This window comes from Miscanthus floridulus, chromosome 5 (genome assembly GCF_019320115.1).
Source record: "Miscanthus floridulus cultivar M001 chromosome 5, ASM1932011v1, whole genome shotgun sequence".
In the NCBI taxonomy this organism is placed as follows: domain Eukaryota; kingdom Viridiplantae; phylum Streptophyta; class Magnoliopsida; order Poales; family Poaceae; genus Miscanthus; species Miscanthus floridulus.
In genome coordinates this window covers 111,977,462-112,048,071 of record NC_089584.1, presented here as the reverse complement: position 1 = coordinate 112,048,071, position 70,610 = coordinate 111,977,462, and the positions used below count along the sequence as shown (strand labels likewise).

General features: G+C 44.3%; 4 protein-coding genes and 1 long non-coding RNA gene across 15 annotated transcripts; 2 read left to right on the top strand and 3 right to left on the bottom strand.

The window, feature by feature from the left end:
* Nucleotides 1-32,394: 32,394 nt before the first annotated feature.
* LOC136453062 (nuclear pore complex protein NUP50A-like) lies at nt 32,395-36,873 on the bottom strand. Its single transcript, XM_066453641.1, has 2 exons — nt 36,743-36,873; nt 32,395-34,156 (listed from the first exon to the last, which is right to left on the bottom strand). Exon 2 carries the CDS (start codon nt 34,136-34,138, stop codon nt 32,720-32,722), a length of 1,419 nt encoding a protein of 472 aa, XP_066309738.1. The 5' UTR covers nt 34,139-34,156; nt 36,743-36,873; the 3' UTR covers nt 32,395-32,719.
* Nucleotides 36,874-39,433: 2,560 nt separating this feature from the next.
* On the top strand, nt 39,434-43,879 carry LOC136450488 (uncharacterized). 6 transcript variants are annotated; one of them, XR_010758364.1, is made up of 6 exons: nt 39,434-40,028; nt 40,227-40,337; nt 40,457-40,601; nt 41,625-41,707; nt 41,790-42,100; nt 42,463-43,879. It is a non-coding gene; the product is annotated as an uncharacterized lncRNA (long non-coding RNA). The 6 variants fall into 6 exon arrangements; XR_010758365.1 differs by having other exon boundaries at nt 40,227-40,297; nt 41,625-42,100; XR_010758363.1 differs by having other exon boundaries at nt 41,625-42,100.
* A 1,977-nt stretch (nt 43,880-45,856) lies between these two features.
* On the bottom strand, nt 45,857-49,178 carry LOC136453061 (protein TUNICAMYCIN INDUCED 1-like). The gene is made up of 3 exons (XM_066453640.1): nt 48,877-49,178; nt 48,417-48,761; nt 45,857-46,975 (listed from the first exon to the last, which is right to left on the bottom strand). The coding sequence occupies exons 1-3, from the start codon at nt 49,009-49,011 to the stop codon at nt 46,190-46,192; spliced, it is 1,266 nt and encodes a 421-aa protein (XP_066309737.1). The 5' UTR covers nt 49,012-49,178; the 3' UTR covers nt 45,857-46,189.
* Nucleotides 49,179-54,272: 5,094 nt separating this feature from the next.
* LOC136453060 (CSC1-like protein At3g21620) lies at nt 54,273-56,138 on the bottom strand. 5 transcript variants are annotated; one of them, XR_010758944.1, is made up of 3 exons: nt 55,495-56,138; nt 55,147-55,251; nt 54,273-54,816 (listed from the first exon to the last, which is right to left on the bottom strand). XR_010758944.1 is itself a non-coding variant. In XM_066453639.1 (3 exons), the coding sequence occupies exons 1-3, from the start codon at nt 55,536-55,538 to the stop codon at nt 54,558-54,560; spliced, it is 333 nt and encodes a 110-aa protein (XP_066309736.1). In that variant the 5' UTR covers nt 55,539-56,138; the 3' UTR covers nt 54,273-54,557. The 5 variants fall into 5 exon arrangements, 1 of the variants encoding a protein (XP_066309736.1); XM_066453639.1 differs by lacking the exon at nt 55,147-55,251 and adding an exon at nt 54,977-55,006; XR_010758943.1 differs by lacking the exon at nt 54,273-54,816 and adding an exon at nt 54,834-55,006.
* A 1,784-nt stretch (nt 56,139-57,922) lies between these two features.
* Nucleotides 57,923-63,094, top strand: LOC136453059 (uncharacterized). Of its 2 annotated transcripts, none has more exons than XM_066453637.1 (10): nt 57,923-58,428; nt 58,550-58,736; nt 58,882-59,015; nt 59,109-59,221; nt 59,305-59,428; nt 59,670-59,819; nt 59,923-60,078; nt 61,527-61,606; nt 61,698-61,747; nt 62,210-62,339. In XM_066453637.1, exons 1-10 carry the CDS (start codon nt 58,042-58,044, stop codon nt 62,242-62,244), a joined length of 1,416 nt encoding a protein of 471 aa, XP_066309734.1. In that variant the 5' UTR covers nt 57,923-58,041; the 3' UTR covers nt 62,245-62,339. The 2 variants fall into 2 exon arrangements, with proteins under 2 accessions (XP_066309734.1, XP_066309733.1); XM_066453636.1 differs by lacking the exon at nt 62,210-62,339 and adding an exon at nt 62,545-63,094 and having other exon boundaries at nt 57,926-58,428.
* The last annotated feature ends 7,516 nt before the right edge of the window (nt 63,095-70,610 follow it).

Below are 70,610 nucleotides of genomic sequence, written 5' to 3'. Positions count from 1 at the left end.
CGGTATAACCCTAGCAACGGTGCAGTAGAGTCAAAAGCGAAGTGAGCATCATGTTCAGTAGCTCACCACGATCACACCGGTGCATTTGGTGAAGACAGAGATGGTCTGGAGCAGCCTGGCCACGTCGAGTCAATGGTGGCGGAGCTCTGGCCGGTCTCGGGGAAGAAGACATTGAGCCGAGCGATTCCGGCCAACCCAAGCATCGCGAGCAAGCCGAAGAGGAGCACAAGACCGAGGTGATTGTGTTGGCATAGCTAGGCACGACGGACGCTGCTCTATGGTGGCTACGACGAGCGGTGGAGCTGACTAGCGGTGGAGCAGAGTAGAGGGGAAAAACGGGGACGACGGCGGCGGTTGCTGCTATTTATAGACGAGAAGGGGTCGTCCGACGTCGACAGCGCACAAACGAACTCGCCATGGTGCTGGCTGCGTGTCAACGTGCGAGGAAGCGGCGCAAATTGATCGGCGGCGACAACTGCGTGGCGCCGATGGCAAGCAGAGAGGTGGCGCTTGGCTGATTTTCAATTTTGAAGTATTTACATAATTGCCACTGCGTTAATTTTGCAAATTACTCACAAATTTTCTAAAGAAGTTGAAAATCTCCAAAAATGAAAGTTGCTCAACTTTTCAAACTCTACAACTTTGCTTCAAGGAACATTTTCAAATTCTGCCTCCATTTTGAAATTTGAATTTGGGGTACATTTGAGCATTTGAATCATTTCAAAATTACTCCAAATTTTATATGTAAACTTGAAAAACTTTGAATACCAAAGTTGATCCTTACAAAATAATCTTCAACTTTGCTTTTTGCCTCAACCCCAAATCCCAAATGGATTTTGAATTAGACAAAAGGGGCAAAAAGGACTTTTATGATTTGAATTTGAATTCAAATTTGATTTGTTTACCTTTTGCTTTAATTTTGATTTTTGACCAGTAACATGGCCCATTAGGGTTATTTGAGTCAAATGTCATATGGCCTCACATGATCACATGAAATTTGACCCTTGTGGTCATGATCTTTGTTTAGGGTTTTGAATCACATCACATAAAATAACAACATTATGAAATAAAGCTTATCTAGTGAATGCATTTAAAATTTTCTACTTTAAGAATGCTTTGCAATGCATATGATGACATGTCAAGTTTTAGTGTTAGGTCAAAACATCAGAGGTGTTACACCAATACCTAAGGATCCCGCCAACCTTCAAGGCGATGAGGTTAACTATGAGAAGTGGAATGTAAAGGCTAGAAACACCATCTTTAGAGGCTTTTGCAAGGATGTCTTTAATTGTGTGTGGAACCACAAAGACGCCCATGCACTATTGTTGGACATTTGTGTGCTCCATGAGGGAACCAAGAGTGAGTGTGAGAAATGCTGTCACCTTGTGATGATAAAGCTTAATTCATTTGAGATGCTTCCTAGAGAAAGTACCAATAAGATGTATTCATGCTTGAATGTTCTTATAGAGGAAGTCAATGGGCTTGAACTCACACAAATACAACCATCCGATGTTGTGAGAAAGATCTTAATTGTCCTCCCCATTGACAAGTATGGGAATTTTGTGACGGTGCTTCATCAAGGTGATCTTTCCACCGCTACACCAACTCAAATATTAGGGTAGATCAATGCACATGAGATATACATGCACATCACTCCACAAGATGTCTCTTCTTCCACCAAGAAGAAAGATTTGGCATTCAAGGCTAGCCAAGAGAAGAGGGGCAAAGCAAGAGTTGATCATGATAGCTCAAGTGATGATGAGATTGATGATGCAAGTCTTGCTCTCATGGCGAGAAGAACCGCCAAGATGCTTAAGAAGCTAAACAAGAATGGTGTTAAGTTTGATGGTAAGAAGAAATTCTTCACTAGTAGTAGAAGGAAGCCCATCTCCAAAATGGATTGCTATAATTGTGGAGAACTTGGTCATCTAGCTCATCAATGCGCCAAAGCCAAGAAAGACAAGTACAAGAAGAAGTACAAGGGCAAGAAAGATAACTCAAGTGATGAAGATGATGATGAGAAGAAGAACAAGCCATATAAGAAGAAGGATGGCAAGAAGAAGGAATTTCACAAGAAGAAGAAGAATGGCAAGGCATACATTGTTGGTGATTAGCTCATGGACATTAAATCATCAAGTGGCTCATCCAATGATGAAAGTGAGAATAAGAAGGAGAAGGTGGCCGCTCTAGTGACTATTTTCACCAACACCGCCATCATCATCCTCTACATATCTTGCCTTATGGCCAAGTATGGGGGATATGACCCTCGGTATCCATAAGACAAGACATGGGCCACACCATTAGAGGTGGCCCAACCCACAAGATCAAGGCTTACGACGCATGGCATTACTTGGCGTGCACCGTAAGGCTACAATAAGATATTGTATAATACCAAATAGGATACTTTTCTTGTAACTCTACCCCTCTAAAGCATATAAGGAGGGGTAGGGGTCCCCTAGTGGACATCCACATATGGATCCTAGGCTTAGCCTAAGGCATCTAATCACACGCAATATCAAATCATAGCCAATATAATCCAATAGGCCACAGGAGTAGGGTATTACGTAGCGCTAACGGCCCAAACTTGTCTAACTCTTGTGTCTCTATTGTCCTCTTATTCTCGATTACACGCATCTCTGTCAATCAATCTACCTTTGTAGGATACCCCTCGAAGGACTACCGATGATATTCTATCGATAGTTGGCACGCCAGGTAGGGGTGTGCGTGCTGTTTTCATGACAAATAAGATGATACATTTTGTAGGCTATTCATCCTTCCCATAGCCTAGCTAGATCTTTATGGTCGGATCGATCTCCTAGGTCATCAATGCTAACAGAGATGGAGAGATCATCGATCCAGTGTAGATCGATTCTACGCCGACCACACCAGCACCTGCAGTAGCAGATCCGATCTCGAAACCACCTCCAAGGTCGTCTTCACCAACAACTCGTCGCCTGCTCCCCCGCTATTCGAGGAAGCAGGTTGACAACAATGATCTGATCGCATCCATCGATTAGGTCGGCCAGAAGCTCGTCGACCACATGGGGACAACAACAACGCCTTCTAGGATCATGACAAAGTGGTCGCCACTATCTTTGGGGGCCTCGCTGCCACCGAGAGCAGGAGAGATCAAAAGCTCACCACCCACCAGGTGCTCAACGCCAACCAGATAACACCATACACTACCAACCAGACATTCTATCTAAAGCTAAGTCATGCTTTAACATTTTTCTAAATATTCTCCAATCTTCATATATCGCCATGATGTTTCTTTGAGCTGTTTTCTCCATGTTTGTTCTCCAAATGATTTTCTTTCATGTATACCATCTTAAAGATGACATACAGCTAAGCCTAAGGCAAATCCCCGAACAATCATGTTGACACTCGGATGTTTCTAGAGACGGTCCTGTCTCTGGCTCCTCCCTACATGTGCATGAGCGTCTACCCTCTGTGTTATGGGTGGTTGGTAGTGGCTCCTTAGCAACGCTTTGTTCTTCCTACATGTACACAGGTTTCATGCTTCACGTTATGGTTAACAGACTAGCTAGGGTTGGAGACTCAGCTACACACTAACTGGTCGGATGGTTTATATTAAAACACGTCTTTAGAATAACACTAAGTGTTCACACCAACTGATCACCGAGTTGCATACGCTATTTCATCACTATTGTTGATTCTTCTCTAGAGTTCATATATTTTATTTTTACATCATGTACTACCCATTCTACACATTTGTTTCACAGGGGCATGGCTTGGTCAATGAGTGTACGCTAAGGGACTAGACAAGATGATCATCATTTGGGTGGTCGGACCACCTATTGGACGAACTTCACTGCTAACAAACTGGTCGAACTGCTCGGCACTCACTGCTGCTCAGCATTCACTTCGCCACCGACCAGTTGGTTGGACTACTCATCGCATGAGCTTCATCACCAGCTAAGCCAAGGACTTCTTGGTGCTCGGATTCTTCGTGCAAGCATCACTAGCTAAGCCGAGGACTCCTCGGTGCTCGGATTCTTCCTACAAGCGTCACCAGCTAAGTCGGGGACTCCTCGGTGCTTAGATTCTTCATGCAAGCATAACTAGCTAAGCCAAGGAGTCCTCGATGTTTGGATTCTTTGTGCAAGCATCACCATCTAAGCCGGAGACTCCTTGGTGCTCGGATTCTTTGTGCAAGCATCACCAGCTATGCTGGGGACTCCTCGATGTTTGAATTCTTCATGCAAGCGTCGCTAGTGAAGCTAGGGACTCCCTTGGTGGCCGGATCTTGCTACGTCTCATTGGTGTGCTATCAAGCTGCTCCATGCTATTTGGATCAAGGTGTCGATCTTGGGCAGCAAGTCTAGGGTCTTGATACGCGCATGTCAGATGGCGTCGGCAAGCTTTCATATTTCTTTTCTTTGACCCTGCTACAAGATTCATTCTTCATCTTCTAGCAGGCTCGAGGACTAAGTGGCTACACTTCACCTAGCGGTGAATGTAGTGCTTATTTCTTGATTTACCCTCCTTATTCACAAAGTCTAAGTGGCTACACTTCTTCTAAGTGGAAGAATTTTCAATTTTTTTCTTGAGCCCCTTACATCCTTCTAGCAAACCTCAGCTTTGAGTAAGTCTAGGCTTGCTCACAGTTGAACTGCTTGGACGCCATTCCCACTACTCGAACAATAGCTCGGATGATAGTTCAACTGCTCGGACGCCTGTTCAACTACTCGAATACTCACTTCAATAACTCGGCTCCTAGTTAAACTGCTCGGACACATGTTCCTGATGATCAGCAACAAGTTGGATAGCCCGGACAAGCTCAAGATGGTGTTGCTCAAAGGATACAAGGCGCTCAGGGACTACCAGTGGGGATATGACCCTCGGTATCCATAAGACAAGACATGGGCCGCACCATCAGAGGTGGCCTAGCCCACAAGATCAAGGCTTATGGCGCACGGCTGAAAGGTCCTAATATGGCTAGAGGGGGGTGAATAGCCTATTTAAAAATCTACAAATCAACTAGAGCAATTTGATTAGTATGATAAATAGCGAAATGCAAACTTGCTCTAGCTCTACAAGGGTTGCAAGCCACCTATCCAACAATTCTAGTTACAATGATTACTAGGCACACAACTTGCAATGTTACTACTCACTAAGAGCTCTCAATCTTGCTACTCTAAAGAGCTCCACTAGATGAACTTAAAATAACAAAGCAAGCTCTCAATTCTAATTACACTAAAGAGCTTGCCACAACTAGTTTGCAAGAATATAAATGAGTGAGTAGGGTGATTATACCACCGTGTAGAGGAGTGAAGCAATCACAAGATGAATACTAAATCAATCACTAGGAGAATATCAAAGGGCAAGAGACAACCAATTTTTCTCCTGAGGTTCACGTGCTTGTTGGCACGCTAGTCCCCATTATGTCGACCAACACTTGGTGGTTCGGCGGCTAAGAGGTATTGCACGAACCTCGTCCACACAATTGGACACCGCAAGAACCTACCCACAAGTGAGGTAACTCAATGACATGAGCAATCCACTAGAGTTACCTTTTGGCTCTCCACCGAGGAAGGCACAAGACCCCTCACAATCACCACGATCTGAGCTAGAGACAATCACCAACCTCCGCTCAATGATCCTCGCTGCTCCAAGCTATCTAGGTGGCAGCAACCACCAAGAGTAACAAGTGAATCCCATAGCAAAACACGAATGCCAGATGCAATCACTCAAGCAATGCGCTTGGATTCTCTCCCAATCTCACAATGATGAGGAAACAATGATGGAGATGAGTGGGAGGGCTTTGGCTAAGCTCACAAGGTTGCTATGTCAATGCAAATGGCCAAGAGAGTGAGCTTAAGCCGGCCATGGGGCTTAAATAGAAGCTCCCACAAAATTGAGCCATTGTACCCCTTCACTGGGCACAACACGGGGTGACCAAACGCTCCGGTCAGTTCGATCGGACACAGGACCCCAGCATCCGGTCACCTGATGCTTGCCACGTGTCATTAGCTTCAAACATCGATCGCCCGATCTTAATGGTCAAGTGATGACTAGACGCATCAGTTAGAAAGTGACCGGATGCAGGACTCCAGCGTCCGGTCATTTCTAGTAAGGTTCCAAACACAAAATTTCACGACCGAATGCGTCTAGTCATGCTCGACCGGACTCACCCGGTGTCCGATCACTCAACGTTTCCTCTATGTGCCTCACGTTAGTGTACGTCAGCACTGATCGGACTCAGACCATGAGCATCTGGTTAGTTTACACACCAGCATCTGGTCACAAGACTGAGACCGTGTGCTTACTGCTGTCACTGACTGGACTCTAAACCTAGCATCTGATCACTGCACCACCAGTGTCTGATCACTCTATGAACCCCTGTCTTTTCTGTATAGGGCGTCGGTGAAGTTTCTAACCCTTGCTCAAATGTGCCAACCACCAAGTGTATCACCTTGTGCATATGTGCTAGCATATTTTCACAAATACTTTCAAGGGTGTTAGCACTCCACTAGATCCTAAATGCATATGCAATGAGTTAGAGCATCTAGTGGCACTTTGATAACCGCATTTCAATACGAGTTTCACCCCCTCTTAATAGAATGGCTATCTAACCTAAATGTGATCACACTCGCTAAGTGTCTTGATCATGGAAACAAAATGGCTCCTACTATTTATACCTTTGCCTTGAGCCTTTTATTTTTCTCTTTCTTCTTTTCCACACAAGCATGGATATTGAAATTTAGAACTTGTGCTATGCAAGTAAATATATAAGATGCACATCAAAATGCAACATATAAGTTTATGAGCTTGCTCCCCCTACTTGTGTGCATTTTTTATTTTTCCCTTTACAATATCATTTCATTTGTTTGCTTCTCCTATCTTACTATCTTTGTGAATTTCTCTCCCCCTTTGTCAACAATTAGCACAAAAGGTGAGCTCAAATTATAGATAGGTTGGGGTGAAACCATGTGAAATGAGAATCATTTTCCTAATTTGGTTCAATCTAGATTACTTGTAAACGTTATTTAACTCAGTTTGATCCAAGGACAAGCTTCTTCACACCTCCAAATAAGGGTTATCTTGTACCATGTTGAGTTAAACACTTATAACTTATTTTCTAGATCAAACACTAGGTTTACAAGTCCACAAACATGTCATATGCTACCACTAGATTATTTCAAGCATACAAGCAATAGTGGTACCATACAAGCATCAAATTCATTTGATTTTCATGAATGAGCCTATTCAAATGTGAAAATGTCTAGATGCACTAAACATGTCCTTAGCAAGGATGTATGCCATGCCAATCAACTTTTACCTTGGATTGCTCGAAGTAGAGGCATGTCATATAAGTGGGGGTGCATCAACACATATTGGAGAAGTCAAGTATGTTCAATTTATTCCTTAGCTTGCAAAACCTCTTGTCATCAAGTGGCTTGGTGAAGATATCGGCAAGTTGATCTTCGGTGCCCACACTCTCAATGCAAATGTCCCCTTTTTGTTGGTGATCTCTTACGAAATAATGGTGGACATCAATATGCTTTGTTCTTGAATGTTTAACCGGGTTGTTGGTGAGCTTTACGGCACTCTCATTGTCACATAGCAATGACACTTGCTTGAATTTAATTCCAAAGTCACTCAAAGTAGACTTCATCCAAAGTAATTGAGCACAACAACTACCGACCGAAATGTACTCCGCTTCGGCGGTTGAAAGTGCTACACTATTTTACTTCTTTGATGACCAAGACATAAGTGATCTTCCTAGTAGTTGACATGTGCCTGATGTGCTCTTTCTCTTAACTTTGTATCCCGCATAATCGGAGTCTGAATATCCAATCAACTCAAATCTTGCTCCTTTAGGATACCATAATTCAACATTTTGTGTATGCTTCAAGTATCTCAATATTCTCTTTGTTGCTTTCGAATGACTTTCTCTTGGTGAGGCTTGAAATCTAGCACACATGCATACACTAAACATCATATCTGGTCTTGATGCGGTCACATAGAGTAGGCTTCCAATCATAGACCGATATATCTTTTGATTCACCATGTTGCCACTAGCATCATTATCCAAGCTACCACTTGTCCCCATTGGTGTACTAATAGCTTTACTATCATCCATTCCAAACTTCTTGAGCATGTCCTTGATATACTTGCCTTGACTCACAAATGTGCTATTCTTCATTTGCTTGATTTGAAGACCAAGGAAGTAGCTAAGCTCTCCAATCATGGACATCTCAAACTCACTTGCCATCATCTTGCCAAACTCCTCACAAAAATCTTGATTTGTTGACCCAAAAATGATATCATCAACATAGATTTATATTACAAACAAGTCATTTCCAAGCTTTTTGGTGAAGAGAGTGGTGTCAACCTTTCCCATCTTGAATCCCTTAGAGAGTAGGAAATCTCTCAATCTATCATACCATGCTCTAGGTGCTTGTTTTAATCCATACAAAGCCTTTCTCAACTTGTAAACATGGTTGGGTTTCTTCTCATCTTCAAAACCAGAAGGTTGCTCAACATACACAAGCTCATCGATGTACCCATTGAGAAATGCACTCTTCACATCCATTTGGTATAACTTGATGTTGTGGGCATAAGCATAGGCTAACAAGATTTTAATTGCTTCCAATCTTGCAACCGAGGCATATGTTTCTCCAAAGTCAAGACCTTCAACTTGAGTGTAACCTTGAGCCACTAATCTTGCTTTGTTCCTTATTACTATCCCATCTTGATCTTGCTTGTTCTGAAAGACCCACTTAGTTCCAATCACATTATGATTCTTAGGTCTCTCAACTAACTCTCATACTTGGTTTCTTGTGAAGTTGTTTAGCTCTGCATGCATAGCATTGACCCAATCAACATCCTTCAAAGCTTCATCTATCTTCTTAGGTTAAATGGATGACACAAATGAGAAATACTCACAAAATGAAGCCAATCTTGATCTAGTTTGCACACCTCTTGAAATATCACCAATAATAGTGTCCAAGGGTTGATCTCTTGCAACATTGGTTGGTTGAAGCATTTGCACTTAATTGCTTGCATTTGATAGATCACTTGGTTGTTGTTGATCTTGCACTTTTTCATCACTAGTTCTTGCTTGAACTTGATTATGAGAACCACTAGCTTGCACAATTGAGTTAGAGAGTACTTGATTCTTGTCATCTTCAATATCAATCACCTCTCTAGGCCTTATATCACCAATGTCCATGTTCTTCATTACATTAACCAATTGAGTGCCTCTTATATCATCTAGATTCTCATCTTCCTCTTGGGAACCATTTGTCTCATCAAACTCCACATCATGAACCTCCTCAAGAGTATCACTAGCCAAATTCCAAACTCTATATGCCTTGCTAGTAGTGGAGTAACCAAGCAAGAAACCTTCATCACATTTCTTTTCAAACTTGCTCAATCTAGTGTCTTTCTTCAATATATAGCATTTACAACAAAAAATCCGAAAGTATGCTATGTTGGGCTTTCTTCCATTCAAAAGCACATAAGGTGTCTTCTCCATCATGGGGTGACAATAGAGTCGGTTGCTATATAGCAAGCCATGTTGATTGTTTTGGCCCAAAAAGAATGACTCATGTTGTACTCACTCAACATTGATCTTGCCATGTCAATCAAAGTTCTATTCTTCCTTTCAACTAAGCCATTTGATTGAGGAGTGTACTTGGCCGAGAATTGATGTCTAATTCTAAATTCATCATACAACTCATCAATTCTAGTATTCTTGAATTCACTACCATTGTCACTTCTAACTTTCTTGATGGTTGTTTCAAACTCATTGTGAATGCCCTTGACAAATGATTTGAATGTTGCAAACACATCACTCTTGTCAACAAAAAAGAATACCCATGTGTATCTAGTGAAATCATCCACAATCACAAATCCATATTTGTTTCCACCAATGCTTGTGTATGTGGTTGGTCCAAACAAGTCCATGTGCATCAACTCAAATGCCTTAGATGTGCTCATCATGCTCTTCTTAGGATGTGTGTTACCAACTTGTTTTCTGGCTTGACATGCACTACATAGCTTATCATTCTCAAATGTGACATCTTTCAAGCCTCTAACTAAGTCATGCTTAATCAACTTGTTCAATTATTTTATTCCAACATAAGTAAGTCTTCTATGCCATAACCAATCCATGCTAGACTTAGTGATCAAACATGTTATCAATTGAGCTTCTCTAGCATTGAAATCAACCAAGTATATATTTTTATATCTAAATCCTTTGAATATCAAGTTAGAGATATCTACACTTATAATCTCTACATCATCCATACTAAATATGCACTTGAAACAAAGATCACACAATTGAGCTACCGACAAAAGGTTTAAGTTCAAGCTCTCTACTAGTAGCATATTGGAAATGCTCAAGTCATTGGATATTGCAATCTTACCAAGCCCTTTGACCTTGCTTTTGCCATTGTCACCAAATGTGATACTATCAATCCCATTGCTCTTGTTTTCATTGATTGAATTGAACATTCTTGGATCACCAGTCATGTGTTGTGTGCACCCACTATCAAGCACCCAATGCCTTTCTCCAGCTTTATAATTGACCTACAAAAGAAGATGAATTCTTTTTAGGTATCCAAACTTGCTTGGGTCCTTGAAGGTTAGTTACCAAGGTCTTTGGTACCCAAATGGCCTTCTTCTTTGGGCCCACAATTGGTGTACCAATGAACTTAGCCTTCACACCATTGGCACCCTTAACAAGCATGTAACAAGAATCAAATTTAATTGAGGATACAATAGGTAGCTTGTTCTTGTTAATCTTGCAATATTGCTCTACATGCCCAACTTGCTTGCATCTATTACAAAACCGACCATTGCCCTTCACAAAGTTAACTTTGGGAGTGACAAAGGCCGCCTTACCTTTCTTGGGGGTATAGCCTAATCCCTCTTTGTTGAGAGAAAACCTTTGGCTACCCAAGCACTTTAGCAAGCGGGCATCTCCACCATAGGCATTGCCTAAGGCATGAGTGAGCTCATTCATCTCCTTCTTGAGGGTCTCATTTTCCACCATTAATGAGGCATCACAAGTGAGACCATCACTCAAAGGTGAAATAGAAGTAGTAGTACTACAAGAAGTGTTAGTGGGAGCAACTATAATGGGCTTATAAAAAGATTCATCAATAAGATCACATGTTAGTCCCACATCACATGATACAATCACTTGCTCCTTCTTGGCTTCCTCTTTGACTTGCTCGATGAGAGAGGAGTGAGCTTTCTCAAGCTTAGAGTGAGCTTTGCCAAGCTTCTCATGGACTTCCATTAGCCTATCATGAGTGGCATTGAGCTCATCAAGGGATTGCTCAAGAAATTTGACTTTCTTGTCCAATTCCTTGCACTCCTTTCTCTTCATCTCAAAGTAAGTATGCACTTGCTCACACATGTCCATGAGCTCCTCCTTGGAGTACTCCTCATCATCATCATCACTCCTACAAGCATCACTTTCACATTCATCATCATCACTCACATCATATTTTACCTTGGTAGGTTTTGCCATGAGGCATGTCGAAGGAGTGTCGAAGATGGAGGGCTTGTTGTTGATGGCGATGCTTGCTAGTGCTTTCTTGATAGATTTCTTGCCATCATCACTAGAGTCATCACTATCCGAAGAGCCATCACTATCCCAAGTGACCACATAGCCTCCACCCTTCTTCTTCTTTTGGAAGGTCATTCTCTTCTCCTTCTTCTCCTTCTTTTCTTTCTTATCCTTGTGCTTCTTCTTCTCATCCTCATCATTGTCACTATTGTAGGGATAATTTGCTACAATATGATCAGGACTCTTGCAATTGTAGTATCTTCTCACATATTCTTTGCTTTTGGTGTGATCTCTTCTCTTTCTTGCACCATAGCCCTTCTTCTTCATGAATTTTCCCATCTTGCGTACAAAGAGTGCCATAGCTTCATCATCAATATCACTAAGATCATCATCATCACTTGATTCTTTCTTGGACTTGCCCTTGTTCTTGGATGATGATGAGCTAGCCTTGAATGTTATACTCTTCTTCTTCCTTCTTGTCATCCTTGTCATCCCCCTCCCTTTCCACATGGTATGTCTCTTGGGTCATGACATCACCTAGTACTTGGTTAGGGGTAATCTCCTTCAATCCCTCTCTTATGATAAGCAATCTCAACATCTCAAATCTTGGAGGTAAGCACATCAAGAACCGATGAGAGACATCATCATCCTTGATCTTCTCTCCCAAGGTCTTCAAGTCATTTACAATCACTTGCAACTGATGGAACATTTCTAGAATGCTCTCATCTTCCTTCATCTTGAAGCTTGTCAGCTTATCCTTGAGAATGTACAACTTAGCACTCTTCACTGCCGGTGTGCCCTCATATGTTTCCTCCAATCTCCTCCACACCTCATTTGCTCTTTCACAATCCTTGATTTGCTCAAACACCTTGGAATCAATGGCATTGTATATGGTGTTGAGAGCCATTGTATTGCATTGCTTGTTGGTCTTGTCTTGGTTGGTGGGGTCATCAGGATCAATGATAACATAGTCATTCTCGGTCACCTCCTATACTTGATCATTGATTGAACCAAGATACATCCTCATCTTTCTCTTCCAATAATCATAGCATGTGCCATCAAAGAATGGTGGTTTGCCCCCACATGGTTGAACACAACTTTGAGTAAGTCTAGGCTTGCTCATAGTTGAACTGCTTGGACGCCATTCCCACTGCTCGGACAATAGCTCGGATGATAGTTCAACTGCTCAGACGCTTGTTCAACAACTTGGATACTTACTTCAATAGCTTGGCTCCCAGTTAAACTACTCAGACACATGTTCCTGATGATCAGTAGCAAGTTGGATAGCTCAGACAAGCTCAAGATGGTGTTGCTCAAAGGATACAAGGCACTCAGGGACTACCAGTGGGGATATGACCCCCGGTATCCATAAGACAAGACATGGGCCGCACCATCAGAGGTGGCCCAGCCCACAAGATCAAGGCTTATGGCGCACGGCTGAAAGGTCCTAATATAGCTAGAGGGGGGGGTGAATAGCCTATTTAAAATCTACAAATCAAATAGAGCAATTTGATTAGTATGACAAATAGCGAAATGCAAACTTGCTCTAGCTCTACAAGGGTTGCAAGCCACCTATCCAACAATTCTAGTTGCAATGATTACTAGGCACACAACTTGCAATATTACTACTCACTAAGAGCTCTCAATCTTGCTACTCTAAAGAGCTCCACTAGATGAACTTAAAATAACAAAGCAAGCTCTCAATTCTAATTACACTAAAGAGCTTGCCATAACTAGTTTGCAAGAATATAAATGAGTGAGTAGGGTGATTATACCACTGTGTAGAGGAGTGAACCAATCACAAGATGAATACTAAATCAATCACTGGGAGAATACCAAAGGGCAAGAGACAACCAATTTTTCTCACGAGGTTTACATGCTTGCCGGCATGCTAGTCCCTGTTGTGTCGACCAACACTTGGTGGTTCGGTAGCTAAGAGGTGTTGCACAAACCTCGTCCACACAATTGGACACCACAAGAACCTACCCACAAGTAAGGTAACTCAATGACACGAGCAATCCACTAGAGTTACCTTTTGGCTCTCCACTAGGGAAGGCATAAGACCCCTCACAATCACCACGATCGGAGCTAGAGACAATCACCAACCTCCGCTCAATGATCCTCGCTGCTCCAAGCCATCTAGGTGGCGGTAACCACCAAGAGTAACAAGTGAATCCCACAGCAAAACACGAATGCCAAGTGCCACTAGATGCAATCACTCAAGCAATGCGCTTGGATTCTCTCCAAATATCACAATGATGATGAAACAATGATGGAGATGAGTGGGAGGACTTTGGCTAACCTCACAAGGTTGCTATGTCAATGCAAATGGCCAAGAGAGTGAGTTTGAGCTGGCCATGGGGCTTAAATAGAAGCCCCCATGAAATAGAGCCATTGTACCCCTTCACTGGGCACAACATGGGGTGACCAGACGCTCCGGTCAGTTCGACCGGATGCAGGACCCTAGCGTCCAGTCGCCCGATGCTTGCCACGTGTCATCAGCTTCAAATGTCGATCGCCCGATCTCAATGGTCAAGTGATGACCGGACGCATTAGTTAGAAAGTGACCAGACGTAGGACCCCAGCATCCGGTCGTTTCCAGTAAGGTTCCAAATGCAAAATTTCACGACCAGACACGTCCGGTCATGCTCGACCGGACTCACCCAATGTCCGGTCACTCAATGTTTCCTCTGTGCTCCTCATGTCAGCGTACGTCAGCACTGACTGGACTCAGACCATGAGTGTTCGGTCAGTTTACATGCCAGCGTTCAGTCACAAGACCAAGACCGTGTGCTTACTATTGTCACTAATTGGACTCTGAACCCAGCGTCCAATCACTGCACCACCAGCATCCGGTCACTCTGTGAACCCCTGTCTTTTCTATATAGGGCACCGGTGGCACCATTGGACTGTCCGCACTCTATGGGCGGACACTCTGCTGGTGAAGTTTCTAACCCTTGCTCAAATGTGCCAACCACCAAGTGTGTCACCTTGTGCACATGTGTTAGCACTCCACTAGATCCTAAATGCATATGCAATAAGTTAGAGCATCTAGTGGCACTTTGATAACCGCATTTTAATATGAGTTTCACCCCTCTTAATAGAACAGCTATCTAACCTAAATGTGATCACACTCGCTAAGTGTCTTGATCATGGAAACAAAATGGCTCCTACTATTTATACCTTTGCCTTGAGCCTTTTGTTTTTCTCTTTCTTCTTTTCCAAGTTCAAGCATTTGATCATCACCATGCCATCACCATCGTCATGATCTTCGCCATTGCTTCATCACTTGGAGTAGTGCTACCTATCTCATAATTAGCATCTGATCACACATAATATCAGATCATAGCTAATACAATCCAATAGGCCACAGGAGTAGGGTATTACGTTGCGCTGACGGCCCAAACATGTCTAACTCTTGTGTCTCTATTGCCATCTTGTTCTCAATCACATGCATCTCTACCGATCAATCTACCTTCATGGGATACCCCTCAGAGGTCTGCGGACAATATTCTATCAGCACCAAGGGTGAATGAAAGGTACAAAATGATGATGATAGTAGTGGTGATGATAATGCTAGCAATGATGAAAGTGGTAGTGATAGTGATAAAGAATTTGAATCACCTTCTTATGATGATCTTGTCAAGTTGCTAAACCAATACACTAAAATCATTAGAAAGATAAGAGCTAAAAATGAAAAGCTAGAACTTGAGAAGGACTCACTCTTAGCAAAATATGACATAGCCAAAAAAGCTAGTGTTGAGGTTAGAGAAGAAAATAAAATTGTGTCATCCAAACTCAAGGAGCTCAAAACCTCTAAAAAGGAGCTTAGAGAAAAACATGATAAATTTGAGGGGATACATAATGAGCTAACCACTAGTTACAATTTGCTAAAAGAAGAGTACACCAATCACAAGATTAATCATGACAATCTTGTTCTTTCTCATGAGTTATTATCCAATGAGCCATATGATGCTACTAATAATGTTGTTAAGATTGATATAGCTACATCATGTGATGACTTGATTGTTGAGAGCATTGAGCAATGTTCTAGTAGCAAAGGCAAGAAAGTGGTTGAGTCTGACAACTATGATGATTATGTCAAGCTCAAGAATGAGAATGAAAGGCTCAAGAAAGATCTTGAAAAGCTATCAACCACCAACACAATTGTGATAGAGAATCTTGACAAAGATTATGATATGGCTCTTGAGAATGAGATGCTTAAAGAAGAGAACAAGAGACTCAAGATGGAGAAAAATCATGATGTACTTAGAGAAGAAAACAAGAAGCTTAAGTTGGAGAAAGAGCATCTTAAGACCGGTTTGAACAAGTTCACAAGAGGCCAATATCTCCAAAGTGAGCTACTCATGAACACCATGATGAAGATGGATAGAAGTGGTATTGGGTACTTGGCAAATCAAGATAAGAAAGCTCAAGCTCAACATCAACAACAATACAAGTAAAAGCCTAAGCCAAAGAGATGCTTTTTGAGTGTGGACAAGAAGGTCACTTTGCTCATGTGTCAAACTCCACCACCACAACCCTTTCCCAAGCATGCTAGACCCTTTGCCTTCAATGCTCACTATATGCTTAGAAAAGATTCTAATGGAAAGATGAAAGTCATGTTCTTAGGTCCACCCAACAAGAATAGGCCTAAGCCAATTTGGGTTGCAAAGTCACTAGTTGAGAAAGTCAAGGGCCCCCATCAAGTTTGGGTCCCTAAACAACAAGCTTGATCTCTTGTCTAAAGGTGAACTACAAGACCGGTGGAAGTCATTGGGTTATTGATAGTGGTTGCACTCAACATATGACCGGTGATCCTCGTATGTTCACCTCACTAGATGAACAAGTAGATGGTCAAGAAAGGATTACGTTTGGTGATAATTCAAAGGGCAAAGTTCAAGGATTGGGCAAAGTTACAATATCAAATGATCATTCAATATCAAATGTGCTATATGTTGCTTCATTGAGTTTCAACTTGCTATCTGTTGGTCAATTATGTGATCTTGGCTTTCAATGTTTGTTTACTGAGAAGGAAGTGGTTGTGTCAAAGAAAGATGATGATCAAGTTATATTCAAGGGTTTTAGATACAACAACCTATATCTAGTGGATTTCACCTCTAAAGATGCCAACTTGAAGATATGCTTATTCACCAAAACATCACTTGGGTGGCTATGGCATAGAAGACTTGCACATATTGGGATGAGCTCACTCAAGAAGCTAATGAAGAATGAATTAGTGAGAGGTTTGAAGAATGTGAAATTTGAGAAGGACAAGCTTTGTAGTGTATGTCAAGTCGGCAAGCAAGTTACAAACACTCATCCAGTAAAAGCTTACATGTCAATAACAAGATTGATAGAGCTTCTTCACATGGATCTATTTGGACCAACAACTTATAAGAGTTTGGGAGGCAAACTCTATTATCTTATGATAGTTGATGACTACTCTAGATATACTTGGGTGTTCTTCCTTCATGACAAGACCAAAGTGGCCGTATGTTTTAAGAAGTTTACCAAGACAACACAAAATAAATTTGAAGTGAAGCTCAAGAAGATAAGAAGTGATAATGGAAAAGAATTTGACAACATAAACATTGAAGCATATTGTGATGAAGTAGGAATCAAGCATGAGGTCTCCGCAACATACACTCCTAAACAAAATGGTGTAGTAGAGAGAAAGAACCGAACACTTATCACCCTTACAAGAATAATGTTTGATGAGTACAATACACTCGAAACTCTATGGGTAGAAGCTATCAACACCGCATGTTATGCATCCAATCGCCTATTTCTTCAAAAGTTTCTTGGCAAGACCCTTATGAGTTGCTCACTAAAAAGAAGCTGGACATATCATTCTTCTAGGTGTTTGGTTGCAAATGCTACATCTACAAGAAGTGGCAACATCTAGGGAAGTTCCAAAGACATTATGATATTGGTTTTTTTGTTGATTAATTAAAGTCCAAAGCATATTGAGTATTTAATCATGACACTAGTTTGGTTGAAGAAACATATGATGTGGAATTTGATGAATCTAATGGCTTCCAAGGAGCACATGAGAATCTTGAGGATGTAGGTGATGAACCATTGAGGAAGGCCATGAAAAACATTCTAGTTGGAGACATCAAGCCCAAAGATGATGAAGATAATGTACAAGTGATTGATCCACCCTCTTCATGAAATGTGCCACAAGATGATGATAAAGATGGGAGAGTAAAAAATGAAGATACTTATGTCTCCCATGATCAAATGGTGGCACAAGCTCAAGATGTTGATGCTCCATAACCTCCCCCACAAGTGGTTGATAGAAGAAATTCACCCCTACTACAAGCACATCTACAAGATCTCATCATAGGAAGTCCTTCAAAGGGTTTAATGACTCGCTCTCAAAAACTTGCTTCATTTATTGAGTATCACTTGTTTGTTTCTTGCGTTGAGCCTAAAAATGTAGAAGAAGCTCTTCAAGATTCAGACTGGATAAATGCCATGCATGAAGAGTTGAACAACTTTACCTAAAATGAAGTTTGGACACTTGAAGGGTGACCACAAGATGCAAGAGTCATTGGAACAAAGTGGGTGTTCTGCAACAAACAAGATGTTCAAGGCATCATTGTGAGGAACAAGGCAAGGCTAGTTGCGAAGGGGTTCTCCCAAGTTGAAGGATTGGATTTTGGAGAGACCTTTGCACCGGTTGCAAGACTTGAAGCCATTCGTATCCTTCTTGCATATACATCCCATCATGAAATGAAATTATATCCAATGGATGTTAAAAGTATATTTTTAAATGGTTTCATAAATGAACTAGTCTATGTTGATCAACCTCCTGGGTTTGAAGACCCAAGATATCCTAATTATGTCTATAGGTTGTCCAAGGCACTATATGGGCTTAAGCAAGCCCCAAGAGCTTGGTATGAGCATCTTTGGGATTTCCTCATTGAGAAGGTCTTTACCATTGGGAAGGTCGATATCACACTATTCACCAAGAAACTTAATGGAGAGATCTTCATTTGTCAAGTATATGTTGATGGTATCATATTTGGCTCATCAAATGAAGACTATTGCAAAGAGTTTGGTGAATTGATGTCAAAGAAGTTTGAGATATCTATGATTGGAGAGCTTACATTCTTTCTTGGTTTTTAAGTCAAGCAAATGAGAGAGGGGATTTTCATCTCTCAAGAAAAATATACCAAGGATCTTCTCAAGAGGTTCAAAATGGATGAATGTAAGCCAATCAAGACACCAATGTCATCTAATGGACATCTCGACCTAGATGAGGGAGGTAAATCGGTTGATCAAACTCTCTACCATTCTATAATTAGTAGTTTATTATATTTGACCGCATCTAGGCCCGACATCATGTTTAGTGTGTGTATGTGTGCTAGATTTCTAAGCTAATCCTAAGGAGGCTCACATGGTTGCCGTTAAAAAAATCCTTAGGTACCTTAAGCACACACCAAGCATTGGTCTTTGGCATCCCAAAGGAGCTAGATTCCAACTAGTTGGCTATTCCAATTCAGATTATGCTGGTTGCAAAATTGATAGAAAAAGCACATCTGGAGGATGCGATTTGCTTGGTAGATCACTAGTGTCTTGGATCACCAAGAAGCAAAATAGTGTGGCATTATCCACCGCCGAGGCGGAGTACATTGCGGCGGGTGCTTGTTGTGCACAAATTCTTTACATGAAGCAAACTCTTCTAGACTATGGTGTAGTTCTAGAAAAGGTACCTCTCTTGTGTGACAATGAGAGCGCGATAAAGCTTGCTAATAACCCAGTTCAACACTCTTGCATCAAGCACATAGATATCCGCCATCATTTTCTTAGAGATCATGTTGCTAAAAATAATATATCACTAGAAGGTGTAAGGACCGAGGATCAATTAGCAGATATCTTCACTAAAACGCTGGATGAGGCTACGTTTTGTCGGTTGAGGAGTGAGCTCAATGTGCTTGACCTTAGTAACTTCAATAAAAAATGAGCATGTGTTGTCCCTTGCATTGCATTATAATATAAAACATGTTTAATCTTTAGTAATGCACTTAGCGCTTGTCTAACATAGTTAAGATAACCGCAAAAAAGCATGTGAAAAAGCTTAACCTTGGATCAAACTTGATAAGCAACTAGATTTTCTTTCTTGTATTGCATTGCATATGTATGTGTGTTGCTTTATCGGTTCTTTTCGAATATCTTTTGAGCATCCGCTGTGTTTATCCACAAATAGAGATAGCATTTGAAGCTCCTAATGGTTGATTTCTCTATTTGTGTGGCCACATGTTGCTCCTCGCCCTTTTGTTGCCTATTTTCCTAAAAAGAATTATAGCCAAAGGCAAATTATTTTAAAATTTTTTAGGGTTCGAGAGAAGTCTCTCATATCAGTCCTAATTTGTGTTTCTTTTTGGTCTTATTGAAGTTGGGACTCGATTGGGAAAAAGTAGCACGTAGGATCGAAGCAAAACAACAGCTGAAGAGTGACCGGACATGGCACCGGACTCTGCTACCGAGCGTCCGATTAGTACATCTGAGGAACTACTGCTGAAGGAGGATGAGACGCTGAATAGTGTTTCCCCAGTGTCCAATGTGACGTGCCTCCACGTCCGTTCATGTGCATGTTGATTCTTGAGAACGATCGGACTCTATGGTGTGTCCGGTCACATGTCATCGGACACGTTCGATCACCGTTTGGGCATTTCTAGACTTCTCTCTACTCGACCGGACTTTGGTTTACTGTGTTCGGTCATTTTCACCGATGCGTCCAGTCGCTTCAACACGTGTGGATTTGATCCATTTCTTCTGTAACTATCAAGGGGGCCCTCATTTATATCGCCTCACACATGCCTGTGCCTCCACCACCGTGTCTGTGCTGCCCTGCCCTAGCCAACGCACCGGCCTCGCATCTTCACCACCACGCCCGCGCCTACGCCTCCACCACCACGTCCGCGCTGCCCTGCCCAAGCCAATGCATCACCCTTGCATCTTCAACGTCGTGCGCGCGCCTGTGCCTCCACCACCGTGTCTACGCTGCCCTACCTTAGCCGATGCGCTGCCCTCGCATCTCCGCCGCCACACCCGTGCCAGCACCTCCTCCACTGCATTCGAGCCACCCTGCCCGAGCTAACATGCCACCCTCGCATCTCTGTTGCTGCATCCATGCTCTCCACACTAGCTAACTTCTTGCGCTCCCGGTACTGCTCTCGTCATGCCTCATCATGCCCGCCCAGTGCTCGCCGCCACCACCAGAGTTTCCTCCTCACCTCGACTCATCGGTGTCTCAGCTCCCTCTAGCGACCTTGCGTGTCTTTCTCTTGGCGTCCCGTGCTCGCGCACTAGTGATTCTCTTAGCCAGCTACCATTCCTCTAGTGACTTACCTTTTCATAGGGATTCTTCTTGTTCTATGGTAGTTAGCCAAATTCATTCTATTCGTACCTCATTGCTTGCTTCTGATTAGGATCTCGCTCATCTCTAGAATATAATGTGATGCTTATGTGTATTCCATCTATTTCTATCCATGCAGCAAGACAGTTTGTTTGAGGTTACTTAGCAGCTACTAGTGGCAGTTGAACCTAGGGCCAAGCCCACGAGTATAGAACAGAGGCCAAACCTCTTAAGTGTCAGTGGTTCTTGTTAGCTTTAGAGATGGCACATTGCAAGAATGTCAGGGGTGGTCCCAACGATGAGGATCCAAGGCCTCCGCTTTGCCTGACTGCTCAGCAAAAAGGGAAGGCAAAAAATACTACAAAGAAGAAGCGCAAGTTCGATGATGTTGAGGCAGATAGGGCGGTAGTAGTGGCAGCCACCATAGAACATGCCGAGAGAGGTGGATCTAGCAGTGGCATTCGCATAGGTGATCAGTTGTCACCAACTCAGAGGGCCACCATCGAGAGAATTGAGGCTAGTCTTGGTAGTCCACCCAGGACTATCATGCTTAGAGGATGGCGTGTCTCTTTAGAGGATGCTCTAGAGGTCTCTCGTGTAGAGGAGAGTCAGACTTAGGGGGTCACTGAGCAGTAGACACAGTCGGTAGAGTAGACAGAGAATGCTCAACAAGTAGAGCAGGTAGCATAGCCACAGCTTTGACGCTCTAGTCACACACATACTTAGGTGTCATCGAGGCCTTAGACATAGAGGCGGGGCTCTTGTCCATCTCCCAGACCACAGGGTCCACCTCCCATAGTACACCTTGACCTGAGGGTAGCGACAGCTAGATAGGTGCAACAACTACGGTTCATACAGTTTGAGGATTGGTTTTTGTCAAGGCAGGATCAGCATGCCTCAGAGCACTTCTACATGGTGTTGTAGGAGGACTTCTATAGTGCATATCTTAATAGCGGTGTTGCTTTTAGATCTTAGCGGGTCTGCTCCATAGAGTCTCTAATTGTAGCTGTAGGCGAGCAAATTTGTCCTCACCTTTCTTATCTGTCAAGCTTGTCAGATCTCCTTGGATAGACTGGTCAGTATGTTCCATCTTGGGTCCATGAGTTCTACTCCTCCTTGTGGATTGACCCAAGTCACAGGTTTATTCACTTTGCTTTTTGAGGGCATGACTACAGGCTCCAGAGCTCAAGGGTTAGAGAGATACTAAGGATTCTAGAGTCACCTATTCATCTTCATAAGATATGCTATGGACAGACAGAGCCTCCAACACACCCTCATAGAGGACTTGTGCCACCTACAGATCTTGTTAGACCATGCTTCATAGAGCCATTTGGCGAGGGGTCGAGCATGACATCATGTGACCTTACACCTACTACTCGGCTCCTTGATGCTATTATGAGGAGGACTCTGCTCCTAAGGATGGGCTACCGTGAGGGCCTAAGTCAAATTTAGTTGTGGCTAGTGCATTACCTGGTGTCTCAGACTGTCTTTGATATTTGGGATGTGATACTTTCAGAGATGGAGGATACACTAGTAGATGGCTTCAGAGGTCACTGTCAGCTTCCTTATGCTCATTGGATCACTTTCCTACTTCGAAAGGTAGTTTCACATAAGTCTCTAGAGACAATGGTAGAGTGGATAGGTGCTACCACTGAGTTTCCACAGTATGACATGAGCTAGATGCTACGTCATAGTCGTGCGAGGACACCTCGCTAGCTGAGCCATCACCCAAAGGTACCAGAGACAGCAACTCAGTAGGATGAGATCATCAGGGGCATTGCAGAGACTAAGGAGGAGGAGGAGCTAGATGCCCAGCAGGAAGATGTGGTTGAGAATGACCCTACTGATAGCATGGATGATGACTATTAATCGATTCCATAGATGGCTCCTCAACCACATGACAGAGAGGCTAGTGACTCCAGCTTAGCTCCACCACAGCCACCGTAGACTGACCCAACACTTCTAGTTGTACTTGAGTAGATGAGATAAGACCAGGCACACCAGCCATAGGAGACCGTAGCTGCACTTGCTCAGGTTTAGGCACGATAAAATGAGTTTTAGCGGCAGCAGTAGGCCATGCAGTAGCAGCAACTTATGATTCAGCAGTAGTTACTCGGCTTCATACAACATGTATTCACTGCTATTGGGGTTGCTCCTCAGCATCTACACTTTAGATAGGCCAGCATGCCACCACCACTCCAGTGACTCTAGCTGTATAGCCTAGTGGGCTTCTGAGTCAGAGACAGCCAGCTCCTCAGTTTGCCTCACCTATAGAGCAGGTGTCTCAGTGGTTTGCTTCACCAGGGATAGCTCAGGGTCTGCACTTTACTCCTATTATTATGGGCTTCACTCTTACTCAAACTTCTTTGGCGTTAGTGATAGACACCCCAGTCTCTAGGAGTCTCGACGCTACCGTTAGTGAGCTTACAGGGCAGCCTACACCTCCAGTGTTCTGAGTCTCTATCTCTACCACAGCTGCTCTAGTTACCAAGACTACCAAGATGATTCCATCGTCTGTTGCATCATCCAAGCCACCTCAGATAGTCACTCCTACACATGAGGCTTCAGCGACAGCGACAGCGGCAGATGTGGCTCCACTTCCTACTATGACACCTCTAGAGTTACAGGCCATGCTAGTTATTGAGTAGACCCAGCCCACTTCACCTTCACTTCCAGCGACAGAGGGTCAAACCGCTCAGAGCTTAGGGTTAGAGGGTGATGTAGCTCAGTTCTAGATCTCTCATTGCACCTTAGCGCCCGACTTGTCTGCTCCTGTCCTGTCATTCGACCCTTAGGTTTTGGTGCTGGTCGCCAAAGGGGGAGAGGGAGCGAGTATGTTTGATCCAGGGGGAGCGTGTGAGATGGGGAGCGTGTGAGATGGTCTCGATTCATTTCTTTTGGTTTTTTGTGTGTGATACTTCGTGCATTCACATTTACTTTCATGCATTGTATTATATACATGTGATTGTGAGACGTATGTGACATGTGTGCTCTCCACATTGATATATATAAATATATATGTCATGTCACTTGGTTATGCTCATTTGTTGTGCTTCCGAGTTTTACTCCATTTCAAATGAGCTTTACTTCATGTACTCATGCTTAATTCATATTTTTTGCATGTTGGCTTAGGTCATACAAGCATGTCTGACTCCTTTGTTCTTATTGTCAAATGCTTATATGAACCAAGCATGTTGAAAATCTCACCCATCTCTATTACATACTCGAGGTGTGTTGTTATCAATCACTAAAAAGGGGGAGATTGAAAGCATCTAGGCCCCTAGTTGGGTTTTGGTGATTAATGACGACACGAGATTACTATGACTAACATGTGTTTTGCAGAGACAATTTTAGTTAGGTCATAGTAATTGAAATTGATTGGACAATCATGGTTGTCATGCTCCTATCGATGGAAATCGTTTTGGTTTTCAAAGCAAGGACAACAATGTTAAGGGCGGACTAGTTCTAAGTGTCGTTTGGCATTAGAGAGGCACTTAGAGTAGTTTAGGACTTTGTTTTTCTTTTGACTGTACTATTATGGGGGGTATGGACCAGTAGCTTGACATAGGTGAGTCTAATGGATTAGGTGTGGTGCACACATGTCAAACTTAGCACTAGGTAGCTCAGGAATAGCCCTAAGATCGATAGAAGTCAACTTCATTCTCAAAGGATTTCGAATTGGAAGTGAATGGAGGGTCAAATGACTGACTGGACGTTGGTATGGTTGTGACCGGTCATAGCATGTAGAGTCCGATCAGTTCATTTGATCAGCAGCTACAGTCATGTACTGACCGGACGCTAAACAATACATGACCAGATGCTAGGGTGCCTACGTCCGATCAACATCAGAGAGCATCCATAGGGGCATTTTTGTGACCAGACATGTCTGGTGGGTGATGACCGGACATAGGTCAGAGTCAATGAACTGACCGGACTCTTCACGCTGCGACCGATCACAACCAAACCAATGTCCGGTTAGTCATTTGACCCTCCATTCACTTCCAATTCGAAATCCTTCGAGAATAAAGTTGACTTCTATCGATCTTAGGGCTATTCCTGAGCTACCTAGTGCTGACCTACGTCTGGTCATCACCCACTGGACGTGTCCGGTCACCAAAATGCCCCTATGGATGCTCTCTGATGTTGATTGGACATAGGCACCCTAGCGTCCGGTCATGTACTGTTTAGCATCCAGTCAGTACATGGTTGTAGCTGATGATCAAATAAACTAACCAACCTCTTCATGCTGCGACCGGTCACAACCAAACCAGCGTCCGGTCAGTCATTTGACCCTCCATTCACTTCTAATTTGAAATCCTTCAAGAATGAAGTTGACTTCTATCGATCTTAGGGCTATTCCTGAGCTACCTAGTGCTAAGTTTGACATATGTGCACCACACCTAATCCATTAGACTCACCTAGGTCAAGCTACTAGTCCATACCCTCCTTAATACTATGGTCAAAAGAAAAACAAAGTCCTAAACTACTCAAGTGTCTCTCTAACATCAAACAACACTTAGAACTAGTCCGTCCTTAACCTTGTCGTTCTTCCTTTGAAAACCAAAATGATTTCCATCAACAGGGGCATAACAACCATGATTGTCCAATCAATTTCCATTACCATGACCTAACTAAAATTATCTCTGCAAAACACACGTTAGTCATAGTAATCTCATGTCATCATTAATCACCAAAACCCAACTAAGGACCTAGATGCTTTTAATGCTCATGACATGTTTTAGCAAGTGATTCACTATGTAACGCCGAGGGTGTTACACTAGGGTTTGGCTTGATCTCAAGAAACCTCTAGTGCATGTGGTCTCAATCACTCTCAAAGAACGGATGAAATACCTAGTGTGATCTAAAAAGCTATTGGCCTTTTGTTTTTTCTGTGGCTGCATGGGTCATGATGTTACTGAATGTGGAGATGGAATCCATCGCAAACAAAGTTGTGAGTGGAGAAATTGGTTGTGTCCCTTTCATGTTGGTGGTGTTAGGGAGGGATGATTCATGTGGAGGCAGGGGCAGAGGTTGTGGTAGAGGGCGAGGAAGAGGAGGAGGAAAGGAGATTGGGTTGATGATGAAGTCAAAGACATGGAAACTTCTCTATGAGATGATGAAGACCTAGATAGTGCACTGTCCAAGAAGAGGGAGGGAACGGATGGAGATGGTACAGGACATGAAGCTATGCAACTCAGTCTTCTAGAGCATCCATCCTAGAAGGATGCATCTATAAGTCCTTTGAAAGAACAAGAGAAGAAGAGGCCAAGGAGGAATAGAGGAGGGGAGGAGGATGATTTGACAAATGCAAATATTAGATCGGCGCTCTCCTTTGAGGAGAGTGACCGAGCACAATGAAAATCTTAGCCTAGAACTGCTCGGGCCTTGCTAGTGCCCGAGCAGTGCGTGCGCTTCTAGAAATCCAAAAGCGGGAGAAACTAGACGTGTTTTTTCTGTCTGAAACACATCTGGGAAAAGCAAAGGTAGAAAGTTTGAAAACAAGGCTAGGATGTGATCACTTCATCATCAACGAAAGCGATGGTCGAAGCGGGGGTTTGCTAATGACGTGGAGGAAGGAGATAGTGATTCAATGCCAAAGTGTGTCGTAGTATTTCATAGATGTGGTGGTTAGGGGCAATGAGGAATGGAGGTTAACAGGGATCTATGGAGAGCCGAGGTGGGAGTATAAACATTTGACATGGGAGGCGCTGCGGTTTTTGCATGGCAATTTGTTCCTCCCATGGCTAGCCCTAGGGGATTTAATGAGATCTTATTCCATCATGAAAAGGAAGGGGGCCGAGCCAGATCGTAATACAGCTGCAAGCATTCTAGGACACTCTTATGGATTGCGAGCTAGCTGACATTGTTTTTTTAGGTGATGTGTTTACTTGGCAAAGAGGGAGGATCAGAGAACGATTGGATTGGAGAGTTGCTAATACACAATGGAACATTTTATTCCAAAAGCACAGCTTGTGAATGGGGAGATGGTCAAATCTAACCACCGCCCTATCATTGTTGAGATGGACTACGTTAGTGGGCAATCTGTCCATAGGGAGGGACCGAGGAGATTTGAAGATAGATAGTTGAAGGAGGAGACGGTGGAGGAATTAGTGCAGGCGGCCTAGGCACGTGTTGCGGTGATGGGCAATGGTCCAAAGCTAATGACAAAGGTGAATGTTGTGCACAATGATTTGCATGCTTGGGACCGTGAAGTTCTGAAGAACCCTACCTAGCGTATGAAAAAAATAAAGAGGGAGCTTGAAAGCCTGAGGCGTGGACCGCTGATGGATGAGTCGTTAGCGGCACAAAAGGAGATACGCCTGCATTTGGAGCTGCTACTTGAGCAGGACGAAATTATTTGGGTCCAAAGAGCTAGAGCAAATTGGCTCAAGCATGGGGATCGAAACGCTAGTTTTTTTTCCATCATTATGCGTCGACCTGGAGGAGAACATGGTCAAGGGGCTTTTAGATGATCAAGGAATAAGACATGAGGACATCGGAGAGATGAATGTAATGGTGAAGGAGTATTTTGCAAATCTCTTTACATTGGAAGTTCACGATGTAGATCAAGGTGTATTGATGGATGTAAACCATAGGGTCACTACCGATATGAATCAGCTTCTCATGGCTTCTCAAGGGAGGAGGTGAAGAAAGCCCTTTTTAGTATTGGTGATCTTAAAGCCCCTGGCCCTAATGGATTACATGCGATTTTCTTTAAATGTTTCTGGAATCTGTTGGGAGATGATTTGATTGATGAAGTGTTGCACACAGTTAACAGTGCAACTATTCTAGAGGGGTGGAATGATACTACCATAGTCATGATTCCAAAGGTAGAAAACCCAGATAAAGTTGCTCAGTTTAGACCAATCTCTTTATGCAATGTGGTCTATAAGGTAATTTCAAAGTTACTATCGAGTAGACTAAATTTTATTTTACTTGAAATTATTAGCCACCACTAAAGTGCATTCATTCCAGGGGGATTGATTACAGATAACATTTTATTGGCATATCAATGCATCCATACAATGAAAAAGAAGAAGGGAAATAGGGGGTTGTGTGCTATAAATCTTGATATGCATAAAGCATATGATAGAGTTGAATGTGTTTTTCTAGAGAAAATTATGATGAAGCTTGGTTTTGACCGGAGATAGGTGAATCTTATTATGGCTTGTGTCAAATCAATGAAGTATAGGGTATGATTCAATTCTATAGAAAGGGACACTATCTCACCAACAAGGGTTTGAGGCAGGGGGACCCTTTGTCACCATATCTTTTTCTACTAGTCGCTGAAGGACTATCTTGTATGTTGAAGGGAACCAAAGAGAGAGGGGAATTGGAGGGTGTCAAGGTGTGCAGGGAAGCTCCTGTTATCTCACATTTGCTTTTCACAGATGACTCACTCATTTTAATGCATGCCGACAAGAAAAATGCAGATTGCTTAATTGATATCTTGAACAGATACTGTGTAAATTTAGGGCAAAAAGTCAGTGAAGCAAAGTTGAGCATATACTTTTCAAGCAATACATAAGTGAATGTGAAGATAGAGCTATGTGAAGTGTTGAATATAATGACTGAATCTCTCAGCGACAAATATTTGGGCTTACCGACGATGGTGGGGGCAGATCGTAGCGACTGTTTTTGCTATCTTATTGATCGGGTGAACTCTAGAATCAATGGGTGAAAGGAGAAGCTATTGAGTTTGGGAGGAAAGGAGATCCTCATTAAATCTATTGCTCAAGCTGTTCTAGTGTATGCGATGATGGTGTTTAAAATTCCTAAGAACATTTACAAAGGAATAACAAATGCTATTTCGTAATACTGGTGGGGTGATGACAATGACCATAAGAGGATTCATTGGCAAGAGTGGTGGAAACTTTATATGCCAAAAGAAAAAGGAGGTATGGGGCTCAGAGATTTACAATCTTTCAATTTGGCAATGTTAGCAAAGCAAATTTGGAGACTTCTAAGTGAACCAGATTCATTATGTGCCAGAGTGTTGAGAGCTCGCTATTATCCTGATGGAAAATTGCTAAATGTGAGAATCAAAGGTGGGAGCTCCTATACTTGGCAAAGTGTTTTAGCAGGGCTTGACTGTTTCAAACTTGGGTGCATATGGCGGGTTGGTAACGGCACACAGATCAAAATATGGGAGGATAATTGGATCACATGCAGTCACAACATGAAAGTTCAGACACAGAGAGGCAATAACATAGTAAGCACAGTGGATGAATTAATCAATCCTGTGGACATAACATGGGATGTTGATCCGGTGCGATCTATTTTTGAGCATGTTGATGCTAATTGTATCTTATAGATACCACTTACCCCAGGGAGAGAAGATTGTGTTGCTTGGCATTATAATAGAAATGGGTTGCTTTCGATGAGATCAGTTTACTGTGGCCAATGGAAGAACAAATTTGGAGCTAGACAAGCTGTTGTACAGGGCAGTGGGACTAGCAATCGTTAGGTGTGGAGAAATTTATGGAAACTCCAAGTGCCGGGGAAAATAAATTTTTTTGGTTGGAGAGCTCTTCGTGGGTTGATGCCGTGCAAATCAATATTGGCAAATAGGCATATTATCCCTGATGGAGGGTTAAAAGCCCTAGTTTGGTTTTGGATAATTAATGAAACCTAGGTACTAACCTTTGTCATGAGTATTGAATTGAGCAAGGTTGGTACATGTCAAGTGATGGAGCAATGAGAGGTCCATGGAGATGAAGATGGACATGAGATAATGGTGATCAAGCTCCAACTTGGAAAAGAAGAAAGAGAAAAATAAAAACTAAGAAGATCAAGGCAAAGGTATCAAATAAGTTTTTGTTTTGGCACTCAAGACACCATAGAGGGTGTGAGTGTATTTAGGATCGATAGTCGTACTATAAAGAGAGAAATCTTTGGTCAAGCGGTTATCGAGTGCCACTAGGTGACATGATTCTTGCATACGCATTAGGGACCTAGTGGGCTAACAATTGACCCTTGTAAAATATTTGGAAAAATGCTAACACACGTGCACACAAGTTCTACACTTTGTGGTTAGCAACTTGAAAGCAAGGGTGAAGTGTTTGAGGAGTTTAAAAAAAGAAGAGGAGGCGAAGGGTGATGACCGGATGCTGGTCTTAGGATGACCGGACACGTCCGGTGCTAAACCGTAGGGTCTCGATCTACCTCAGTGGCATGACCGGATGTAGGGACCAGACTCTGGCGCTGAGTCAGGTCACGCGCAGCAGAGACGACGCGGCTCGGTTTGAGATCGAACACTGGAGACGAGGAGCGACCGGACTCGCAGGGGGTGCGTTAGGTCTTGGCTGACGTACGCTGATGTAGCCCCCATGTGCTTGCGTAGTAGTGATCGGATGCCGGGCGCATCAGGTCACCTACGACTGGGCGCGTTCAGTTAATAAAAATGCTCTCTGGATGCTTACTGGAAACAATCCGACGTCGTGTGGTGGTGCGTCTGATCATACGTAGAGGTGCGTCCGATGCTTGGCTGGCACACGCGCGCGAAGGCGCCAACGGCTCTATTTGAATGGAGACGGTGTGGCAAGCACGGAGTGGCTCGGGGGTGCAACCGGACTCAGTCGACCGGACACAGCGCAACGTCCGGTCAGTGCGTCTAGTGCCCCTTGGATAGCCCAATGGCTCTTTGAGCCAAGGGGCTCTTAAATTGGTGGTGGCCGGCTTGGGGCTCACTCTCTTGGCACTTTGACATACTTGGCATCCTTGTGAGCCTAAGCAAACACCTCCCACTCATCTCCATCATTGATTCATCATCATAGTGAGATTGGAAGTGATTCCTAATGCATTTGCTTGAGTGATTGCATCGAGTGGCACTTGGGGATCGTTATGGCTGTGGATTTCTTGTTACTCTTAGTGGTTGCCGCCACCTAGATGGCTTGGAGCAGCAGAGGAGTATTGGCACGAGTTGGTGATTGTTCGTGGCCATCTCCCGATGATTGTGAGGGGTCTTGTACCTTCCCCGATGGAGAGCCGAAAGGTAATTCTAGTGGATTGCTCGTGTCATTGAGTTACCTCACTTGTGGGTAGGTTCTTGAGGTGCCAAGTGTTGGCTAGGTGTGTGATACCTATTAGCCACTAAACCACCAAGTGTTGTCGACACAGCGGGGACTAGCGTGCCGGCAAGCACGTGAACCTTAGGAGAAAAACCTTGTGTTCATTGTGATTGAAATTCTCCCGGTGATTGATTAGATATTCATTGCGATTTGTTCATCTCACTTGCCATGGCGGTATAATCTTCCCACACTCTCTTGTATTTATATTGTTTACATTCTTGCCTAGTCAAGCTCTTTAGTGTAGTTAGTTTTTTAGAGCTTGTTAATTTGGTTAGTAAGACTCTTTAGTTAGTCTTTGAGAGCTCACTAACTGAGAGAGTAGTGGCATAGCCTTTGATTGTATCTAGAGATCATATCGACTAGAATTGTTGGTATAGGTGGCTTGTAACCCTTGTAGAGCTAGAGCAAAATTGCATTTCGCCATTTAGGTTACTAACCACTTGCTCTAATGTATTTATAGAGATTTTTATAGGCTATTCACCGCCCTCTAGCCATTTAGGACCTTTTAAGGGTGTCTGGTGTGTCATAATGGGGCAGAAGATATTAAACATATGATATTTTCTTGTGATCGAGCTAGAGCATTATGGAGTTCGATAGGAGTTTGTGAGAAGATCATATACCTGCTGATTACTGACTGGTCGGGGTCTATTGTGTTGGAAGAAGTGATCCATAGAGGAGAGCAGGTCTATGGCCTGGAGTTAGGACTGGCCGAACTTATTCTGACGGGTGGCTGGTACCTGTGGTGGGAAAAGCGGCAGTTAACGCACGGTGAAAATATACAACTCCCATCAAGATCAGGATTAGCTATTGTTTCTCTAGCGAAGAATTACAAGATGGCAGCGAAACAAGGAGCTAAGTTACTATAAGGATGGAGAAAACTTTTAGAAGGTTTCTTATGTTAGGGGATGCTTCCTATGATTATGATAGGGGATGCGGAAGTGCAGGTGCAATTATCAGAGATGGCTCGAGAAGTATGGTTGCAGCGACAAGTACTTTTATTTCCCACCTAATTGATGCACCAGTGGCAGAAGCATATGCTCTAAAGGAAGGGTTGATGTTGGCTCAACACATTGGAGGCAACCGATTGATCATTCAATCCGATTGTATGGAGGTCATTGAAATTATAGGGAAAGGAGGTTTTACTGCGAACTCAGCTGCTACAATATATGACAGTGTAATATTGTTTGGAGTGGTTTCCAGAAGATCTCTATTGAGCGCTTAAGCAGAGAAGCAAACCAAGTGGCACATGAACTAGCCAAGCAAGCTATGCTTACAAAAGAAAATTGTATCAATGACGATGATCCCCTAATTTTATTGTTCATTTATTATTCAATGATGTAACTATTCTCGTTCAATAAAGCTTGTCTAAGGGTTTGTCAAAAAAAAAAGCCCTCGGTGGAATATAATAACCAGGACACGCATAATCGCATACATTCATTCATGACATAATAACTAGTTATAACACGTCACATAGAACATAACGGAGCACAAGACGAGCAAACATATCTAACGAGTCTCATCTCCAGGATTCTAAGATTATATGTAATAATGAAAGTTCGACAGGCTACCCACTGTTCCAAAAACAGCACCAGGGAACCGTATGCAAACACAACTCAGGACATCATGTCATGACGCGACATTCTTAAGAACTCGGCAGTAATAACAGAAAGTATCTCTCGGCTCCTTCCTGGACACGTACAAAAGACGAGTAAGCGTGACCCGAGTGCAGCTTCAGACTTCTGCTGCCTTCGGTGAGTTCTCCGGCGTCTTCAGCGGCGCGTCCGGTGCCTTGCTTGTCTTGTGAGACTCCACCGCATCCTTGAATTCCTCCCTGGTGGCTGTGTCCTTGAACTTCAGAGCAAATGTGGCAAGGCTGCTCGGTGACTCCCCAATGCTGTTCATGCAGGCAAACGTCACGCCCTTCTTGTCCATGTCCTTGAGTGACATGTCGTTGTAGAGGCTTGCATTCAGGACCAGCCGGTAGTTGCCTTTTGTCCTCATGACGAGCCGGGCTCTCTCACCGCCAGATACAGGGACGTTCAGCTTCAGTTCACCTTTTCCTCTTTCTTTCCAGCCCCCATCTAGGTACTCATACAAAGCAGAATCAACAGTAAATACAGCCTTCTCATTTTCTTCACCGGTTTCAACAGGGCCCTCTGTCATAGCAAATTTCTTGGGTGCCTCTGCTGAAGTAGCAAGCGCTGTGGCGGAACTCCCGTTGTTAGTAGCACCAAGATTAAAAGAAGGGAACGAAGAACCATCAGCTTTCAGCCCAAATAAAGGACCAGCACTTGAGCCATCTTTAGAGGCTGAGCCAAACGAGAATGATGTGCTTGAACATCCAGTTCCGGTCAGACCTGTGAAAGCATTTTGACCACTTGACAGATTCTTAAACGAGAAAAGGGGTGTCGCTGATGATGTCTGCCCTTTGTTATCAGCATCTTTCTGTTCTGATTCACCTCCATCTTTCTTCTCAGTATCATCCTTGTCAATTTTATCAGCATCTCTCTGCTCATCAGACAGGCCATCCTTGGCCTCTGATTCACCTCCATCTTTCTTCTCAGTATCATCCTTGCTAATTTTATCGTTATTTCCAGCTTCATCTGCCCCTTCCTTTTCTTCAGCATCTCCCTCTTTTGTTTTGCCCTCAACTTCAGATGGCATGCAGCTACCTTCGTTGGGTTCTCCAACTACCACTTTGTCTCCACCAGATTCATCCTTTGTGTCTTCTGCCTTGTCACTGGTTTCAACAGGTTGAGGTGGTGCTTCAGTTGTGGCACCAGAGTCGGTATTTACACCAGAGCCTGCATTCTTTTCTGGCACAGACAAAGTATCTTTCCCATTACCATTACTTCCCTCATCAGCTTTGACATCTGAAGGTTGGGCCTCTGGGACAGGGGCACTTGTTTGAGCACCAGAATCAGTGGGGGTAAATCTAATTGCAGAGAAAGGATTAGAAGAAGGAGCTGATGAAGTCTGCTGGCGCCGAACCTTTACAATTCTCCGGATTGCCATAACTTCCTCAGTAGCTTTCTTAAATGTACCCATCTCTTGCTCTGGTCCGTCATCATCAGGCTCAGGATTATCCTTGTTGATTTGGGTACCTGCAACCCTCTTCCTAGAGCTTGGGGCTTGTTCCTCATCTGCCATCTTCCAAGTTGATAGCACCTGACATTCAAACAAAAGAACAAACTTAGAAACAGTAAAAAGAAATAGTCCCATGAGTCACCAAAAAATAATAACAGGTAGGGTGCCACAGTTCAGAAATGAAAATGTAGAGTTAAATATAAAGATAAGATTTATATTAGAGTGATAGCTCAATCTGCTTCCTAGTGACATAAACAGCCAAAAAGTAGTCCAGGAATTACATGTTAACATGGTATCTTGGCAATCCATCAAATTATCAACAAAGAAGAAAAAGAAACCTTGCAAGGCCTTCCTATATACAATAGAAACAAAGAAGTGCTAAGGACGAACAACTGAACAAGCAGCACACATGGTTGCAATAGATTCCACCTAAGCCAAAATAGGAATTTTTTTTTTCAACTTATCTGACATCAATAACCACACAATTTGTAATATAAATAAAGAAATAATATGTTGCTTGACACTGTATCAGATGTTAAGTTCTGTGCAAAGTGCAAAAAGGAAAATCATCTTGGCAGAACATTGCCAAAAGAAAACTTGAATGGTATCCATATAAACTATCTCACCCAAAAATGGCATTAAACTATCTCACCCAAATATTAAAACATGACAATCATATCATGTGTTTTGGACCAAATGGCATGGAACATGCATCTATATTAAGCCAAAATAAATACAGTTTAAAAAAAAATATATCTTCATCCGGTGTCAATAACCAAACAATTTTTTTTGATGAATCGAGAAAAAAACATATTGCTTAACATAATGCATCAGACAATAAGTTCCATCTAGCTGCAAAAATAATATCATGTTGGCACAACACTGACAAACCCTAGGCATGGACAAACACCTTCCCTAACAGTTCAATAAGTTTCAAATATGATGAAATGATGTGCAAGCTAACCTGACATCTAAAACACTAAATATACATATAGGCCCTGTTTTGAATGGCTTAAACTTATAGAAAGCTAGCTTATGGCTAGCTGTCCACAAAAGCTTCTTTTTGGAGAAGCTCTTGTGTAAAAACTAAAAAGCAGCGCATTTTGTGTGTGGCTTTATTTTTCCAGCTTCTTCCAATCTAGAAGAGAGAGCAAGCAGCAGGGCTCCTCCTGCTTAGTGGAACCGGCCGACCGGTGACTGGGAGGCAAAGGCCAAGGGTGTGCGTAGATGTGGGGTGGCTCACGTGGTGATCATTGATCAAGGGCAACACATTGATCCAGAGGCGCTCGTAGGTGGGATGGCGCTCGGTGGGGAGGCAATCAATGAGGAGGCAGCCGGCGGGGTGGGGCAGCACTCATCGACGAAGAGGACGCTCAGCGGGAGAAAATCGTCACAGTGGCGGCAGGCTACTAGGAGGCACTCGTGGTGAGGAGGCGCTCGAGGATGGCGAGAGAAAGCTGAGATAAGCTCCTCACAGGCTGCTTAACAAGGAAACTGGCTCACAGTTGTTTTGCGGGAAGCGTTTTGCCCGTTCGCTTCGCTGAAAAAACAAGCTGAAACACTGTTCCGGCTGATTTGGTGTGAGAGAAAAACACTATTCTGGCTGAAAAGACAAGCCGAAAAGTACGGATTATAAGACAAGCGAACAGGAAGTTTCATTTGATTGCTCCACTGTTTCTCTTTTTTGGTGAAAAGCTGCTCCAAAAGCAGTTCCAAACAGGACCATACTACATAATGCAACCCAGCCAAAATCATATTTAAAATTCCATTCATGTAAACAATATACTGACATAATGCCCCCTGATTTGACTTCTATTCCACTTGCTATATGTAATGACATAGCAACATGAGTAGCAATTAGCCCGAGCCCGAAAAAAAGAAAAAAAGTACTTTCAATGATTACAAACATGAATGGAATCCTATTCTGTAGATGATTTGTTGGATTGTCAAGATAGCATGTTAACATGTAAATGCCTAAATTGCTTTTTTGCTGTATATGTGTCACTAAAAAGCAGTTTGAGCTATTGTTACAATTCCCTTTTAATCCATTTTCCAACATCTCCCTCATATAAAGTTTTAAACTTGCATGAAAATGAGGCGTGCCACAGTCATTGAGCAATATAACAAAGGTTCATGTAGTTACTCAAACATTCATTAAGATGATATATTCCAGTTGACCACCTCTCAAAAATTTTATCAGTAGCTCTCATAAAGGTGGTTCAGACAAAAAAAAATGGCAGCTCTAAGCCTAACCCATATAAGCCATCGAGCACTGGACAAAAATAGGAATACAGCATTAACAGACTCATTCAAATTCACCAATTAGCAAGTTGTCTCAGTTCATTAGGAGCTGGCATGTGATGCTTGTTTTTCGAAATGTTAGGTTCTTATGGAGCTCTTCAATTTCGATGTATAGGGCCACTATGAAAAGCGTATATACCAGCCGCACTTCAATTTTGATGGCTGGGTTTGTGATGTTGGTTGTATAATTGGCGTAGGAGCAGGAGGTAAAAAAGAATTTTAATGTCCCGCTCTACATTGTGCAACTCTACGTGCTACAAAAATTGATATAATCAATTATAATGTTCATTCATGGAATTCATACTAGATCAGGAAGAGTTCAACATCAAATTAAGGCAGAACTTAGACGTGAGAATGGGGAATTACCAAGCTTGGAATTAGAACCGTGAGTTTGTGACTGGCTGACTGCAGTCTGCAGTTGGCGATGGTGTCACGCTGTGGCGCGCAGGCGCGCAGCCGGGCGGGTCCAGGCGGGCGCCAGGGCTGGGCGACAGACCGCAGACGGTTGTAGAGCGCAGGCGCGGAGCAGGCAGCAGTGCAGGGCGTCACGCACGCCGTCAGCCTGTCACCGCGTGTCCGCGGCAGGCGGCGGCCATCAGGACGCCGGGCACTGGGCGGGCATCTATGGTGTGGCAGTCGGCGTCGGCCGGCAGGCGCAGGACGGGTCGACGGCGGCCGGCGGCGGCTAGGGTTAGCAGCGGGCAGCAGCGACAGAGAGAGCGGCGTATAGAGAAGCAGAAACAGGGAGGGGAATCGGACCTCGACGGGCGCCTGCGACGCTCGCGACTCGCGGCCGCGTGCCCCTTTCCTCTCTGTGCTGGGCCATGAGTCCAAACACTTGGCCCAACACCTAGGGCCAGGCTGAAAAACTACATATAGGCCTTGTTTAGATCCTCCAAATTCCAAGTTTTTTTACTCTCTCTGTCACATCAATTTTTGGACGCATGCATGGAGCATTAAATGTAGGTAAAAAAAATAACTAATTGCACAGTTTGGTTGTAAATCATGAGACAAATCTTTTGAGCCTAGTTAGTCCATGATCGGACAAAATTTATCAAATACAAACGAAACGTGCTACAGTGTCCAGATTGCAAAAATTTGTAATCCAAAACAAGGCCATACTCTAAAGGGTTATTTGGGGCACGCCTAGGGCCATGAAGAGCAACTGGCTACAACTGAACCAGTTCATCCACAAAACATTACAGCAAATGGGTAAACTGCTTAGAAAACTCAACTTTACATGAGAAACCCTACAGTAACATGTCACGTATGCTTTTCAATTGGCAATATTCCTCAATCATCCCACCTATGGGGCCTTGGCTTAATAAAATCAGTCCCCCCACCTCCTTATCACCCAATTAAACTTGCTCTCTAATCACCAAACTGAACACCACGCAACGATCTCCGTCCAATCGAACTATGGAACTAGGGTTGAAAACGGTCGGGAACGGTCGGGAAAACACCGTAACCATTCCCGCTCCTGCATTATATAACCGGGAACGGTAGCGGGAACGGGAAAGCCGGACGGGAAAACGAATTCGATATTACGGGATATCGGGAACGGAATACTTCGATCGGGAACATGTCGATTACGATCGGGAATCGATAACACAAAAACGGGAACATCGATATACATGTAACCACTTAAAACTCAGTATTTTTGTTGAACCTCCAAATGTCTAGTTCGCCTGTTTGCCTGCCAACATGCAAAAGGTCCAGAGGAGAGCAAGCACACAGAAATCGTTGTTCGCCTGTTCCATGCTACTGGGCCGGTCCATCAGCAATTGCTGTGCTGGCCCAATTATTGTTGCGCAGCTACGGCCGCGGCCGCACGGCAGAAGAACGAATGAGTGTTAGTTCGCGAGTGTTAGTACCACCTCGCTTCACTAGCAAAGCCGCAGTCCAAGGGAAAAGCATAAAAGGAGGGCCAGGGTGACCTTCAAAACTTACGCAGCTGCGCGTGCGGGCGAGTTGAAAGGCCCTTGACGACGGACGAGTGGGCCGCGCGGCGTGGGGTTTGGGCTGGCCGGCGGGGTGGGGTTGGGTCGTTTGCATGGGAGGCCTTTAAAACGGGAATTTCCCGCGGGGTCTTCCTGAATAAATACGGGATCCGCTAATTCGGTCGGAAAATCACTCTAACCGATTTCGATCCCGGATTCGTCGAATTTTCCCGGATTTCTTCCTGAATCCGTTTCTTCCCGCGAAAATGATATCTGGTCGGGAATTCCGGTATACGGTGTCGATCGGTATGGGAATTTCCCGTTCCCGCTTTCATCCTTATATGGAACACTCAAATCTGACCTACACCTGACTTTAACCCAAATCCACCCCTAACCAAATTCTAGAACCCGAATCCACTCTAAAAGCTCGACCTTTTTGCATGCAAATTCAGTAGCACCAAGAGAGGAACAATATTCACCCCATTCGCTTCGCTGAAAAAACAAGCCGAAACAATGTTCCGGTTGATTTGTTGTGAGAGAAAAACATTGTTCCGGCTGAAAAAACAAGCTAAAAAGTATGGATTATAAGACAAGCGAACAGGACCATTAATATTAATTCGGATCGATACATTCCGGAGGGCTGTGGTGAGCTCGCCGCCGGTGAAGTTGGCGGTTGCAACAACGACTCAATCGGGCCACAGGAGCGGGGCCGGAGGCGGAGGGCGGCTAGCTGTCTACATAGTCGGGACCACGCGCCGTCGTGCCTATCCTCGAGGGATTGCGCCGGCATCGCATGTGGAGGGCCCGCCGAACGAATGGGCCAAAGTCAATGAAGAAGAGGCCGACGCGGGGCAGCAGGCGACTGCGGAAGGCAACTGAGGGAGTCGGGAGGGGCCAAACCCTAAGACCGGGTATACATTGGATGGCATTGATGCAGGTATTGCTTTCATGGGGGGGGGCAATTTTGTAACTGCATTCCCACGTTCCGCCAGATTTTCTCGAGAAATTTCGATATTTAAACCTTAGTTCGTACATTAACCTATACAAGCCGGAGGTGGTTTCCCGAAGGAAACACCGTCCACGTTGCCTTGAATATTTTTGGCCATTGGATCTTCCATTGGATGGCCATAGTTGCCTGGATCGGATTTCGCCGGGAGCGGATTCTGGGCCTACTTCGTGTTTTTTCAGTGCTTCCCTTGCTGTTTTACAGCTTCTCCTTCGGAGCCAGCCCACCAGATATATACATTGGCTTCTGATTCCCTTCTTGCATTCATCCTCTCTCTTCCTCTATCTCTCCGCCGCTCGCTCTCGCTCTCGCTCGCTCGTGCTCTTCTCTCTCGCTCTCTCCCGACGTGCCTACGACGACGGCGCGAGCGGTCCTCGGCAGTGGCTGGCCCTTGCGCGGCATCGGCCGCCTTCCTCCTCCTCCTCCATGCCCCCCTCATGCCGCACGGGCGGGGGCGACGGCGACCACCGCCGGGTCCTGCGCCGGTGCGGTGGGTGCCGACCCCGGGCCGCGGGTGCAAGCGCCCCCTCCTCGGCGACGCCACCGGGCCCCGCCGGTGGACGCCGGCGCTGGTGCACCCCGGTGCTGCCTCCTTCCGCTGATCCGCTTGTGCTTGTGTGCTTCACGAAACCCTAACTGCCTCTGCTCCACAACCCCGGTTGCATCGCGGCGTAGATCCGGCGGCTCGGCGGCGGCACAAAGCCAGGTAATTTCCTCCTCTTCTGCGTTGCAAGGTCCTGGTGCGGTGCTAGGTTGGTGGAGGCAAGAGGATGTGGTTCCACCCTTGAGATGTTGCCCCTCCTCTTTCTCTTTTTGTGTTGGCTTTTTTTAGTTTGAGTTAGATTTGTGGCTTCTGCATTTGCCTGTTAGATTGCTACGTTTAAACATTGGCTTCTTGTTGCAGATTTCCTTGATCGGTTGCTGATCAAGTTATGTGTTGCGAGCTGCATACCATGTGTTTGATATGATGCCCATGTGAGATGTCACCAGTGCTTCCTATTCTTCGTAGTTGTTTGTAAGCAGCGTTGTCTCCTGGCAAACTTGCCTAGCCGAACATATTGACTTCCTAAATAGATCGAGCCATTTTTAGTCACATCCTATTTACCTGTGTTAAGATTTTTCTTTTGCCTGCAGGAAGCAAAGACAACAGAATAGTTGTTGGCGCGTGTGATGATAAAATGGCAAATACGGGCGAATATTTATTCTGTTATTTTCGGAGGTTCAAACGTCCAGTTGAACTATTTTTCGTGGTAGTTTAACCATAACTGAATAATATAAGGTACGGCCTATGGTTCACATCTGCAGCCTCTTACAAGTAGTTGTTATTAGTTTATTGGAATGGAGATGTATAGTGCTTTTTATGCCCATGTCCACTGCTTTTCATGCCATCTGGAGGTTTAGCTAGGCTTCCCATGTTTATTAGTCTGAAATAGATCTCAGTAACAAACAATAGTTCTTTCTTTTGGGCATGCTAACTCAAAACATTGATTTTTACCTCAGAAAAGGTTATGTACAAACATGTCTAACGGTTCAGGACGAAGCAGGCAGTAAAAAAAAAGAGGTTTAGAAGTGTGTTTTTTTACCAATGTCCAGAACAGGAACTGCATCATACTGAGTAGAGTAGCAGTAGTTTCCTCTGTCCAGGGTGGAAAAATGAAGTTGTTATACTGCCTACTGTTCTTTTATAGGTTCCTATTAGCTTTTGGCCTCCACAGCTTTCACAGAATAATCTCTAATTGGATTGTCTTATATTCAATCCTATTGTCACTCCTTTATAGTTGCCTTAGTGATTCTACATGACATTAGACCCAATACTTTTGTATATCTGAAAGATTCCTGTTGTCACCCTCTATTTATTTTTGTTTTTTTGGTGTTCTACATGCAAAATGCAGTTTATGCATTTATGCCATACACTTGGAGATTTTGTGGGATGGAATAAAAACACCATGAGGTTTTACAATGACTCGATCCATGCCACATAACAAATAACGGATTTTGGGTTGTATTGCTGCCACCAAGAGCTACAGGCATAGGCATGACTCGATCCATGCCAGACAAAAAAAAAATGAATTCTTCAGTTTCCTTTTCCTCTCCATTTTTCTTTAAGATGCTAGACTTTGCTTCCTCATTATTTTTTTGGGGCACAAAAGTTGGAATGGAATTTAGGGTTGCAGCCTGCAGCTTGGGTTCCCTTTTTTTTATCATTGCCTATGTTCTACATTTCCCGTATGGTAAACATATTATTATCAAAATGATTCCTACGATGTCATTTGACCTTCTAATCTTGGGCTTGGAGGAGAAGACCACCATGGCTGTCGGTGAAAACCTGAAGCTGCTTGCTGGTTATCCTCTACAGCTCATCAAAGCCAACTTTCATAGCAGCTGGTAATTATGATTTGTGTGTGATTCGTGCAGCTTGTCAGACAACATCTGAGTTCCTTTTTTTTTGACATACAAATGATTTCAGGTTTATATAAAAAATCTCCAAAAAAAATCAAGCTTAACCGAATGGAATTTGGGGGTGCATTCACCAGCTTGGGTTCCCTGTTTTTATATTAATGTGCCTATATGCTGACTTCGACAAATAAAAAGAGTCCTTTTGAACGATTCCATTTCCAGCCTTATTTGCAAATACCGGAATTTATTCCTTTTCCATACCTGTTTGTTCATTGTAGGATGATGGGACGTAATATATGTGTGGGACAATAAACTGCCTTCTTTTTCACAGACGTGTTCATTGATGCTTTGATTTTTAGCTATGAAGTTGCAATATCTCAGGTTGCCAACTGCCAATCAATTTTGGCAGAAACAAAACTGACATCTGGGTCCTTATTTTGATTTTTTCTCTAAAATCTTTTACCCATATAGCTCTATTCGTGTTATATTTATTGATAAATAGTCATCGCACCGCATTAACAATCTTGTATTCTAGGATCTTACCTGGTATGCTCATCACTTATTAAGCTATTCAGAGCATCAGCAGACATAGTCTTTACAGATTCACAATGCACAAAAATTTCCTCAGAAAGTGAATATTGATAATTTTGGAGCCAAGATAACAAAACTTTTTCGCCCAGATTTGCATGTTCTTTTTACTGCAGAGGATGATACCGGCGAAGATTGCCTTTTCTTTGTTACAGGTCATAAGCTTGGTAGCAACACAATCAGATTAAGTCACGGATTTTCGCCTTCTCAATCAGCAATTACAGGGCCTTCCCAGGTAACCTACCATGCAGCTGTTTTTTTTTTACTAATGCCGTTATTATATCTATCCAGTGTTTTCCCGAACCTGCAAGTTGATGCTTTTACTTTTTCATAAAGTTTTAAAAAGAACCTGAAATCTTTATATTTGGTCCGGTGTTTCCTGCTTATTTGTTCTTTATTTTGTCAACATCTCTATCGAATGCAATTTACCTGTAGAAACATGTTTGGACTTTACAACATCATCACAAATGAGGAGCTAATTACATTATATCCTAGTGTGATGTCGTGCTCTGAAGTGAATTATATAGAATTAGCAAGAGTGAATTATCTGTAGTGCATACATGAAAATCACCATCTCACATCTCACCAGCCTTGCTCCCTGAGAATTTTGTCGTACCTGTACTTTTGTATCTTTCATTGCCTAGCAAAAAACACTAACAAAGCAAATCAGGCAGTTCATACAAATCTGCTTAGCTTACTATCTTTCTGCTTGCACTTGCACCGCCCGCCAAAAAAGGTAGAATAATGTATCATACATACTTTCGTCAGTAACTTCACACAGATTTTTTGCACTCTTATTAGCTTTAAAGCTTCTCACTTATTCATATATTGTAGGATTAGGTTGATCTGAAAAATGGGAAAAGAAGTGAACAACCATAATCCGATATCACAAAGCAACTGCTGATATATGATGAATGGAATATGATTTGTGAATGTTAGCTTGTCTTAGAAGGGGAGCCTTGGCGCAGTGGTAAAGCTGCTGCCTTGTGACCATGAGGTCACGGGTTCAAGTCCTGGAAACAGCCTCTTGCAGAAATGCATGGAAAGGCTACGTACAAAAGACCCAAGTGGTCGGACCCTTCCCCTGACCGTGCGCAGGCGGGAGCTACGTGCACTAGACAAATGACAGTTCTGGTACTCTAATTAGTTTCAACTAATATTAATGCCTTTCGAAATCCAAGTCACCGATGTGCTTAATGAACACTTCTGGTTCATTTAAACCTGAGACGTTCAAAATTTGACTTTCTTTTTACATAGTGCATAACCTGCTAGAAATTAAAGCAAATGCTCCCATCAGCTATTTTTATTTTTTGAGGAAATTTCCGCTTCGCTAAATAAGATAGCAAATGAGGTCAATCAAAATTATTTTGTCTTATCATAGAATGAATCCATGTCTCAGTACTGTATTCAAGCAAATCACTCTTTACAGTACTGAGACAAATGCATCGTCTACTGCATGTATCTCCGATCATATCTTCATGCATAGTTGCTCTACTTGCTCCGCTCCCTGTTTTTCTATTTACAGCACATACACTTATCCGACGCGCGCAAGGGCGCGCGCATTCCACTAGTCCCTCTACATTTGACACTTAATTCGCAGGCATTTAAAAATTTGACTCTCGATACACGAATTTTTTTGATACAAGAGATTTTCTCATTTTCTCTCTTTTTCTATTTCGAATTGTCTCTTCTCACTCCTCAAGACACCAGAAAAGGCTAAACTACCCTGACTTCTTTCGGTAAACCTGGATGCTCACCTCATCCCTTGATTTGCATGCCTCCTCGCCGGCATCTCCCCGACCGACCGCGGGGAGGGCGGAGGGGGTGGCTATGCAACCGCCGCCCAAACCCAAGCACCGGACAGGGCACCTGGCGGGTGCTAGACAGGGGGAGGGGGGTTGGAGGCATCGAGTGTCGCAGTCGCGGGCTTGACGTGTGCCAGACGGGGGGAGGGTGGTGGAGGCGGCGGGCGCTGGCCGGCAGCATTCGGAGGAGGCGCAGGGTCTGTCATGACTCGCGCGACAATACAAACGCGAGGATGAGGAAGGCGTCCATGTCTTCATTTTGGTGGAGGGCAGTTTAGTCTTTTTTTCATAGCCTGATTAAATGGAAGATGATATTGTAAATAGGAAATAAGAGAAAATCTAAGAAATCCTTCTGATCCAAAGAATTCGAGTGCCCGGGGTCAATTTTCAAAGGTCTGCGAATTAGGTGTCAAATGTAGAGATGCATGCTAATTGAGGATTAAATATTAAAAATTTCAATTTTCTCACGGGCAGCGGTAGGCTGAGTTGCTTCACGTTCGTTCCTTCGCAGCCGAGACAACAATTCCTGATGAAGCGAGCTAGAATCGCGCGTCTGGCGTGGAATTGTGTTTGAAATCGATGCCCTCGAGATTGAGATAATGAAATGAGTGAAATATGTTTTCCATTAATTGTTCTTTGCATATATGTACATCTTTATACGTGAAAGAATTTGGTTTCATCCTTGCACTCATGACTCAGCACCGATTTCTTGGTCGACACGTGTCATCCTGCCATGCTGGCATCATGTCGTGCTATGGCAGCCGTATGTGTCGTGCCCTCTCCACGACAGCTCCCAACACGTCGGTCCCGCGTCATACTCAGCACCGCTTTCTTGGTCGACATGTGTCATCCTGCCGTGTTGGCATCATATCGTACCGTGATAGCCGTATGCGTCGTGCCCTCTCCACGACAGCTCCTCCCAACACGCCGGTCCCACGTTATGACACCACACACGTGCCTCTCCGTTAATTGATCTTTGCATATTTATATATATACACGATAAACATACATTTGGATTCTGGAACGGTCTGCCGAGTGATTACACCAGATGTTAGCTGGGCCATTAGATCGAAGCCTAATCACTAATTTGCGTGCTCCTTGATCTATGGAATGAGATCATTCTAATCTTATTAGTTGTTATTAATGCTCCTCCTTGGTTGAATTTAATATTCATATTAATCAGTTGTTTGTGATAATATAAATAAAAATGCACCAGAAATCTATTAATTCTTAAGGACATACCATCTATGTTATCAACTCTCAAATTGTATTTTTGGGTTCCTAATAAACTTTATAGGAGCATCTCCACCACAGCCCCTTCCTCTTAAAATCTTGTAAAGGGGAGTGAGAAAATTGAGTTGCAAAGTATAAAGGATATGAGCTCTAGCAGATTGAGAAAAGTACATTCCTTTATGTGTGAAACCCACGTATCAGTTGATAAGAAAAAATGTCTTTGAATTTTAGAGGCATCGGTTCATTTACAGGATAGTTTAAAAACAACTGTAAAGCTTTAGAGCTAAAGCTCCTGCGATCTAAAGTTAGCTTTAAACTTTAACCCACTTCACATTAACGCATTACTCCGTAGACCTCAAAACCGAGCTAAAGTGTTCTAAAGTTTTTAGAGCTCTAAAATTTAGAGAAGATCCAAACGAACCCCTAGTGATTCCAGGGAAATCACAACCGCACAAGACAACTCTGTATGATTTACGAAAATCTTCACGACAATGCATCACTGTCAGAACAATTCAACCAACAAGTTCCAGTTGATATACAAGGACAAGGCTAGCCAGTTTTTCAGTACTAAGAACTCGGCTCTTTCCCATCCAAAAATGTACAGAAAACATTTTTTTTCTGTATTGTTCATTATTCCAGTGGATAATATACAAGGCTTGCCAGTCTTTCAGTACACATAAAACGCCAATATTCATGTCAAAGCAGTCAGTATATAGGCGACAAACTCTTGCCGCTTGTATGACTTTGTTACCTACGAGGCACCGTAAACTAACCACCACCCAACGTGTAGTAGCTCTGAAGAGAAAACATCAAAACAGCCTCCAGGCTCCAGCTCTTCCCTCACTCAGAGAGTGAAATAAACCGGCGGTGGATGGACGATTTCCATCTTCGACCTCGTGACGTTGCCGGTGAGCACACTCTCCGACATGGCCTCGTCGGCCTGGAAAGGCTGCACCTGCGCGATCCTCTCAGGGATCGCCTGACCCTCCTCCACTCGAGCAAGGACTTCATAGTGTGCTCTCAGCCTCTTGGGCTTCGTCTTCCATTCCGGAATATTTGACCAGTTCACCTCCCCTTCAGCAAGCTTCTTCTCCACCGCGAATGCCATCTTGACATAGGTTTGAGCCGAGGCCCGTGCCTTCAGTAGCTTGAAGGTACCTTTCTCGCCTGCTTTCTTTCCAAGTACCGAGGCCAATAGCTCCTCAAATCCCTGCAGACTGCCATCTGATCCATTCAGAGACAAAAGAGGCCACAATCCAGAGTTATGTGGTTCATCCTCGTCTTCAGCGATAGCAGGGATTGCCCCCGCCCGTGAGGAGAGCTCCACTTGGCCTGGGGCCAACCGTTTGAGCTTGAGCTTGTCCTTGGGAGACATGGAAGGAGTCGAGGACAAGGAGGTTGGGCCCTCAATGCGAAGAGAGAGCAGGGGTTTCTGATTAGACCGGGCTGCACCACGCAGGGCTTGTGCAATGGATAATAGGCTCGAGAGGCGACCCTTGTAAGTGGTACGGTTGAGAGGAAGTGGTAGTTCAAGTGGCAACCGGAGGCTCACAGCTCTGGCACCCTTCACTGTTACGACTGCACCATCGGACAGAACAACCTTCTTCAAGGTACCAGCGTCCACATCATGCTGCAGAGAAATCAAGCATCAAAATTTAGATTTGATTGTGGTGAGCGTTCAAGCAATAAGTGTACAGAATTCATATGTCAAACATATATAGAGAGAGTAACTCAACTCAACTAACTTACCATTAGATAAATATATGCTCCACAATATTTTTGTTTCTTTGACTCAATTAAACAATGGTATGTACTGTACTAAATAGATACCTGCACGAATCCCACATACCAGAGGTTGCCATTTTAAAATGTATGCAGGAAAATCGTATTTGAAACTTGTAGCCTTAGTGTTTAATCAATTATCCCTTTGTTTGGTTTCGCTTTTTGAGAGCTAAAAAAACAGCAAGAGGCTGGAACTGTAACAAGAATTGGTTGTGTGAAAAACTCTTGCAGAGACCGGAATAAAATTCCTTTTTTTCTAAAAAAGGCTAACTATTATAATATTATATAGCAAGAATTATCCAATCTATCTATAGCATAACGGATTTGCAAATATCAAAATATACTTTCTCACATGAATATCTGCCAAGCAGTAAAGTACAGGAGTGCACAATGAAAACCGTAACCCAAGAAAAGGATCCTTATTCCACTAGAGCAATCCGGTAGAGCACAATTGAGCTGGCAAGGAAATCAGACATATGTAACTGATAACATAATAGCATATAAACACTGAAACATTTATCAGTTCATTCTTGTCACACTTTGCACAAAAACATCAGTTGCGATTTGCTGCTTAAAAGCAACTTTTCAAACAGGCTATACTTAAAATGCACCTTAAGATCTTCAGGGAAGGAAGTTCAAAGTTAAAGATGCCAGCTGCATCATACAGAACTACTCCCCTCATTCTAGGCTAGTCCGAGTTTGAGCCAAAAAAAAAAAGTATCTTTTGTAATGCCACCGGCCCCAACTCCAAATTTGATAATTTCAGCCGTGCATGTTCGCTTGGTCGTATACGATCGTAGATTGTAAGCTGCAGCAGTATTTTTCTCTCACACCAAACCAGCCTGTGGCTTATAATCCACGATCATTTGCCTCTGATGCTCGAGTGTGAGTAAACATTTAGCTTAACCTCCTGATCTTAATGTTTTTAATGTTCCTATTCTATCACTACCTCCTGATATCATCCCAATTTGCACATGCCTTTGGGCGAGCACGCCTGACCCTTGGCAACCACACCATTTCAATCTCTAGACTAGACTCTCAGAAACTCAGATACATACCGAAGACACAGACTCACAATTCAAAAACAACCAGAACAAGAACAATACAAGTCGCACACTTGTACCGTTGTATAAAAGGGAAAACATTTCATTATTTGGGTGTCAAGCCACACGCCTTACTGGATTTTGGTCTCAATCCACACCCCCGGCATGCGAATTCTATCAGCTCAGGTGATCCCCTCCCATTTTCATCAATTTCCAACTTTTTGCAAAACGAACTTCTGCTCTTACCGGCAAGGCAAGCCTGACGTCGTCGCCGTCCTGGATCCAGAGCTCCATGGGCCCGGCGAGCTGGGGCGGCAGGGTAGGCTCGACGACGCTGCCCCTCCCGCCCCGCCTGATCTCGGCGAGCGCCGTGTCGTCGGCGTCGGCCTGGGAACGGAAGATGGGGAGGTCGACGAAGTCCCACCGGCTGACGTCCTCCAGCAGGCGCACCGGCAGGACCTTCCTGCCGACCTCGATGTCGAACTCGTACGCCACCGCGTGCCCCACCAGCGCGTCCCGCACGTCGAATCCGGACACCTTGAGCCCCTCGGCCTGGAACCCCAGCCCCTTCACGATTGCGTCCCTCAGGTCCTGCGCGCACGGCAGCGGGAATCGCGTTCAATCCATTACCCAATCGGATCGGATCTAGAGGAGGACAGGCGAATCACAGCAGGAGAGGGAATTTCGCTCTAGCTCAGTAGCTCACCGAGATGGCCTTGGGGACGACGGTGGGCTTGGGCGCCGCGGCGGCCTCCGGCTTCACGAGGCCGTGCGCCGACCCCGCCACGAGGAAGAGCGCGACCGGCAGCGCGAGGAGTCGCCATCGAGCGGGAGCGGGCATGGCTGCTGCTACTGGTGGTCTGCCCTTCTTCGCTATGGATTAACCGTATATCGTTTCTCCTCCGGCGAGGGGAGACGAATTGGATTTGCTCCGGGCTATAAAAACGATCTCTCTGGAGAAGAAGGACGACGCGTGGGGCCTTGAAGCTGGTGGGTCCTGCCGCGAGCCAACGGTGTACGTGGAAGTCTCCAGAGGTGGAGTCCGGTTTTTTTCTTTCGGGGCGGCGTTCCTTCGCTTCGCGGCTGTGATGAGACTGTGACGAGGAACACGTGTAGCAAACCAATGAGGTGCGAGCAATAGATTGCGTGGACAACGCAAGGCGAGAGCGCGGGAGGCAGGTGAGGCGGGGCACCGCACCGTCTGTGCCGGAGTGTGCCAGGCCGCAGCCCGTCGCTTACCGGTAGACATGCACATGTCTACCAAAAGAATATTCATATATCACTACAGACAGTATAATTTGCAACTTTTATTAAAATCTTCTATAAAATGTAACTATGTAATGTAAATCTGTCTTTGTTTCTCGCTGCTAAACACATCCTTAGTTTTTTTTTGTGGCCAACGACATGTTGATTTTCATATGTGTGTGCATATAGGTTGAGGCCGTTGCTCGTTTCCCCCAAACAACATGGTAAAACCAGTGTCTGGGGTGGGCATTCGAATAACCTAAAAATTTCAGGTCAGGCAATTTAGATAATTAAATATTCAAGTATTAGAAATTGCTATCTGACGTTGACCCTTAGAAAAGCACTACCTCTGTACTCGTATTTTCTTTCATTTATTCCAGAATTTAACGGCGCTATGCTTTTCAGCGGTAGGCGACGTCTCCGTCGACAGCAAGACGCCTATGGCGACTTCATGAATCTCGAGATCTGTCGACTCAGTCCTTCGGAGATGCTCATAGAAATAGAGTTTGCGTACGTGTGTTCATATTGGTGAGTGTACATGTGTGTTGTGGGCGTCTGCGTTGTACTGTGTAATTCTAAAAAAACATATGAGGACCCATTAATTAGGGTTTGGATTCAAGTTTTACCCGATATACCATAAATTGACAAAACCAATAACTTGATAGGATTTTAGTGGCATTTTAAAGAAAAACAACAATCCTTTAAATCACTTTATGTCTTCTTCTTCGTATTTTATAAAAGTGTGTCACCTAGGTCGATAAACTTTTAAAATGCATTTTTGAGATCCTAAACTTTTCAAGTGATTCACCACAGGTCCATGCTAGCTATGTGGATATTTTCTACTAACTAGATATATGCCTGTACGTTGCACTAGTATCATAATTTTTTTACTGAACATCATTACTCGAACACAGATGCATGAGCTCTGAGGATTTCGTATTAGATGCGGATACGTGGATCCGGTCTTCGTATTGGAACCAGGTAGGATGTGGACACGTGAGCTTCGGGTAGGATGCGGACGTGTGAGCTTTGAGTGGAGGACAATTCGTATTGGACGTGTATACATGAGCAGGAGCGAGATTTGGTATCACCAGGTAGATGATTACTTTAGAGTCTTTTTAGGTGTAGAGAAGAGATGTGGCAATACCAGTGTGGTATGTGTATATTTATTTTTGACTCAAGTTTATTTTTTTCCTTTCAAAATTGACCTCCCTTCTCCCTCTTCTCTCTTGGTTCTCCTTACGTTGCTGCTGCAGAAGATCATGCCTCTTGGAGTTGCATTGTCGCCGCCCATGGTCTTCTTCAAAGGAAAGATAAATTTGAAGGGATAAATGTAAAAATTTCGTCGAGCAGATAATGCACATCCTAGAGCAGCGGCGAGGGTCCTATGGTGAGGACTATGGGGGACGAAAGGGCGGGTAAGCAAGTGTGACGCTTACCAGCGAAAAGGAGGTGGCTGCGCTTCCGTTGGCTCCTACCCCGACCGTCCAGCGATCACTGGAGGAGCCTGGACGCGGCGGCGGAGATCACAAGTTCATGCTGCTGCTACACTTGATGGAGCACTGCTACTACTAGTGGTGCTCGGGATAAGGGAGGAATGGAGCTCCTAGGCTACCTCATCGCTTGGCCACATTGGCATCGCCGTGGAGCCCACCTGCGCCGGTGCCCCCTCCGCCGCAACACCCCACATTGCCGCCCTCTACCCAAGCAGACGGGCCGACGTGCAATGATTCCGTGAGGCTCGAGAGATTTGTGGTCAGAGTCTTGCCTTCATGGACAAGGGACTCGACCGGTCCGCAATCGAACTGGCGGCGGCGCATCTGCCCTAGGCTGGCTGCGTTCGTGTCTCCCCGTCTCCTCGCCGATCGCTGCACCCTTGTTGTTGCCCGCTCTCCGCACGAGGGAGCCTAGCCCGACAAACTTCGCGAGCCATCCGACAGACGTAGAAGCGGGCAAAGACCCAAACCGCTCTAGCATCGGACGAAGGACGTTGTTTCCTTGCCGAATCGAACGATAAATAGGTTAGCGGGTGACGTGGCGCTATAGGGTGCCCGAGCTTGAACCTGGTATTCGATAGGTAGAGATACTCAGACCGAAACTGAAGGCATTGCTGTCACGTGACAGCATTGCTCATATACTGGATCTGCCCCTGAGTGTCTATATAATTTGACATGTATTGAAAAATATCCTATAGTTTCTAGTGCGACTGTCCTTAGCTGACCTCAGGGTTAGGGGAAACCGAGTTATGAAAGTCCGTGTTAATTGCCAGCCTTGCAACCTTTGCTCAAGCTGCTAATGCCCAGAAGTTATGTACTAGTAGAGTACTGCTAGTGCACAAGTAAAATAGTTGAACTCAAGTTAATCATACGCTAACGCTGCCGAAGTGTCAAATCCCGAAGTTATGTAGAGTACTGATTTTTCCTTTTTGCGCAAATGCTGAATCAATCGATGAACCTTACAGGCACGTCAGGATTAGCACCATCTTCGCTCAATCGTATCAGTCATGCTTATCAGCTATGATATAGTATTTTTCTCTCACAACAAAACAGCATCAGCCGACTTATAAATCACAGAAACGATCAAGCGAACATGGTGTAGATCGTTGGCGAGGAAAAAAAATTGCATGAAAAATGAAGGTCCCACCAAGATTTGAACTGAGAGATTTGACTCAAGTTAATCACGAGTTCAACTGAGAGATTTTTGTCCTGTTTGTTTGGCTAATAAGGCATGTCTGAAAATATTGTTGGCTGATTTATTGTAAGAGAAAAATATTATTCGTTGGCTAAAAAAAATACGACTTATAAGCCAGGTAAACAGGACATTAAACTCAGGTTACTGGATTCAGAGTCCAATGTCCTGACCACTAGACCATGGGGCCATCCGTGTTAGCAAATTAAAATATTTTTGTTAAGTTCAACCGGCTACCGCTGCACTGCGAAGTTCACAACATGACTACTCTGCGCGGTGCAGTCAGCTCAAGCTGACGATACATAGGAGTGGTTCATACCATACTGTGGCGGCACAGTTATGTTTCCACCTGTTTGCATAATTGCGTTGCTAGTATTTGCTACAATATGAATCCTTGTCTCTTCAAGCCTTGATCGCAATTTCGCATCCATCAGGGCGAAGAGGCGCTGTGTATCACCTGCCGGGAAACACTCAAGCGTGAGTATCACACCAAAGGAGAGATCCATGTGCATATTCATATCCATCAGCCTGTTCGTTTCGACATATACGATTGTGGATTATAAGCTGTAATGGTATTTTTCTCTTACACCAAACCAATCAACAATACTTCTAGCTTATAATTCAGGATTCGTTTCAACAGGCTGCATATCCCCATCCAAAGTGGACAACTTACTGGCCATGTATTTTGCTTTAAAATTAGCTCTTCTCTACGGTATAATATGGCACAGGCGCTCAGCGTTACTTGACCCAACACTAGGGTGCTGTTTGCTTGCATTATGTAAACGTTAACACAAACGGTAATGGAAGACGTTGTAAATGGAAACAAATTAAACGATTACTGACTTTGTTTGCTTTCTGATAGTAAACGTAATGGAATTAGATAAACAACGAGATCGAGAGCGAGGGTTTGTCTTCAAGCTCCGCGCGATGCTCTGCATCTACTTAAGACCAAGACCAAACTTGCACAGCTCCTGACAGTTCTCCGGACGGCTGAGAGGCATGGACGACGGCGACAAGGCCGAGGCAGCAGTGCAGGTGGCCGCCGGCACTCGTCTAGCTCGAGAAGGCCTTCATGGCGTGCCGCCCTGTGTCACTTAAGCTTGTTCAGAAGTACTTTACAGTCATGGAACAATGTTTTCCACTACTTTTCAATTATAAAACAATGTTTTTCTCTTACAATATTTCAGCATAAGCATCACCACAAACCAAATTTCAGCATCAGCGAACAGGGTCGAGTCCAATCCTTTGTGGGGTATTCCCGTGCAGCGGAGCAGATCACCGCGCCGCGCAGACAGCCCTCGATGAGATGAGAAGCCCCGGTTCACGTTGTGGGCGGTGCGCTTCTATGAGCACTGTAGCCAGTTGCATCTGGAATATCGAAATTGGAGAAGACAGAGAGGAAAGGCGGTGGCACAGCGCCGACGTTGGGCACGAATGGGTGGAGTCACGCTAGGACGTGAAGAGAAGAGGCAGAGAGGAAGGGCGGTGGCGCGGTGTCGGTGTTGGGCACGAATGGGTGAAGTCACGCTAGGACGTGAAGAGAAGAGGCAGTGGGGATGGGCGGCGGCGCGACGCCAACGTTGGGCACAACCGGATGAAGATGCCGAAGCCTCGAGGGGTTTGGATGGTATCAGATTTTTAGCTTGTATCGGTTTACGGCGTGATGTGTTTCCTATGAAGGTAAAACAAACATAATCTAAGGTTATCAACAGCCGTTGTAATCGGATATCGTTACAAAAGATCCAACCAAACACTACCTAGGTGTTTCACATTAACGCCAACATAACCATTGGGCCAAGGCTCAGTGTGCAGCCTATTAATAATGATAGTACATTGCCCGTGCTAACGCTACGGCGATATCTATTTTGCTGTTGCCCTCAAGTTTAGACCAGGCTTCAACAATCTCAAACATCATCACACAATTCCTCATTTTTTTTATGGTCCAACAGATATAAAATGCCCCAAACCGAACTAACCAGAAATTGTGAAAATTCTTAACATATTTGGATAGGAGATACCATGAACAACAGAATATAAAAGACAGTTCTCAAATTCAACTTAGTAATTTGTTATCCAATATATGTCCCAAAAGATCTCAAGGATATTTGCATTTCTATGCAGAAAAAAAGTTCTCAAATTAAATTTAGCAATTTGATACAGAACATCCTAGTTTTCAATGCCACCACTAATCACAAACCATATGCATATCTCAAATTAATATATAGAATACAAACACCATTCAAACAATTCCTCCCAAATATAATCGTTGTTCCCACAAGGGCACGAGGTATTTGAAGAATATTTGCATTTCTGTTCATACAAAAAACTTTTCTAATTTGGTTTGGCAACTGCTTATCCATAAGATATCCTAGACTCGTACGGAAACAATTATTTGTAAGTAAATAATAGACAATATAAAGGAGATAATAATACAACTTCAATGGAACTTCTTAGTTACCTTTGCTTCACTGATTGCAGCCTCTGATGTTCTGTACCTGGTGGTGGAAGACAACATATGCGGAAGTCAATGCAGATGCTGCCAGTATCCATTGCCTCTTCTCTGCCCTTTTCAGTTTTGACCAGGAAAAAATTCTTCAGATGGAAGAATATCACCTCAATATCACCAGCTATCCTAGTCCAACCATCAACCATTACATATGTTACGAAAAAAATTTCCTTCATCGGGATGGAGTCACCAATGATCCTTGGTATGCTGCAGAAATAAGCAATTTAGACACTCCGGAAATCAGACTGCCATTCATAATTTCATTGAGAGAATGCAAGGAATAGATTATCAGAAACATATAATGTCGTGCTATGATATATTTCCGAATTTTCTCGATCTCTGATTTGCAATAGTCAATAGCATCCACCTTGGAACCAAAACATCCAAGAAAGACAGCCTGCAACAAAGCTCAGTTAAAGCACAAGGAATTAATACTAAATATACTAATACAGTATTCCAGTTTACAGATGCGCAAACCAAAAACTACATCAAAGAACAGCATAGCTTAGCTATATAATTATTGTTGCCTATTCTTGCCTCTCTGATGGATTCGGTCATATTTTATCGGTAATAATCAAGCGAGTTTTGCATCTTCTTCTTCTTTTCAACCAGATCAGCGAGTTTATTTGCGTTGTAAACCACCTAAATAGCAACAAGGAAGATTTAATGTTAAATCCGAGAAGAGTCTACTACTACTCTGGGATGAAAAGAAGATGCGTGAATCAAAACCGATGTGTCAGATTGGTGCTATGCAAGAGTAGCAAACAAATCCAGTTGGTACTATCCGGATGGATTGGAAACTGTAAGTACATAGAAGGAAAAAAAAGTTTGGGTGTAGGCTTGGATTTGGTCTCGAGCGATCGATGGGAGATGGGGAGAGCTTACCGGTGAGTTGGGATGGATCTCCGCTCGGCGTCAAGGGGTGCCATCGTTGGACGAGTTGGGATGGATCTGAGCGCTCGGCGAGGTTCCAGGGGTTGCGACGAGGCCGGCGGCCTGGCGGCAATGGTCTCCCCCACGCAAATCAAAACAGATGGCGAGCGTCGCGAGCCGAGGGGGCGGAGCACCGGGGTCGCCGCCCAGCCTGATATCTGCGACCTTCTCCTCGCTCACCCCTCCACCGTGATGCGTGGGGACGGAGCACCGGGGTCGCCGCTTGGCGGCGATACGCGCGGGAGCGGGGCAACAAGACCGCCTCCTAGCGGCGAGTGCAACCGCATGCTCGAGCAGAGGTGAGGCGGCCAGGCAGGGCGGCGGGGCACCGAGTCTGCTCCCGGCGTCCAGCGCGAGCGGGGCGAGGACCTGGATCGAGCAGCCGCCGTCCGCCCACCTCCACGTGCGCGCCTGGGGAGGCGCGCCCCTAGCCAGGCCAACAGCAGCCGCGGCGAGCATGACTCCGGGCAGCCTGGCGAGGGCCGCCGCGCGGCCTGGAGAAGGGCGGCGAGCGGCACCGGCGGGTGGCGGGGAACCCTAGCCACGGCACACGAGAGTCGCGAATAGCCGGACTAACAGGGGAGAGGTGAGGGGACGATGTTTAAGTTTTTTTTTTTTGGAAAAGAAGACAGCCGAGGATTCGAACCGGCCGTGGCTGTGAGGCGCGGGCCTGGGCGCCGGCGTGGGAGGTGCGAGGGATGAGGAGGTTGACACACTCAATCTGGACCATTAGATGTGGGTGAGTAAGGAGAGAGAAGAAAATAGAAGTAATCTGGACAGTCCGTTTTAAAGATGATGTTTTTCTGGGTATAATTTTGTGGGTGGATGGATCGAGGGCATCTCAGCAGGGGACGTTTTTTGGTTAGAAGTAATCTGGACAGTCCGTTTTAAAGATGATGTTTTTCTGGGTATAATTTTGTGGGTGGATGGATCGAGGGCATCTCAGCAGAGGACGTTTTTTGGTGTGGATTTAGTAAAGAAAAAAGTGGTGAATTAGTAGGGTAGATTAGTCTAGCTACATCATCATCACCCGAACCCCATGCCGAGGCTTCATGACGTGACAAATAGTAGTACAAGTTAACAACACACATGCATATCTTTGTGAAATTTGTAGGAAAAAAATTATATGAGATTAATTTGATAGATTCACACTGTTCCTTCAGATGATAAAATATATGGACTTATAAAGTGTTTGTTGTATGTTATAGGTAAATGATGATTTGTACGCATTTGTTTAGTTCGAAATTAACCTTTTTTCAAAAAAAAATCCATAAATCATAGAAAAATGTTTGATAGGCTTAGTTAAAATTGTTTGATAGGCTTAGAGCATCTCTCAGTTTTTCGGAGGTGCTCATAAGGGTAGGGTTTGCATACATGTATTCATAGGAGTGAGTGTACGTGCGTGTTTTGGGCGTCTACGTTGTACTATATAGGCCATGTTCGCTTGTCTTATAATCCATACTTTTCAGCTTATTTTTTCAACAGAAACAGTGTTTTTTCTCACAACAAATTAGTCGAAATAGCGTTTCGACTTGTTTTTTCAGCGAAGCGAACGGGACCATAATTCTAAAAAAAGAGTAACTCTCCATATCCTTTCTAAATGGTAGGAATAGAGATTTTGGTGAAAAACTACATTCCAACAGCTTATCTAAATGGTTATCCAAATATAGCTATATGTTATTCCAGATTTTTCGCTAGCCAGAAATAGAAGACGAGAATGACTCTTTAGAGTGCGCATGAGTTATAGAAAAACTGTTGGAGAATGAAAAGATATAAAAAACAATTTTTATACAAATGACTCTCTAAATAATGATTTAAAAAGTAAAATTTAGAGAGGTTCGTGAAAATGTCCATCAGCGTAGCACTGTTGTTGTTGGTGCAAACCGCATACCTCCTCTGGTGAAATTCTACTAACTTGAATTGCTTACTTGTGCCATTTCTAACTTTCCTGTCTAAATTCAGATGATCCTATATAATACCCTACATAATACAAATATTTTTTTATTAGTCAAATAATATGTTTATGTGAGCTCCTAAAATTATGGATCCAAATGTATTGTCAGCGACTTTAAGTTTGGGTCTGTTCGTTTGTCTGAATTTTAGAGAAATTTGAATGATTTAGAGAAATGACAAAGAAATTTATAAGAAAAAAATATTATTTCAAATAAAAAAATAAACGGATCAAACCAAACTTAAAAGCACGCGAACGAGACCACGCTGATCGGAGCAAACGAGCAATATCGCAACCCGTGCCGTGCTGGGGCCCAAATAACACGACGGCCCGTGCATCGTGCATGCAAGCACTGAAGCACAAATCATGTTCACAGTTCACGTGCGCGGCGACGGCGAGAGCGAGCGTGCCTCGTGCGAGGGCCCGCGCAGAAACCACAGGAGGCATACACGTCACGCACCACGTCAGAAGCGCCCCCAGTTTCTCGCAGCCTCCACCGGTCCCCCACTCCGACGAAGAACACTTTGCACAGCCAGCACCCCACCTCGATGATGCATCCGCTCCGCCGATTCCTCTTCCTCCTCCTCGTCGGCCTCCTCCCCGCGGCCGTGTGGTCCCTTGCACCGCCCCGCTTCCCGAGGCCCCAACCCCGCTCGCGGCCGGGAGTTAATGGGGTGGGGGACTACGAGTACGAGACGCGATACTTCCGGCAGCGGCTGGACCACTTCAGCTTTCCCGGGGTCGGGGACGAGGACGAGGCGGCGGCGTTCTTCCAGCAGCGGTACCTGGTTAGCCTCGGCGGTGGGTGGGCCGGACCCGGCGGCCCCATCTTCTTCTACTGCGGCAACGAGGGCGACATCGCCTGGTTCGCCGCCAACTCCGGCCTCGTCTGGGAGGCCGCCCCGCGCTTCGCCGCCCTCGTCGTCTTCGCCGAGGCAATCGTTCATCCGCGGCCTCTCTCGTCTCGTATTCGTGTCTCTTCTTCGTTTTTACTTTACGTTTGAAACGCTGTATTATTTATGGTGCGAGCGGTGGTCCTTCGCTTGTGTGCTGCAGCATCGCTACTACGGAGAGTCCATGCCGTTCGGTAGCAAAGCCAAGGCGTACAACGACTCCAAGTCCCTGGCGTATCTCACGGCCGAGCAGGCGCTTGCTGATTTCGCTGTGCTGCTCACTGACCTCAAGAGGAACCTAACTGCAGAGGGCAGCCCCGTTGTGCTCTTTGGGGGCTCATACGGTGGAAGTAAGAGCCGTCTTCGACTCCATTATTTCAATGCCAACCCTTCACTTCAATTTTATTTTCCTGATTCTGATATGATAGTGGCTTAGCACTCATTGTGCTTGAAATTTGAATTATGTGCTACTACTAATGTCATTGATTGGGGCAGTGCTAGCTGCTTGGATGAGACTCAAATATCCCCATATTGCTATTGGGGCTCTCGCATCATCAGCTCCGATCCTGCAGTTTGAGGACATTGTTCCTTCTACTATATTCTATGATCTTGTATCGGATGATTTTAGGGTGTGTATTTTACTATCCTTGGTTGTTTCTACTTTTCATTATCAACCATTTGACTAATCTGACACTATTTTTTGTTGCTTTGTTTGTGTTTAGAGGGAGAGTTTAAGCTGCTTTCTTACAATTAAAGACTCCTGGAAAGAATTAGATGACCAAGGAAACGAGCAAGATGGTCTTCTGAAACTAAGCAAAACGTTCCACCTTTGCCAGTGAGTCATCTCCCTAAACTATTCACTTTTGTTTTTTACACTGAGCTCTTGTTAATAATAGTTTAAGTACAAAATTTTGTCAGGACCCTGAAAACAAGTGGAGACCTTTCAGATTGGTTGAGCTCAGCCTACAGTTATCTGGCCATGGTGGATTACCCAATTCCATCAGAATTTCTCATGCCTTTGCCAGCCAATCCTATCAAAGAAGTTAGTTCTTAAACATCAATTGTCATATATTGTATTGCACATGTCTGCATATGCTTCTGTTCAAAACAAGCTAGCACTGTTTATAGCATTTTGTCCCAATAGGCCAATAATCACAACAAGTTAACATATGAATCATGATAACCCTATTCTTGCTGTGAGCTGTCACTTACGCTCTGTAATTATCATGTTGTATTTTGTTAATTCTGTCACTACTTACTAGATTACACTTTCTCTGTTTCAGGTATGCATAAATATTGACAGTCAACCTGAGGGTACTAGTACTCTGGAACGAATATACGCAGGAGTAAATGTATACTACAATTATACTGGCACTGTTGGCTGCTTTGATCTAACTGATGATCCCCATGGAATGGGTGGATGGGATTGGCAGGTCCTGAAACGACAGTTGTTATATATGCTTCTATTAATTGGTTTTCATTGATAGGGTGAGCTACTATATTGTGTGGCTTATGGTTCATTCTTGGTTAACACAGGCTTGTACCGAGATGGTAATGCCAATGTCTTACAGTGAAGGCAGGAGCATGTATCCACTGTATAAATTTGACTATCCTTCCTATGCTGAGGATTGCATCAAAAGCTATGGTGTCAGGCCAAGGCCTTGGTGGATCACAACAGAGTTTGGTGGGCATGTAAGCTATTGTCGTGTTCAGTAATTGCAATATTATCATCGAGCAAATGGATCCTTTTGATCACCTTCCCATCTAGTTTTTTTAATAACAGGTCTTTTTCAAATGAAAAATATATATATATGAATCTTGTTTAGATGATAACATGTTAGTGATGTTTACCCTATTGCCCAAGACATCAAAATCTAGACTGGGACAAATACTATAATATCTTCAGCGGACATATTTTAGTCCCTTACTATGATGTTCTTGGTCTTGGCCAGGATACACCTTTGGTTCCTTGAAACACTGGAATATTTAGTTTAAGTGCCTGATTTAGCATACAATACACACTACCTCTTTTTACCTTATTTAATTCATCTCCCGTGGCTTTTGAGTTGAGCTGTACACAAAGTTCAGCTAGGCGCTAGGCGGAATCTAGGCGCTAACCCATTGCCTAGCGCCTAGTCGGGAGTACTCGGTCCTAGGCGCTCCTAGGCGTTTTCCTAGGCGTTTTGGCAATATAGCCATAAATTATATATATATTATGTATATAACTAGTAGTTAGTAAATTAGTCAATAGACAGCTAGCTGTTCATAAAAAAAAAATAGAAAACACTAAGTTGTGACTTATCTGGATGATTTCAGCAGCCTCCCATCCATGAGCACACCATATCAGCAGCTGGTAATTACAATGGATAGGACAGTAATACAAGTGCACAACACCAGGGGCGGATCTGCAGCCCAGGCCTCTAGGGCCCAGGCCCTAGTTGTTGGGCCATCAACACCACATACCCCATGTAATTTCAGCCCAATAATGAAGGCCCAGGCAACAGCAAACCTAACCCTCCGCCTCTGCTCCTATCCGCCTCCCTCCGTCCCTCGCACGAGCGCGCGCCCGCAACCGCACCCGCGCCGCCGCATGGGAGGAGGCGAGGAGCCTGCCAACCGCCTGTCGGCGCCACCTAGCCGGACAGCGCTGCGCCGCACGCCATTCCGCGGCGCACCAAGCCCTCCAGCCGCGCCGCTGCCCAGGCGCCCATCCCATCCTGGCCCCGGCATCCCGCAGGCGCAGGGTGCGGGCCACACCACCGCAGAGCGCCGCGCCGGCCGTCCCTGCCCTCCAGGCTCCAGCTTCAGCTGGCTCGAGCCCGGCGCCGGCGGCCCCTGCCCTCCAACAGTCCAGCTCTAGGCCCCTTTGGCCGCCCTCCGCGCCGCCTAGCGCCGCGATGCGTGACTATGCCCCTAGTCGCGGCAACGGGCTTCGCCCAGCGACTAGGCACGCGTAGTCGCCGCCTAGCCGAACTTTGGCTGTACACATGAACCTTACTGACATGGTATGATATTGCTATAATTTTGCTACCCTGGTTCTGCTGTGCAAATGCCTGCTGAGTTATTTTATTATCTTGGCTGAACATAATTTGTTGGAGAGTTGAGTGACTTTGTCTAATTGATTATTTTTTTCCTTCCAGAATATCACTAAGGTCCTGGAAAAGTTTGGTAGTAACATCATTTTCTTCAATGGACTTCTTGACCCATGGAGTGGTGGAGGGTGAACAAACATCACTTTTTGTCTTCTAATTTATCTGATCTCAGCCATTTCATTGCCTTGACTTGATTTTGCTTCCATATGAACAATGCAGTGTCCTGAAGAATATATCTGAGAGTGTCATTGCTATTGTGGCTCCATTAGGTACTGTGCTGTCTCCATTATACCGTAGTACTTGTTTGTGCAATCCCGATAGTGTCCATTTTCAGTCCCCATTATGTCTACCTTAAGTCCATACTTATGCAATCTGATAGTTTTTCCTAGTATAATTTTAGAACTTAAGAGGTAGTGCATAGAAAAACTTAAAGACTAAGTCTGAATAGATAATGAGTACTCTTGGGTGCTCAACTCCACCCTTTTTATCATGAAAATAAAGAGTAAATTGATTGTAGAGTAAACTAGTGTATCCTTCAATATACTACATTTTGTTACGCTTGAATTTTATATGGTGTAAATATTTATTTCTTCTGTCCTAAAAGAATGCAATCATAGGTTTGGAACAAGTCAAGTTTTCTTAAGTATCCTAATATGTTTACTATGAAAATGTATTCCATAATTAATGTAATGATAATTATTCGGTATCATAAATATTTGTACTTTTTATAGGTTTAGTTAGATTTAAAATTGAAGGGCGGGCCTGATGCAAGCGGTAGAGTCTTACTGCCTGTGACCGGAAGGTCCTGGGTTTGAGTCGCTGTCTCCTCGCATTACACAGGCGAGAACAAGGCTTGCCACTGACACCCTTCCCCAGACCCCGCATAGAGCGGGAGCTCTCTGCACTGGGAACGCCCTTTTTTAGTTAGATTTAAAATTGTTTTTTATTGAGGGAGTATATGCCATAACCGGCCATGTTTTTTGTGAGGCAAATGTTGAGCTTGAGCCATACCGAAATAGTTGTAGTTAATGTTTTTTTTTTAAGTTTGGGTTTGACTCGCACGCAGGAGCACATCATATCGATCTGCGCCCCGCCACTCCAGATGACCCAGATTGGCTGGTGGCTCTGAGAGAATCAGAGCTGAAGATCATATCTGGCTGGTTATCGGATTACTATGGGGCGGGAGGGGCGCTCTTCCAGCCTGTAGCTGACAAGGGCTCCTCTTCATCCTGAGGAACTACACTCTGGCCAAATTCAAATGCTTGATATCAGAAATAAGAGGACCGATTCGCATTGCTGCGAGTGCCAACCACCGTTGCTGCTGGCTGCTGCAGTGCTGCGTCATGAAGAACGAAGATCCTCGTATTGATTCGGATACTGAATCCGCTCCTGCATCATGTGCCATTTCAGTAGCATTTGTTCTCTATCAAATGGCGCGTGTACATGGCTGATAAGGACACTGGATAACGTAACGACTCTTTCGCATTGGTATTGCCGGTCAGGTACTTCCCCTGGATAGAGGTCTGATGTCACGTGCCGTTCCGCAGTAAATAACGTAATGCTCCTGTTTTTTTTTTTCCTTTTGAAAATAATGATTTCTGTGGTTGTTTTGCTAATGATTTCTGCGGTTGATAAGCCGACTGATGCTGATTTGTTGTGAGAGGAAAATATTGTTCTATTGCCGATAAACGGTTCAAGCGAACAGCAGGGATACGTACGTGTCCGCATATGCTGCCAGTGTGCGTTTGGTGTCGCACTCGAGTATTACACGACGGGGAGTGGCCGCGTGGGAAAAGATGACGAGCCGCCACGGGCCCTGGGGTCCTGTTAGAGCCGTCAAAGATGACGAACCACACCAAGGATGCGAGCGGCAGTGCGGCACAGCACCACTCTCCCTCAACCATAGTCCAATCCAGTTTATCCAATCACTCGGATGTACGTATGTGGGCACCACAACAACCGCACCGGCCAATTTGCTCTGCCCCTCCTTTTTCCGCCATCACAAACGCAGCGGGCGGCACGCCGAAACCCACCCGCAAGGCAGCAACAGCCACCAAGGCGTCCAGGCCACCAGCCGCACCGCACCGAACCAGCCACCAGCTACAGCCTGCCTTCATCCGGTCCTTCCATCCTGGCGCGGTTCCGCCGTCCGTGCCGCTTTATCGTGGGCCCTTTGACTGCCTGTACCCACGTGCGCCGCGCCGACTGGCTGGGAGAAGCTTTTTTTAACGGAGCGTATTTATTTCCCGGTCCAAGGCGCCAAGCCGCCAAGCGGCAGCAGTAAAGGCGAGCTTTTTCACGAAGTGGGGCGTTGGAAAAGGACTCACAACCTGCACCTCGGGACTCACTGACGTGCGGACCATGAACTGTTCGACCCCACTTGTCATGGCTACTTCCTGCTGGAAAACTCTCCTCCCTCGGATGCTTCTATGGACCAAGCCTACGGGTGCAGGCTACCACGGTAGCACCGGCGAAGGTACGACTCACAAGCTATATAAAGTTTTTTTTTAAAAAAAACAATACACTCCGTATTCAATCAATGATACTTATTATACATTATAGGTATTAGTATATTTTTATACAGATTTGTGCAAATTTTTAAAAGCTTGATTTCTCAGGAAGCGAGATGTGCATTTGTTATAGGACGGATGGAGTACTCTCAATACACTTCTAATTTTGAACCAAGTCAAAGTTCTTTAAAGTTGACTTAATTAATAAAAACAGTATCAACATTTATATCTTAGAATAGATTTTTACCGTAAAAATTGTTCATGATTGATTTAATAGTATTTATTCGATAATGTTTGAATTCTAAAAAAGAAAGAATATATTTTTGGGGACTGAGAGAGAAGTAAATCTATGGTCGAAAAGCTTCGATTGACCCTGGTAACACACCACGTTGTCTAAGAATGGTCGAAACTATGCAGTACTAACTTTTCTAGCTTTTTTTCTTTTTTAAAGCATTTCTAGCTTTTTCCTATTATAAAGAAAGATTCACCCTGCTTATATTATATACCTCTCCATTAGTTATAAGTGAAATTATAGCAGAACAGAATGTCGTAGTGGAAGTTTTTTTTAACTCTACAGACCTTGGGGGTTCTAACCGGGAAGCTGTGTCCACATCTCCCAAAAAGTTTTCGTTCGTTGGATCTGGACCACCGACGGCTCCAGTTGTCCCCGCGTGATTCTTGGCAAATCGGATTCTGGCTTTATTGTTTAAGTCCTCGCTGATTCCTTCGGTAATAATCGTTTTTGCCTCGCTTCTACCTTCATTCATAATCGCTTCCCTCTGCCTTCTCCCCAGAAACAAGGCAGCCGCAAACGAGCAACCCGCTCAGAGCTCCCGTACTCCAGTCGTCTTTTGTGCTTCCTTCCGCATTCAATTGAGCCTTTTACGTAAGTGCCATTAAAAAAATGGTCTAATCGTCAGTGTCCCTATAAAGTTGAGTCTATCACTGTCGTTCTTGGATTTAGAAACTTCTTTCGTTCAAACCATTCCGTCGCCTCTCTGCTTGTTTTCGTCGTTTGGGAGGCCTGACATGTGGGGTCGAGCATGGGAAATGACCCAGTTGAGTCTATCACTGTCGTTCTTGGATTTAGAAACTTCTTTCGTCCAAACCATTCCGTCGCCTCTCCGCTTGTTTTCGTCGTTTGGGAGGCCTGACATGTGGGGTCGAGCATGGAAAATGACCCAGTTGCCCATGGGTATAGAGACAAAACAGGTCTCCGTGTTGACCGGTATTGACCGCTCTCACTCTTCCCATCTCGCTCGATTCCTCCTCTGTCCCCATCCCCCAAGCCCTAGCGGCGACAGGACAGTCACTGGCTGCGGCGACGGCGACGGGGAGAGAAGAAATCGATCCCTCGTTCCTGAGCCTCGGCATGGGATAGTGGTGCAACGAAGATAACGTTGCTCATCCTCTGCATTGGCGGCCCATGGAGACGAACACGACGACGGCCGACCGACCTTCCTGGTTCTGAGAAGGGTGAGTTCTATTTTTCCCCTTGCTTGCTTGTTCATGGTGATTGTGGACAGTTAGGTCTAAGTGTGTTATGTGTGATTGCTGCCTTTTGTGATCGTTGTTGTTCATCTGTAGGATGGATCCAAATAGTAGCTACAACATAGAATTTCAGATTGTTGCTGAAAATACTCATGCGCCGTGGTTTAGCTTGAACGAAGTTCTGGATGCTGATGTTGTAAACTACTCAAATGTGGTGTCTGGCATTATGGATAAGTATCCTGGGCGTTATGGGGATGTTTTCAGTCTGTTTTACTGGTGCCATGACACAAAGATGAACATCCCCTTGACCAATGACCAGCAGTTACTTGAGATGTTTGCCAAAAATAAAGCTAGCAAGTGCTGTTACATGACTTTAGCCTACCATAAACCCAACACTGACCCTCCTGTCATTCCTTCTTGGGATACCACTGCTAAGCAATCTGTTGAACCCACCATGACTCCTTCCATACCTTGTCCTAGCTTTGCAGAACCAAGTCAAACAAACAGTGAAATGCAGATGATGCAGTCCTTGCAAACCCAAACCTAGAGAATGAGTATGTGGGTGTTGATGAGGAAGGGTTGTACATTGACCTTGGTCCACAGCACCCACCACCTCCACAACCTCAGTCTCAGCCTTAACCTACCAGCACACAAAATGAGTGCCCAAGTTCTGATAGAGCTGCATGCAATGAAAGTGACAGTGATGATAGAGTTGTTTCTGATGATAGTCCTGATAGAGCTATTTCTGATGATGACTACGAAATTGACCCTGATGACTTAGATGAAATGGTGAAAGACCATGAGCCTGATCTGATGGCACCAGCTGATTATGATAGAAACAACCCCTCTATGGCTGTAGGCAGTATGTTTGCAGACATGTTTCAATTTAAGATGGCTTTAGCTACTCATGCTGCAATAAGAGAGAATCAGTATTTCATTCAAAAGAGTGATACAGGAAGGTACAGAGTGTACTGCCACTGGAGAAATGATGGTTGCCCCTGGAGAATCCATGCATCAACCATGAGGGATGGTAAAACAATTCAGGTGATATATATGTTCATTAGTATTTAGCATTGTTCTTTGTTCATATTTAACATAGTCTACTGCCTTAACTTTGATGATTTGATTCATAGGTTAAGGTGAACCCAGCCAGCCATGACTGTTAGAGCAAGAGGAGGACTGGAGTCCCTATTGGCTGCACCCAGTACTGGGTTTGTGAGAAAGTTATGGACTGGCTCAAAGAAGATGAAACTTTGGGTACTACTGAATTGATCAAGAAACTCAAGGAACATTTCAAGGTGGAGATGCTGAAAGGTTCTTGTTTGGTTTTGGTAATTGAGCGATAACTTAGGTGGACTAATTGCGTTGATGTGAGATACATAGGTGATTAGTTCATAGGTACATGTGTGTGAGCAACATATGCCATGAAGGAAAAGATGGCTTGAAGATATTGCAAAGCTCGCACATGTGATGATGAAGGAGCTTATTGTACATGAGACATGACATTGAGTCATGTGATCAAGGTGGAGAAGATCAAGACAAGACTTGGCTTGATGGACCGATTGCAAGCGTGAAGGGCAAGTCAGAGGCTTTGGAGAGATGGACCGCGTGGCGGTGAAGCTTGAGCAAGACTTGGCGCCGATGGACGATGGCAACGGTGAAGAGCAAGTAAAGTCAAGATCGATGAACCAATATGATCACGTGATGATATGAAGTGGATCATATCATTGTTGATCGTGTTGGTGCATGTGTTGCATCGATGTTGGAGGAGATGTAATGGAATGCGCAAGGCAAAGGTATAACCTAGGGCATTTCATTTCACCGGTCATAGGTGTGTAGAGAAGTATATGACCGGGTTTAGGATAGATGGCCGTACAGAGGAGCCAACTTGTTTGCATATCAGTCATCTAGTGCCACTCGAGTGATCTAACTTTGCATCGTCACTAGGATCGAGTGGCGTGGCAAGTTGAGTGGCTAACATCCTTTGGGAAATGATTGTGAAAAGCTAACACACATATACATGGTGGCGTACACTTGGTGGTGTTGGCACATTTACAAAGGAGATAGAGTTGGAGTTGATGTAGATCAACTTGGTGAAGAAACTCCACCGGCGCCCTACACAGAAAAGACAGAGTCTCACTGGGTGCACCGGACGCTGGCACTAGAAGTGACCGGACGCTAGTAGGGCGTGTCCGGTCAGGCTGACGCATGGTGACGCAGGAGCTAGAGTGTGACCGGACGCTGGGCTGCGTCCGATCAAGTGCGACTGGACGCGTCTGGTCAAGGTCGGTACCTTACTGTAAACGACCGAACGTTGAGGGTCCAGCGTCCGGTCAGTTGAAGCTGCTGCGTCCGGTCAGGTCAAGTGACCGTTGGAATCGGGACACGTGGCTGTCTACGGGCGACCGGACACTGAGGTCTAGCGTCCGGTCAACACGACCAGAGCGTCCGGTCAGCCCGACTTTTGCCCAGTGAAGGGGTAACGGCTAGTTTAGCCCTTAGGGCTATAAATAGAAGTGGCCTTCAGCCATGGCTGGTGCTGAGCACCTTGGGGGACTTTGTGTCCATGCTTGTGAGTGCTTAGGAGCCCTCTATCTCACACATACTTGATAGTGATCATCCAATTATGTGAGTGAGCGATTCTAGTACGATTGCATCATGAGGTTGCATCGAGTGGCACTAGGTGATTGAGTTGCAAGTCGGTGGTGCTTGTTACTCTTGGAGGTTGCCACCTCCTAGACAGCTTGGTGGTGGTCTCCGTGGAAGCCCACAAGAAGCTTGTGCGGTGCTCCGGAGAAGTGCTTGTGAGGGGTACTTGTGCTCGCCCCGCGGGAGTCGCAAAGAGCAACTTTAGTAAAGCGTGTCATTGAGCTACCCTCACTCAAGGGGTAGGTTCTTGCGGCGCTCGACGTGCGGGCTTAGCGGGTGATGCTAATTAGCCGTCGAACCACCAAGTGAGTGATCGACACAATGAGGACTAGCGTGTTGGCAAACACGTGAACCTCGGAAGAAAAATCATCATGTCAACATTATTCTTCCTGTTGGTTTGCATCCCCGTTACACAAGCTTGCAATTACTTTCATATATATTGAGCTTGTGTTGTTGCTTTTGTAATTAGTTAGCTTATGTAGCTTGCTAGTTATCTTCTTGCTTGTGTAGCATAGAAGTAGCTCCCTTACGTGGCTAATTTGGTTTGTGTAACCTTGTTAGTCACATTATTTAGTTTGTGTAGCTAAGTAATTGTGCTCTCTAATTTGGTATTGGTTGCCTTGTTATTGAGCATTGCTAGTGAGCTTGGTTGGCTTTGTGCTTTTGCTTACTAGCATGTATAGGAGCTCCCTTGTTGCTTAAAGTACTAGTGGCATAGGTTTGTGTGATCTTGCTTTTAGAATTGGTTAGGAGAGTTCTAGCTAGCCCGTCACCTTTGTTGCTTGATTAGTATCTTTGCAAGGTGCTTGTGAACATAGATAGAGTGGTGTAGTCTTGGCTAGACCAATAGTTTTAATTCCACACTTGTTTCGGTTAGCCAACGTGATTAAGTTTCAAAAAGAACTATTCACCCTCCCTCTAGTCGCCATCTCGACCCTTTCAGATGCCCTACATGAGAGTGTACAATGATAAGAATCTTGCCATTGATAAGATTTATGGTCCATGGGACAAAAGTTTTGACAACTTGTATAGATTTAAGGCACAGATTGAGAGTGAGAGTCCTAGGTCATTGGTTGTGATTGATAACCACATAATCAACAACAAGCTAAGGTTTAATAGGTTCTTTTTTTGCAATGAAAGCTTGTGTTGATGGTTTCCTTAGGGGTTGTAGACCTTACTTGGTAGTAGATAGCACATTCTTGTATGGAAGGTTCAGGGGACAGTTATGCATAGCATGTGCAGTTGATGGTCACAACTGGATGTACCTAGTTGCTGTAGGTATCATAGACTCTAAAACAAATGAGAATTGGGTTTGGTTCATGGAGAGGCTGAAGGATGCAATAGGCACCCAGATGGTCTGACAATAAGCACAGATTGTGGACAGGCTATAATGCATGGGGTTAGTGAGGTTTTTCCACAGGCTGAGCACAGAGAGTGCATGTACCACCTTGTGCAGAACTTTAAGAAGAGGTACAATGGTAAAATATTTGATGATCATTTATGGGCATCCTCTTATTCTTGGATTAGGTACATATTTGATAAGCATTATAATGCTATGACTAGAGCCAAACCAGAGAGTATGAAGTACCTGTAAGAAACTCATAAGAAGTTGTGGAGTAGGAGCCAGTATGGAGTATAGAGCAAGGTTGATTATGTGACCAACAATTTAGCTGAGTCCTTCAATAATTGGATAAAGAAAGAAAAGGGCAAGTATTTAGATGATTTGATGGATACCATCAGACAGAAGATGCTGATTAAATGGAATAACAGGAAAAAAGTTGCAAAGAAGTTTCAAGGCAAGATCCTACCCCACATTATGCAGAAGTTGAGGGAGGACAGCTTCAACCTAGACATTGATGTCATTACAAAAAATGATGGAGTAGCAGAAGTTTGTGCAAAGGGGAGCAATAATACAACATTTAGGTTTGTGGTGAACTTAAAGGAGAGAACCTGTGTCTATAGGGTGTGGCAAGGAACAGGAATACCATGCAAGCATGCAATTGCCTACATCACTTCTATTCCTAGACAGAAGCTAGAGGACTATGTGGATGACTGCTATTTAGTGGAGAGGTTCAGAGCTGCATATGATGGTGTGATCCCATCCATTCCAGACAAGTCTATATGACCCAAAGCCACACATGGCTTTTTTATGCATCCTCCATTGTTGAAGTCCACAGTAGGAAGAAGGAAGAACAGACACAAAGGAGCATTAGAAGGAGAAAGCAGTAGGAAGACAAAGAGGCATGAGTGCCCTATATGCCATCAATTGGGGTGCCACTGGTACACTTGCAAGAATGGTGATCCAGCAGACATTGCTGTAATGAAACTGGAAAAATAAGCATTTCTTGAGTCATCTTGCAAATTTTTCTAATATGATGTCCTAACTGCTGTTTTCTGCTAACTGCAGGGGTCAGCCAAAGAAGAAGCTAAAGAAAGCTACTGCAGCCAACACAGAGACAAGTATTGTGGTGGCCACACCTGC

What these genes read in the sequence shown, in the direction of transcription:
- LOC136453061 (XM_066453640.1), bottom strand. Translation starts at nt 49,011, where the DNA reads ATGCCCGCTCCCGCTCGATGGCGACTCCTCGCGCTGCCGGTCGCGCTC. An exon ending in TCGTCCCCAAGGCCATCTCG is followed by an intron (nt 48,762 to 48,876) that starts GTGAGCTACTGA and finishes CCGTGCGCGCAG; the next exon opens with GACCTGAGGGACGCAATCGT. An exon ending in ACGTCAGGCTTGCCTTGCCG is followed by an intron (nt 46,976 to 48,416) that starts GTAAGAGCAGAA and finishes ATTTCTCTGCAG; the next exon opens with CATGATGTGGACGCTGGTAC.
- LOC136453059 (XM_066453636.1), top strand. Translation starts at nt 58,042, where the DNA reads ATGATGCATCCGCTCCGCCGATTCCTCTTCCTCCTCCTCGTCGGCCTC. An exon ending in TGGGGGCTCATACGGTGGAA is followed by an intron (nt 58,737 to 58,881) that starts GTAAGAGCCGTC and finishes TGATTGGGGCAG; the next exon opens with TGCTAGCTGCTTGGATGAGA. An exon ending in TTGTATCGGATGATTTTAGG is followed by an intron (nt 59,016 to 59,108) that starts GTGTGTATTTTA and finishes GTTTGTGTTTAG; the next exon opens with AGGGAGAGTTTAAGCTGCTT.
- LOC136453060 (XM_066453639.1), bottom strand. Translation starts at nt 55,538, where the DNA reads ATGGCACCCCTTGACGCCGAGCGGAGATCCATCCCAACTCACCG. An exon ending in AGATCCATCCCAACTCACCG is followed by an intron (nt 55,007 to 55,494) that starts GTAAGCTCTCCC and finishes GCTTTGTTGCAG; the next exon opens with GCTGTCTTTCTTGGATGTTT. An exon ending in TTGGATGTTTTGGTTCCAAG is followed by an intron (nt 54,817 to 54,976) that starts GTGGATGCTATT and finishes TTATTTCTGCAG; the next exon opens with CATACCAAGGATCATTGGTG.
- LOC136453062 (XM_066453641.1), bottom strand. Translation starts at nt 34,138, where the DNA reads ATGGCAGATGAGGAACAAGCCCCAAGCTCTAGGAAGAGGGTTGCAGGT.